This window comes from Hemibagrus wyckioides, linkage group LG08 (genome assembly GCF_019097595.1).
Source record: "Hemibagrus wyckioides isolate EC202008001 linkage group LG08, SWU_Hwy_1.0, whole genome shotgun sequence".
Taxonomy (NCBI): Eukaryota; Metazoa; Chordata; class Actinopteri; order Siluriformes; family Bagridae; genus Hemibagrus; species Hemibagrus wyckioides.
In genome coordinates, this window is record NC_080717.1 from 13,566,806 (window position 1) to 13,631,938 (window position 65,133).

The window sequence follows — 65,133 nt, forward strand, 5'->3', positions numbered from 1 at the left end:
AGAGTAGACCAGGTGCATTTGTACCCAATATACATTTTGCACAGCTTTCATTTAGCTTTTCTGCAAATGATCATCCTAACACAGAACAGCAAAGAAATGGGTCCTTCTTTAGTGATCATCTATTAGCTAATTAGTTTAGTAATGTGCTATCTACCTTAGGTTAAGATCAAGGAAATGCACTATGGTATGTGCAGGGATGTGCCGAAAAGGAATGCAATTTGCATATTGCGATTGCAAAATCTGTAATCATGATCCAAAAGGTGCTTGCATTATGTACTAGAGAGCATTAGCAAGTAGTAATTGCTCAACACAAATCCATGGCAAACTGTCATGCTTTTTTGTGGAACCTATCTAGTAACTAGTACAGAAAATAAGGTTGCATATTGCATTTATGATCATAATATATCGTTATTATTATTCCACAAACAGTAAGTTAGCTGGTAGCCCTATTTTGGTCAGTACTGTTCTTTTTACCATGACCCAACACTATATACGTATATACTATATTTATACTGAATCAGAAACAAATATGGGACAAGCCATTCACACACACACACACGCACACACACTATACTATGTCGCATTACTAAGGCATTGTGGCCTTTCAAAAGTGTTTAAAAAGTGTTTAAAAAATTTAAATGGCTTCTGTGTTTCCATAAAATGTACCTGTTACAATAGGAGCCATTTTGTACAAAAGGAATTCAAACTAAAAGTCAAACTCCCACCCTGACAAATGGGGAACAACTGGAAACTCATAGCATTATCAAATGAGCAAAACAACAGATACGGAAAGAAAATGTCCACCATAGAAGACAACACTTAATATGCCAGGTGCTAGGTGGCAGAAGGTTCAAGGTACACATTCACAATTCAGCATTTTAAATTCATTTTAATAGATAATACTTATCTTTTGATTTACTAATGATTAAAAGCTTCTTGCATGCACAGTCTGTTTCAAATCACCTCACAGGATCTCAACAGGATTTAGATCTTGCCTTTGACTTGGCCATTCCAGAATTCTCCATTTTTTACTTTTCAGCCAGTCCTTGGTGGATTTACTGGTATGTTTTGGGTCATTGTCATATTGCAAGGTTCAGTTCCACTTTAGCTTATTTTTTTTGACAGATAGTCTTACATGTTCCTCAAGCACCTTCTAATACAGTGTAGCAAAGCACCCCCAAACCATAACACTTCCACCTCCATGTTTCATAGCTGGTATGAGGTTCATCTGCTGAAATGCTGTATTTGGTTTACACCAAACATGCCCTATTATGATATCCAAATAATTCACTTTTAGACTTATCTGTCCGAAGCACAATATTCCAGAAGTCTTGGCCTTTGTCACTTGAATTTGCTTGTGTTGTTTGGGAAACTTCAGTCTTGCCCTCATGTTTTTTAGACAGCAAAGGTTTCCTTCTTGCACACCTCCCATAATAATTAAAGTTGTGTAGTCTCTTTCTGATCATGCACTTTGGCATAATCTGTAGCAAACGCTTGCTGTAGGTCCCTTGATGATATTTTAGGGTTTTTGGAAACGTCTTTAAGCATCTTGCAGTCTTTTGCCCCTACTGTTACCACTACTGCCAGAATGGGTACCGCTACTGCCGCCACTACTATGAGCCACTGCTTGGGTACTGGTCATACCCATACTTTTACCAAGGAGGCAGGGTCATCTGTCAAATTGTTATGCCATGTAACTGTTGAATTGCATGGATGCTTGGCAGAGTGTGAGAGAGCTATGCTGCCAAGGGGACATAGAACACCATTTTGTGGTCTGTTCTGTCATATGATTTAATCTTAAATTCATGCATTTTTGGTATAAAAAATACTCAGTTTTAATCTTTTTATTGTTGTAATCTGTGCAATAGACAATATGTGTCTTTTCAGCCAGAGGAATTGAAAGCAAATGGCTCTTTATTGAGAAATCAATTGAGCATCAGTAGAGTGCTCTATAATTTTGGATTGTCTGCATGGTTCTACTACATCTGGTAACTAGCTGGTTGTTTCATGCTCAGATCAATAGTATATGAAAAGCATTACATAAACGTGTATAGACAATATTATTTTACATATAATTGCAGTACATAGAACTTCTTTAAACTAAATCCAAGCACAACTTGCACAGACTCATTTGCTTTATTGCTTTTTTTCATTTCCAGTACATAAACAACTCTTCCTATCATATTCCATTTCACAATTTTCAAACTAAGAAAATTCCAAGAGCAAATTGGTCCGATTTGAACTGTGCTATTGCATCTATTTTTACAGTTTGTGCTAGTAACACACATTCTCCTCCAAAGAAATTTAATTGAATTGAACATGGCACCTTTTGTCTGAATCCACATTTTTAAGTGATATTTTGTTTTAAATATTAGAATATTGGGCATTTTTGTTGCCCTTTTATGTTTGCCCTGTTAGATTGATTGTTTAAACAATTACATGCTCTGAATGACTACTTTGGTTTGAGCTGTGGGTTTGCCTGTGAAGGCTGCATTTGTTGTTAAAAAGGATAAACCAACATGAAGAGCAGAGTATTTATGGGAAAGGGTAATGTGAAACTGAGGAAAGAGGGAAACCATTACACAAGTATTGGTCATAGCCAATATAATGGTTTGGTGTGTCTTGAAAAACAAAGAAACCACTGGTTTAATCACAACCAGACATCAAACAGGTCAGCAATCAATGACATCATCAACAACCTCCACAAGACAGTGAAAGATTACAATCCACCATTCGAAGAAGACTTCATGATGTATCATAATATGCAAACCACTCATCATCAATAAAAATCAAAATTCCAGATTAGAATTCACAAAGAAATAAAGAGATGAGCCACAAATGGTCAGGAACCAAGATGTTTACCAAGGCCAGAGTGTGGAAAGAAAAAATGTGCTCATGATTCAAAACATACAAGTTCATCCCTCAAGCATGGTGAAGATAATGTTATGGTTTGGACTTGTGTGGCTGCTTCTGAAATAGTCTCATAAATCTTTATTGTATATGATGTATCATATATCATATATCATGTTTGTTAGTCAGGTTTCTGTTAGTGTTGTAATGTCTTCGTTATTAGGTTAGTTTCCCCATGTCTTGTGTTTATGTAAATAAGGGGTACTTACTTGAATCCTGCATATGGGTCTACTCCATTGCGTGTGGATGCACGCACCACCACGGAGGTCTGGGTTCGAGCCCCGCATGGGGTGGGGGCATCCAGACGTGGCAGAATGACTGACCAAGACAGGTACAAAATGATCCCTATTTATAACGGCACAACATTAGGACTAATGGGGAACAGGAATAGGAATAGCACAAAATACAAACAAAGCAGACTTCACAGAATCACCTGCCAGCACCCTCTCCAGGCCTGGCAGGGAACTGTCCAGCTGTTCCTGACTATATATATATATAGACTATATAAGACCAGCTGAACAGTTTTAAGTCATGCACCCAAGCAAGACAAACATTAAAAAAAATACACCAGCACGACAAAGGACTTCATCTGTGGAAAAAAGTGAAGGTTTTAGATTGGCCAAGTTAAACAACAGACTTTTTTACTCAGACTTATACCAATTGAGCATGTATTTCATCTCCTGAAGAGGAGGGTAAAGGAAGAAAGCCCCAAAATATACAACAACTGAAAGAATCTGTGGTACAAGCCTAGTAGCGACTCATGACTAGGATTGGCTGGAGACAGACACGCCGGAGAAGAGCGTAGTGAAAAAAGTGTGTTTTTATTTGTAAAGTTATTGAAGAGAGGTGAAAAGAAGGTGAAGGGTCTTATTTTCAGCGTAGTGCTTTGTGGCAATGAATTCCAGGCAGTGCTGAGAAGGACACAGGGAAGCTTTTGGGGTACAAGAGCCTTATATTGGATAATTACTGCAGTGATTAATATTTTTCTAACATTGCGTTATTTAACCCTAACTAATATAGTGAGTAGCTTCTCAATTCTTAAACAACCATATGAGAAGACATATCTTGTGGTCATGGAAAAGATGCTGTTTCAGAAGTGATGTACTATTGGCCTGCATCAAGCAAAACCTGGATGGATAGTGTTTTTTTCCAACCAAAAAAACCTTGAGTGATCTTGTTTAGAAATCATACAAAAACCACAGCAGAGCACCCATTTTTGTTTAATAGTAACAGTAAGAGCAGTTCTGCACACACATTGTGAAGAGAACACAGGGATTGGGAGTAAATGGCTGTGTAGCCTTAAGAAAGCCACTTATCAGTAAGTCTATTCAAAAGCAAAGGCTTCAGCTTGTTAGGGAGCATAAAGATTACGCTCTGAAGCAATGGAAAAAGGTCATGTGGTCTAATGAGTCCAAATTTAACCTGTTCCAGAGTGATGGGCACATTAGGGAAAGAAGAGAGGCAGATAAAGTGATGCACAGTCTTCCCTTGTGGAGACCGTAAAAGCCTGTGGGGACTGTTATGATCTGGGATTGCTTCAGTTGGTCAGGTCTAGGTTCAAACAACATTATGTGCCCAAAAAATGAAGTCAGCTAACTACCTGAACATACTGAATGATCAGGTTTTTCCATCAATGGATCTTGTTTTCCCTGATGGCACAGGCATATTCCAGGATGACAATGGCAGGATTCATCTCGCAGAAACTGTGTAAGAGTGGTTCAGGAAGAATGATGTGTGACATTGCAGAAGTGTATCAAAATGATGTAATGGTGAATATAATAAAAGCAAAAGGTGGTCCAATGAAATATTTGAGTAGAGTGTGTAACTTTTTTTGACTAGGCTGTGTACATATTATCTGGGATTTTATGATTCATAATCTGTGACTGCCACAAGACAACCTGAAGCATTCCCGAATTTCTGATATGGTCCATTAGTACTTTAGTTATCAGTGCACTGGTTCAGTTCTTTACCAGGGTTGTCATCTCATACAAGACCCTCACAGACCAAGGCACTCCTGAATGATAACTACACTGTAACTACACTGAAAGCTGGTTATCACCGTATTAAGGACTAGCCCATACCACCCACAGACTGATGGTTGAAAAATTCACTAAATCCCTCAAGAACATAGCAGAGGAATTTAGTGGTATACAAAGATAAGGATTGGGACAAATGACAACCATTTTTGCACTTCACATCCTGGGAAATCTGTCAGGCTTATACCAGGTTTGATTGATTAGGCAGGTGCAAACCAGCAGCAATTAATGGTCTCTTCAGTGTCTGCAGGTAGGTTCATTGTTTTATTCATTGTTTCTGTGGCCAGAATTCCAGAATTCCTCTGAAGTGTTTTGTCCTTTGAATAGTGCTCTCTATTTTTGCTTTTGAATCTTACATTTACCATAAATACATTTCCAGTTACAAAATAAACAGTCAGCATGAATAACAGATAGAATAACCCAGAATAAATTTGTTATATCCAGCCCCAGGGAATAGTCCAAGTGTGGACCCAGGGCAACCTGATAACTTGTATAAGACAATCGACAATCAGTGACAAGGTTCTCCATTTCATTATCTTCCCCCCTCCTGGATTGGTGAAGTTTGGCATTTGAGAAAGGAAGTCTGCTAGGATGTTGCTTTTTTCATCTCTGTTAAGGTTGTAGAGAGAACATTGTGGGGAGGCATGCATTTCTAGATTTCGCGACGCCGCTTCCGGTTCCTGGATACAACTTCCGGTTTCCGTCATTTTATGCTCGTCAGTCCTATATAAGCCAGCGAACAGCTCATGCTCCTTGCCAAATGGTCTTTTCAGTCAGCCTTGAGCTTCTGTGAAGTCATCCTGCCTTTTTCTTCGGTTTCTGTCTGCCTTGCTTGTCTCTGCCTTGCTTGTCTCTGCCTTGCTTCTGTTACTGACTCAGCCTGCTGTATGTTTAACCTATTCTCTGGATTGTGGATATTGAATTATATTCAGTTGCTGTCCCTGCCTGCCCCGTGTTTTCAGTGTTCTCAGGATTCAGGATTCAGATTATTGGACTGTATGCTGTTGCTGACTCTGCCTGCATTGTTTTCTACCTGTTCCCCATTTTGTATTATTGGACTTTATTTCTATTACTGATTCTGCCCAGCCTGCTTTATCCTGGTTTTCAGTTTTTCTATTGGTGTTGTCTGAGAACTCTGCCATTTTCAGTGCCTTTCTTAATAAAAGACTCTAGTTTTGAACTTTGACTGTGTTCTGCATTTGGGTCCTCACCTGCCTCCCCTGACACTTTTTGGAATTTGTCCAAACAAATCTGGATGAGGCATTTGTCATTAGCAGCATCAAATTCAATAATTCTGTTTAAAATGCATTGCTTCCTTGATGGAGTACTAATATTTAGGTCAGGTACTTGTCATTTTTACTTGAGTAAAAAAATTTAAATAGTGCTTCTAGTTTTCTTACTTGCACTTTACTTGAGTATTGTCCTGTTATTATAATTATGTATACTTCTATTGTTACTACTACGAGTGCATCGTAATAATAACTATAAGCTTGACAGTATTTACAGTACTATGCTCATGTAATTTTATTTATTTTATTTTATTTTTTTAGGCCAGTGTGAGACACGATGGTGTCCATGTATTGAAAATCCACGATACATGGACACCACCTCAAATGCTTTTTTTTTTATTGTTTAAGCTGTAAATTACCATCCCACACTCCTTAAACACACACACAAATCATTTGCAAGCATATAGCGAGATGAATTTTGGGTAAAATCAAAGAAATATCACATTCATAGTGAGTACTGTATGTACCTTGCCAAACGCCTTAAAACAGGGGTGTCCAATCTTATCCAGAAAGGGCTGGTGTGGGTGCAGGTTTTCTTTCCAACCAAGCAGAAGAACCTGATTCCAACTGGCTAATCAGTAGGTCTTGGCTTTCAGTAGACTCAGATGTGGCTTCTGCTCAGTTGGAATGAAAACCTGCACCCACACAGGCCCTTTGCAGATAAGATTGGACACCACTGCCTTAAAAGGTGCAAAGCGTTTGGGCGACATAATAGGGTCTGCAGAAAAAACGTAAAAATACAGCATACACAACAAAACAAACCACTTGGGACAGTGACATGCAAAAAACTGGGATGCTGGAGAATTCTGCTTCCCTTTTCCCAACTGCACGCATAGCCAGCAGCCAATCATAACCGCGATTAAATGAATGGGGCAATCCAGACTCGTTCCTCCAGCCGTGCTGTATTTTGATTTTCAGCATCCCGGCATGGTGCTTTCCTAAACAACGTTACGTTGTACAGTATTTGATATATTATTAACATTTTACTTGATTTTAATTAATGTTTATATTTTTAAAATAATTGTATTTTTATTAATAAAAAACCTTATTTCAATATAAAAACAATTCACTATATGGCTTGCAGATACCACGATATACCGGGAAAATCCGCAAAAAAATTTCATGTTCCAAATAAAAATCTGCGATATACTGGGGCCACGATATATGAACCACAATAAAGCGGGGGATTACTGTAATAGTAGTTGTGTGTTTATTTTAAAATGATTATTTCAGATACAGTTGGTTCTAATGATGTCATGTTAAAAATGGGATGACCTTTGATTTTTTGATATAGCTATGTATTTATAACACATTGTCCACAAAGTATGCTCTTATCCATATCATGATGTGTATCATGATGTTTATTTGTCATTTTTTCTGCAACAGGCCATCTGAATTCTAAAAAACTGTATTGGCACAGGAGATACTGCTCAGTCTTGCATCTCAAATTGACAGCAGCCAAAGATGCAGGTTCAACATCAGTTTTCAGATGACTTGGGAATCAATGAAGAGGCTGTGGACATTGGTGGCCCAATGAGGGAATTTTTATGATTGCTCATGGAGGCCTTGGTGCTGTCACCATTGTTTAAGGGGAAGGGACAGCTCTCAGTGTAATAATTTCTCAAGATTTCCTATTATCCCAGCCATAGTTTTGCATGTTTCATTTAATCTTCTGTTTTATTATCATGTCTTCTCATGTCTTTAAGAGAAGATTGGTATTTTATTGCTGGTTGGGCTATTGCTGTAAGCATAGTTCATGGCAGTCCTCCACCAGGATTCATTTCACCAACGTTGTACTCTTGTCTAATTGGTGGCAAGTCCTCAGTGAAACCTATCTTGGAAGACATTGCCAATGCTCTATGAGAAGGTTAAAAATGTAAGTATATCATAGTGTGCAAATCTTGACTGCATTTTAAATAGTTTTTAAGCCCCACTTTACACACTTTACAAAGGGAGCCATACTTTTTCAGGAAATTATATTGTTGTCTGGAGAGAACTGAAACTTTCACATTCCATATCACTGCAGATCAGTGGTCCTTTGTGAACCTAAGTAATATGGGGTGCCCCACATAAACAAGCAGAATACTGGAATACTCCAACTATTGTGACGACTCAGAAGTGAAGGAAGCACCAGTCAAAATTGCGTCTGCAGATTTTAAACTTCATTCCCGTTTGTCTATGTTTCAAAATTTTTTGCAAATGTATTTCTTTGATTTCAGGTGTCAGAATGTACATCTTTGGATGACCTGTTACATGCCAGAGAAACACTACCAAGACTACCTCGCAAATGCTGGGTGCCTCAGGTCATTGAAACGCATTGAAAACAGAGACCTGTTGGTTCAGGACATTCAATTCAATTTATTTGTATAGCGCCTTTTACAATGGACAAGGTCTCAAAGCAGCTTTACAAAAGAAAAGAAACAGAGAAAGGAGAGAAGAAACATAAAAATAAATTGTTAAATTAAATTATTAAACTATTTTATCCTTTTTTTATTATATCCCTAATGAGCAAGCCTTTGGCGATGGTGGCAAGGAAAAACTCCCTGAGATGATATGAGGTAGAAACCTGGAGAGGAACCAGGCTCAGAAGGGAACCCATCCTCATTTGGGTGACACTGGACAGTAAATAATGTAACTATAACTGATTAATGTCCTTTCTACAACAGCAATCAACAGCCCATGAGGAACTATTAGGCCACTGTAGTTTATGGGTTCATTATAGGCACTATTTTTTTTCTGTCACAAGCTGACAGATGTAATGGCAGATCTGTGACAGTGTGAAAATCCTTCTTATGGTTCAAGTTGTCCACCAAGTCTGTGGGGCATTTGAAAGGTTTGTGTGACACAGTTGTTTAGAAATCAAATTGGAGAAATTTTTGTCATTTGAATAAGTGATATCTTCTACTTTACTCACTTTTACACAAATTACAGTAACAAAAAACATTTCGACATGTGATTTCATTATTAAAATAAGTATTCCCTATTAAGCCTTACAAGAAAAGTAGGATTAAATCTGTCAATTCAATCAGAAACCCATTACTTCCTGTAAAGTAAGCTGTAATATAAATGATTTGTACACATTACAAGAACTATATTTGCACAATTCAGATATTAAACATATGCACAAAACAACAAATTTGTTCATATATATCCCATCAAGATTTAATTGTAATTTCAGATATTTTCAGCATTTTGGATATTTACATTTAATTCTTCATTGGTGATGACCTTTGCTACCCTAAAATGATTATAAGTCCAATCTGAAACATTTGTTTCTTCTTATGTCTCTAATTTTTTATAAATTTAAGGAGGGACTAAAGATTCTTGGTGTTCTAGATGCCATCCAAATGCATCCAGACAATTTTAGGGCTTTATTGTGCCATGATCCATCCCCACTCACTGCTGAAATGATGGATCACCTTTTCCACATATCATGTCTGAAATGGGAAGCAACAAAAGAAGAGCAGAGGAACTCATCATACCATTTTGGAGGCATTACCTGCAGGATGTTAAAGGTAAATGTTGCTGCTAGGCATGACAGTGTCTTTCATGTTTTTTGTCATTTCAAATGCACCCAGAGTTGCTAAATGAGAAAATATGTGGACTGCTTGTGTCACATTTGCATTACAGCTGTAATTGTTCATTTTCTGCTTTTCTAGTTCCTTTCCTTGCTTTTATTTTTCATTCTCTTCATACTTGATACCTTTTAGTTATTGATTGTGCTAAATTTTTATTGTTTTCTTGCTTGTTTGCTTGTTAGAGCAAGAGGGGTCATCAAAGCTAGGTAAAATCCTAGCCTTTGCAACAGGTGCAAATGTCATCCCTCTAGTTGGCTTCTTCCCTCAACCACCAGTTGGGTTCCTGCATGACCAATACTTGGGCCCTAAATGTTGTTTGCCTATGGCAAACACTTGCATCAACTGCTTCAAGTTGCCACTGCTTGACACACATGACGATTTCAGAGAAAGCATGGACTTTGCATTTGCAAGATACAGACAAGCACTGCAGGTTTTTCAGTGATAAATTTAGTTATTTCATATCCAATTCTTAAGATGTGTAATCATTTTTCTAATATAATTTTTTTATGATTAACTAACTAAAGCCAAATTTTGAGTAGTATTTATTGAGTAGTTGGGAGTATATTTTTGTTAGTGTTTTTAAGTTATAAACACAGTAGTGCAAATAAAATCATAATGTTAGTTAAATGTTTTAGTCTGTTACAAAATAACCCAAAGCACTTTTGTTCTTCACATGTCTTCTTAATTTGTTACTGTTCACTAAGAAAATTCACCAAGCCTAAAAATAATTGTATGCCATGGTTACCATCATCACTCAGTGGGTCTAATGTTTCTTGAATCCTATTCAAAACTGTTTGGGTGACAGTCATTTGCTGGAACAACAATGTTGTTTTCAGTCTCTAATTGTTGAGGTGTGTCTTCATTAAATCCCAATGTCTCATTTTCTGTACAAATATTGTCAGTTGCCACGTTACCAACTCCAGCACCATTAAGAACCCCTCTCTGACACAATTGGAGAGGGGTTTGTCCTCCCTGTGTAGATAATCTGTGGTTGTTCCACTGATTTCTGAACTCTGCTATCGCCCTTTGGACTTTTGGCAAGTAGATGTAGTGGAGACAAAAGAGATGGAGATCATTTGTGGAGTCCAAAATGCCTTCATTTTCCATGAAGGTAAACAGGTTACTGAAGTGGAACGATACAACTCTGTTCAGCTCTGCCCACAACCGCTCTATCCCCCACCCACTCACTCTCTCTCTCTCACCTATGTGGACACACACTCACACACACATAACTTATATTGTTCGATATTTATTGCACTACCTCAACCCCTGTGTTTTTCATCTGCTGCTATATTTATATTTATGTTTATTTCTATTTTGCACTACCTCAACTGCTGTACATACACAATACATGTCAAGCCCCAAAGTTCTTTATTACATTTCATTTACATTTCATTGCACGTTCTTTTTCTCTTTTTTTTGGTGCTAAGTGTCCTGTATTTTTGTGTTGTCTTTTTTTGTATTTATTATTTTTGCACTGTCTTGTCGTTGCTTTGTTTGCACCTAGCTGCACACTTTTCATGTTATGTGGCTTGGACGAACTTTCGGTCCTGTGTTGTTCTTGTTTGATCTTTATGTTGTATGTTTATGTAGCACCAGGTCCTGGAGAAACATTGTTTCATTTCACTATGTACTGCGTCAGCTATATGTGCTTGAAATAACAATAAACCATCTTGAATCTTGAATCCTCTGATTGTGGACAGTGCGTCCAATAATGACACTGCAACTGTTTAACCCCCTTCTTTCCAACATATACCAGGCAACCCCTGTGTTCTCCATGCCATGGTCACAGCATATTCTTAGGGGAAGGCCAAAGTTCTGCACACCAGTGCAAAACAATTCCAGTACACTTTAGGCCCTGTTGTTATTGAGGCACTGTAAATATATGATGGTATAAATAATTTTTTTATCTGTCTAAGATATTTGCTTCCAGTCCAAGAAAGTGAGAAATGGAATTCAGTTTTTACTAAAGATGTTAATGGAATTTGCAGTGGACAGTTAGGGTCTCCAGAGTATGAATGCTAATTATTTTATTGATTTTAGTGATGCTAATTATTTTAGTGGCCTGTATTTTATGCACCATCCTCAGCCTAAACTACATTTTTACCTCTGCTTTGGCTCTTTCATTATAAGTCTTGGGTTGATCTGTTCAGTGTCTGGTTCCATCCAGTCCAGTAATTTTGCTCTATGTGTATTCATGTAGTGTGACAACCTGGTGAATTTCAAAAAACTTGAACTTTACAAAATAAAATGAGGTCAAATTCTTAATATTAACATAAATCTTCTTCTTTCGGCTTTTTCCTTCAGGGGTCGCCACAGCGAATCATCTCTCTCCACCTATCCCTATCTTCTGCATCCTCAACACTTACACCCACTAGCTTCATATCCTCATTTATTACATCCATATACCTCCTCATTGGCCTTCCTCTTTGCCTCCTGCCTGGCAGCTCCATGTCCAACATTCTCCTACCAATATACTCCCTCTACCTTTTCTGAGCATGTCCAAACCATCTTAATCTGGCCTCTCTAAATTTGTCCCCCAAACGTCCAACATGAGCTGTCTCTCTGATGTACTCGTTCTTAATATTAACATAAATACTCTACTATTAACATAAGTATCAACTGTTGTTGACTGTTAATGGCTGCAAAAGTAAGAATATGTAAAGCCTTGGAGTACATTAACAGTTTCTGCATTCATATCTTGATAAAATAGTATGTTAAAAAAATACTCACCATAATTGATTGGGAGTTTGAACATTGTATATTCTTCATCAACTTGCACGGCGCCGACAGAAGGCCTGTCCAAGTGGGTCAAACTGTTGCAGGCAGTGTCTCACACGCCAGCATTGTATTCTGATGTGGCGTGATCTATCGCCTCCTAACACATACCTTTCACCTGCATTTGGGGTGGTTTAAAGGATTTCACTGACAATGTCTGTTAAATCCTCATCAGACATTCCTGCATAGGTCAGTGGTCCAATTTCAAGTTGCTGTCTGTGTCTGTACAGTGTTCTCCTGCTGATTCCAAAGCATACAGCTATTCTTTGCCAAGTCATTCCAAGGGACAAACAATGAGTAATTTGCTCATGTAGTATGTTGTACTGAGGGCGTCCAGGATGACCATTTCTGATTGTTGGGGATAGTCTTGAATTAAACATAGCCCTTTGTCTAACTCCCATTGAACTTGAATTTATAATGGGACAAAAACATGCATATAAGGCCTCCAATGCACCTAAAACGTCTTGGTAGTTACTCACTCCTAACTGCTGGGTAATTGAGAGAATAATCCGTCCAAAATCATGCTCTCATGTCCTATAGTATGAGATTCTCTTATAATATTCTCAATGCACTGTATTAGTGAAAAAAACATAAATGTCTTCCTCATTACCATTTATTTCCACAAACAAAAAACTGACCTTGAAAAAGAAGGTAAATAAGCAGGAAAATTATGGTTGCTGCTGTTCTAACAAAACTGTAGTTGTCTGTCTTTGAAAGTGCTGTTGCTTGAAATGCTCCTTGTAGCTCCAACTTACAACTTTCAAATCAGGATTTAAAATACACTATATTGCCAAAAGTATTTGCTGACCTTCCTTGTCTCGCATATGAACTTAAGTGACATCCCATTACTAATCCATAGGGTTCAATATGAAGTCGGTCCACCCTTTGCAGCTATAACAGCTTCAACTCTTCTGGGAAGGCTGTCCACAAGGTTTAGGAGTGTGTTTATGGGAATTTTTGACCATTCTTCCAGAAGCGCATTTGTGAGGTCACACACTGATGTTGGACGAGAAGGCCTGGCTCTCAGTCTCCGCTCTAATTCATCCCAAAGGTCTTCTATCGGGTTGAGGTCAGGACTCTGTGCAGGCCAGTCAAGTTCCTCCACACCAGACTCTGTCATCCATGTCTTTATGGACCTTGCTTTGTGCACTGGTGCACAGTCATGTTGGAAGAGGAAGGGGCCAGCTCCAAACTGTTCCCACAAAGTTGGGAGCATGGAATTGTCCAAAATGTCTTGGTATGCTGAAGCATTCAGAGTTCCTTTCACTGGAACTAAGGGGCCAAGCCCAGCTCCTGAAAAACAACCCCACACCATAATCCCCCCTCCACCAAACTTTACACTTGGCACAATGCAGTCAGACAAGTACCGTTCTCCTGGCAACCGCCAAACCCAGACTCGTCCATCAGATTGCCAGATGGAGAAGCGCGATTCGTCACTCCAGAGAACGCGTCTCCACTGCTCTAGAGTCCAGTGGCGGCGTGCTTTACACCACTGCATCCGACGCTTTGCATTGCACTTGGTGATGTATGGCTTGGATGCAGCTGCTCGGCCATGGAAACCCATTCCATGAAGCTCTCTGCGCACTGTTCTTGAGCTAATCTGAAGGCCACATGAAGTTTGGAGGTCTGTAGCGATTGACTCTGCAGAAAGTTGGCGACCTCTTCGCACTATGCGCTTCAGCATCCGCTGACCCCGCTCCGTCAGTTTACGTGGCCTACCACTTCGTGGCTGAGTTGCTGTCGTTCCCAAACACTTCCACGTTCTTATAATACAGCTGACAGTTGACTGTGGAATATTTAGGAGCGAGGAAATTTCACGACTGGATATGTTGCACAGGTGGCATCCTATCACAGTTCCACGCTGGAATTCACTGAGCTCCTGAGAGCGACCCATTCTTTCACAAATGTTTGTAAAAACAGTCTGCATGCCTAGGTGCTTGATTTTATACACCTGTGGCCATGGAAGTGATTGGAACACCTGATTCTGATTATTTGGATGGGTGAGCGAATACTTTTGGCAATATAGTGTATCTTCCTGTTTGATCAAACTAAATTCCTTTCTAATTATATTCTCTCTCACTTGCACTGTCATTCTTTTTCCACACACAATAGCACACTCTCACACCACACAAAAAGTTTCTCGTGCAAATATCATTCTTTCTGTTTCTTTGTGTGTGTGTGTGTGTGTGTAGTTCTATCTGTGCAAGGGTATGATAGTGTGTGTGTGAGGGTATAGCTGTATGTGTGCAAGTGTATGATAGTGTGTGTGTGAGTATAGTTGTATGTGTACAAGGATATGATTGTGTGTGTGTGAGTAGTTGTATGTGTGCAAGGGTATGATAGTGTGTGAGTATAGTTGTATGTGTGCAAGGGTATGATAGTGTGTGTGTGTGTGTGTGTGTGTGAGTAGATGTATGTGTGCAAGTTTATGATAGTGTGTGTGTGAGAGTATAGTTGAATGTGTGCAAGGGTATGATAGTGTGTGTGTGTGTGTTAGAAGGTATATGTTATGTCCTAAATGGCCTCTCATAGAAGAATGCACACCATATGTAGCAGCAATGCCTTTCAATGGCAATTTCAATTGCAATATTGAAAATATCAGGCAAAAAAGATTCAGGCAATACATTTAGAAACTGACAATATAATCGCTAACCCTGTAGATAACAGTATGACTACATCAGATCAGTGTATACAATGTTTTATTCCCCTTCAATAGACAGATCTAATTTAACTAATTTCCTCTTCAAAATCATCAACTTGCATACTAGATCCCTTAGCTACATGTTTATTCAAATAGATAATATCAAAAACATTCAACCCCCTTTTAAAAATAATCAATTCTTCACTTAGACTATTCCCTAATTAAAAAAAACTGATCTTGACCCCTGTCAGCTGTCAATATCAATCCTCTCCTTTATCTTCAAGATCCTATAAAAGGTTGTAGCACAGCACTTATGTTCATACATACATAGGAATCACATTCATTAAATGTAGCACTTTGGCCACATTACAGCTGGTTAAAGTGGTAATTGGACTACTGTTGACCTAATTGGCCTCTCAGTTCTACTCAATAATCCAAAAATGATGATGGAGTTAAGGGGACCTTTCCACATATACCAAGATAACGCTTGGTGTTCCACAAGGTTCTGTATTTAGACCCACTTCTTTTTTCATTTCATCATGTGAAGCAGTAAAATACTTTGGTGTGATTGACTGCAACTCATGTAAACTGTATTACTAGATTAGCCTTCTTTAATCTCAGAAATATCTATAGGATTAGAACAATGTCACTTCTGATGCAGAAAAACTAGTTCATGTAGTAATGCCTTACTGTCTGGATGTGGGTGCATAATCAAGCTCCTGTTAGTCCAGAATACAGCAGCTACAGTCATAGCCAGAACCAAAACACATCACCCTTAACTTATCCACACTATACTGGCTCCCAGTCAGACTTTGCTGCAGACTTTACCTCCCCATAGAGCCCTCATTTTTGTCAACTTCTGGCTCTCCCTTTTATTTATGCTGTCATATATAGCTTCCAGCTAGATACAGTACATTGTCCTTAACCATTATGTGAAGATGGATTTTGGCTGCAATTGCCTCAGTTTTGCACTTAAGTCTCTGTCATTGAACATTTGATAACTTCAAGACTTCATAAAAACTAATATAAATTCAGAAATTACACTGGTCACATTCCTAAGTAGCCCCAAAGCTCCTGGTTACACAACAGTACTTGACTATAGAGTGTACAGTTATAGAAAGAAGATTATTTTATCATCTTGTGCCACTCAGATGAGGATGGGTTCAATTTTGAATCTGGTTCCTCTCAAGGACTCTTACTAATATTATCTCAGGTAGTGTTCTTGCCACAGTTGCATCTGGCTTGCTCATTAGGGTTAAATATTACATTTTGTCTTTAAAATTGTATTTGAATTGAATTTATTTATTCTTGTTTTCCCATTGTTAAAAGCTCTACAAATAAAACTGTATAATTCTTTTTTGTTTTAAAATGCTGATCTTGTTTGTGCTCTTAATATAGTGTTTTTGCTATATTTAGAACATTATTGCCTGTTGCCACTGAGGTAATATCTCATGCAGAATTAAACCTAAGTTCAGGTTATCGATGCATGAATAGATCATCGGCTGTGGAAGTATTACGTTTGCAAAATTTCCCAAACTGAGCTTATCGGATAGTTGTCCTTAGGTATACTGTCTTCAGTCAATAGCTTGAAATGACTTTGAAACATCTGTTTATTTATTAATTTAATTTAATTCAATTCAGTTATGAGTATAGCACCTTTAACAATGGACATTGTCTCAAAGCAGCTTTATAGAACATAAGAAATACAGTACAAAAGCTCAAGCTCATAAATATTAGGCAAAAAGTTCAAGATTAATATTACACTTATGTTTAAAATTATTTGTATTAATCCCTAATCCCTAATGAGCAAGCCTAGGGCAACTGTGGCAAGGAAAAACTCCCTTAGATAGTAGGAGGAAGAAACCTTGAGAGGAACCAGACTCAAAAGGGAACCCATCCTCATTTGGGTGACAGAGTGTGTGAATTACCATAAACACCAGAGAGTGTGAATCATATACAGTCAGTTGAGTTGTGTAACCAGAAGCTCCTGAGTTCATTATAGCTTCATCAACTCCTTCATGCCGAAGCCTTTAGATACTCAATGAAGGAGATACAGAATGTTATTTTGTGTATTGATTAGGACACTGTTGTCCTGAAAGTCCACATGGGGTTGGCATTTTGAATTTCCGAAATCTTCATAAAGCAGAGTCCAACTGGAGCTGGTGCATCTCGGGATGCCTCAGGATTCTTGGAGGGTTGGGCTCTTCTCACTGAACGTCTGAAATCTTCATGAAATGGAACACAACTGGAGTTGGCACAGTCTTTAGATGTCTCAGAATGGGTAGAAAAAGAGAAGCAAGTGGAGAGGAATTAGTGTAGCTGCTGTTAATAATATTAGCAAGCACTGAATGATATGTGCATTTGATCAGATGTACTTGAGCACAAGATTATGGGATATATTATATGTATGCCCGGCTAAAGAGATATGTCTTTAATCTACATTTAAACTGGGAGAGTGTGTCTGAGCCCCGAACACTGTCAGGAAGGCTATTCCAAAGTTTAGGAGCTAAATACGTTTAGTAGACTTTGATGCTGAACTGGAACTACCAGAAGTCTAGTGATATTAAAGAAGACTTTTTGTGATCTCAAAGAGCATGAAGAATTGTAGAACGTTAGAAGACTGGTTAGATAAGTGGGAATTAAACCATTTAGAGCCTTGTAGGTAAGTAGCAATAGTTTGTAATTGATTCCAAACTTAACAGGTTGCCAGTGCAGGGATGATAAAATTGGGGTTATGTGATCATATTTTCTTGACCTGGCAAGGACTCTGGTGGCTGCATTCTGGACTAACCGTAGCTTGTTTATTGAAGATGCAGGACAACCACCTAGTATTACAATAATTCAGTCTGGAGGTCATGAATGCATGACTAGATTTTCTGCATCAGATATAGATACGATGTTTCTTAGCTTGCCAATATTTCTAAGGTAGAAGAAGGCTGCTTTTGTAATATTAGACATGTTAAGGCTTGGTCACACTACAAGACTTTAACCGTCGGCAGATCACTTTGCTGTTCAGACTACATGACTTCACTGTATGTCTTTTTGTCCTTGTGGTGTTCACACTACGCGACGTTTCGTAAATGATCCACAAGAGGGGGTCGCACACCACACGATCTGACAACAACTCTTGTCACTCAATGCCGTCCCCAAACCACATTTTGTCACGAAAACACACGCGACAGGTGGATCCTGAAATGACGCGAGACTTTTGGTAGAAGTTTGTTTAAAAATATGTAAAATATCCTACAATCAACTATTTATAAAAAAAATAAGCAATAGAACTGAAAGAAAATGTGTAAACTCTAAGAAAATCAACAGTGGCCAGAGCAAGAGATAGCAGGGATTCTTTTTTGTTTTTCTGAGAGTGCAATATTAAGAACAAGCACTTAAAATGAGTCAAACCTGGATCCTGTTCTCTGAGTAACAAAAATCGCTATAGATAGTTGTAACACCACCTCCACAACCAATCTGATGGGGCTCATGCTATAAATATATCCTGATGGGTTAGACCAGGGGTAGGCAAGTTCGGTCCTAGAGAGCCGCAGTCCTGCAGAGTTCAGCTCCAACCCTAATCAAACACACCTGAACAAGCTAAACAAGGTCTTCAGGACTGCGAAGAATTTTTTCAGGGCTGGAGCTGAAATCTGCAGGACTACGGCTCTCTAGGACCGAACTTGCCTACCCCTGGGTTAGACTCATTCAGACCAATGTAGTCATTTGGTTTAGGCCAGGTTTCTGTAAGGCAGAGGGCATCAAGGCTATTATCCGAGATCATTTCATTTACAATAAGTGCTTTGGGTGCATGGGATCTAATGTTCAGAAGTCTAAACTGTTTTTGTTTGCTTATTTAATATTCTGATTTAATTCAAGAACTTTTAGTGAATTTATTCTACAATCTCACTATTCGAGGAACAGCTTGATGAGCTAAGTGTGCACTTGTATCAATCTGATGAGTTGAACAGTAACTATTGTAATTGTGATTTGAGTTATGACTTATCTGTCAGATGGTGCGTAGCATCCTGGAGATGTTGTGGAGAGGAGTTCTGCTCCAACTCTGACTGTAACCATTTATTTAATGTGAATAGTCTACTCTATTCCTCGTTGGTACATAGGAAGCAGTCCTTATATGATATTCCTGGTCATGGTCGATGTGCTGTGTACCGTCTCAACCAGCATCTTGAAATCCCTCTTCAGGATCTCCGTCTGCCTCAGCCTGATGGTGTTCATGTTAAGGATCGTGGGTTCCTGCACAGCGACATCGAGAACGTGAGCACCGGGAAAACAGCGAGTGCACACTTTACCTTTAGCTGTGGTTGTATGGATGTATTTGTTTTGGTATTCTGTATATAGGTTTTTTTAATAAGTTTTTGTCTATAGCTACTTTATATATAGTCATGTAAAAAAGATTTGGACACCCCATTGAATATTCAGTTCTTTATTAAGAAATGTCAACATGTCAATTTCTGATCTTATTTTAATTTGTACCTGTAGATGAAAGTGATGTAATTGCATGTAAAAGGCAAAACATCACTTTATTTTCACTTATTAAACAAAAGAAATTAACAAAAATAAGTATTTCACCTGAGGAAAAAGTTAGGACACCCTATGCCCTAATAGCTAGTGTTTCCCCCATTGGCTGAAATAACCTCAATGAGACATTTCTTTTAGCCATCTACCAGTTTCTGACATCGACTGGAAGAAAGTTTCCCCCACTCCTCAATGCAGAATTCTTTTAGCTGTGTGATGTTTGTGGGGTTTATTGCATGCACAGTCCATTTCAAATCACCCCACAGTATCTCAATAGTATTTAATTCTGGGCTTTGACTTAGCCATTCCAGAATTCTACATTTTTTACTTTTCAGCCAGTCTTTGGTGGATTTACTGTTATGTTTTGGGTCATTGTCATGTTGCAAGGTTCCACTTTAGCTTACATTTTTTGACAGATGGTCTTACATGTTCCTCAAGCACCTTCTGATACAATGTAGAATTCATAATGGATTTTATGATGGTGAGCTGCAGGTCCTGCTGCAGCAAAGCATCCCCAAACCATAACACTTCCACCTCCATGTTTCATAGTTGGTATGAGGGTAATTTGCTAAAATGCTGTATTTGGTTTACGCCAAACATGCTGTTATGATGTCCAAATAATTCAATTTTAGACTCATTTGTCCAAAGCACATTATTCCAGAAGTGTTGACCTTTGTCTCTGTGTTCTTTGGGAAACGTATTGCCCTGGTTTTTTACACACCAAAGGTTTCCTTCTTGCACACCTCCCATAATAATAAAAGTTGTGTAGTCTCTTTCTGATTGTAGATTCATGCACTTTGTCATAAACTGTAGCAAAAGCTTGCTGTAGGTCCTGTGATGATATTTTTAGGATTTTTGGAGACGTCTTTAAGCATCTTGTGGTCTGCTCTTTAGGTGAATTTGATTGGATGGCCTGACCTAGCCATGTTGTCAGTTGTTTTAAATGGTGTCCACATGCAAATAATTTTCTGGACAATGGAATGGCTGATTACAAACTCTTTTGAGATCTTTTTATATCCCTTAACAGACTCATAAGCCTCTCTTTGGATCTCACCATGGTGATACCTCTCACTTCAACAATTAAGAGCAAACCAAGCTAAATGTCTGAGGTTTAAATAAGGCAAGCCTCCTTCAAAATGCTCTGTAACAATGTTCTAATGATTTGCTCCTGATGTGATACACCTGTAGGTAATTTTATCCATTTTAAGTACAAATAAATGTGGGGGTGTCAACAGACTACTTAGAGCTTTTAAAACAAGTAAAATAATTTTCAAATCTATTTTTGGAGAAACTGGTACTTTTAATCTGCAAAACATGTTCAAACACCTATGTAGAAGTATGTAAGACACAGCTGAAGAGAGCTTTATTTCCTAATTATATTTCCTGTATTGTATAGGTGGTATACAGTATACAGAATGAACATCAGTGGTCTTAAAATGCTGACAGCTAACCAGTTTTCTTTAAAGAGTGATAAATAGAGGAAGCTCTCTGTTGATTAAATATTTCTGAAAGACATGACCAGTTTTCAAGATGACGAATCAGGATCTTGTAACCCAATGTGTTTAATGCTGCACTGAGATCAAGCAAAACCAGAATCAATATTTTATGTGCCTCCTGATTAAGCCTGAGGCCATTCACAACACGGAACAATGCTGTCTGTGTACTATAGTTTGATTACTATGAAAACCTGACTGGAATTTTTCAAGTAGGTTGCTCAGCAGCAGGTTTTCATTTCATTGTTTAATTAAACTTTCAACTAACCAATATTGTGCAAAAGGTTAGATTTGAGATTGGTCTAAAATGAATGACTAATGTCAAATCCATGCAACTCTTTTTCAATAGAGGCTTGATAATAAGGCAGTCTTGAAAGTTCTCAAGTTGACAGAGAAGAGCCCACAAAATGTCAGAACAGAGGCAAGCTCAAGTCCAGTTTTTATCTACAGTATTGTTAAGTGCTCTATGGTTAATGAGGGGGAAAGATGTCATAGTTGCTGGGGTGGCTGCTCAGTTTACTTTCTGAGCTATGCTGTATGTTAACATTTTGAAAATGAGTTGCAAATTTGGGTGGAGTGAGGACTACTTAAACCTTCTCAGTGAGATTAGTGATAAGTCACCCCAATTATCGATTATTGAACCACATGAAAAATTAGCTGTACGACAAAGCCTCAGACTGTGTATGACAGTAAACCATTTAGAATTTTTCCTTGGCGCTTGAAATCTACAATAGCCAGCCCGTTTAAACAACCACAAGGTTGCAAGGTTGAGATGGCTAAATCTCCTGTATTAGCACCTCAAAACTTGTTATTAATTTGCCTATAGTTTAAGGAGCTGTCTGTTCTTTAGAGCAGTTTATATGTGTCGTTACCCACGTATGCAGTGCACGGTCCGTACAAACGCTACATTAAAGCCCGCAAAATACTAAGTTGCTGTGCTTCGGATGCACTTAAAATGTGGCACTACTGCCACCATCTGGCACAATGTGCAAACAACCATGGCAATTGTTACAGGCCTTTATGCGTATATAGATGTCCCGGTAGCATAAGAAATTTTGTGAGTTTAGCTCTTTGGTATCTTTAGGCTAGTGCTGAGTCTGCTGCAGTCTACAAACAGACACAAACGCACACACACGCACAAATTCGAGAAATCTCTCTCTTCCAGCAGATGTCAAGGCTTTGGACATCTGGATTTATTTCTCTGACAAGATACAAATGTAACATGATGTATACTTAAATACTTAAAGTTGTAACTTAAGTTTTAACTGTTCCTAAAGTACCACCTTTTTCAGTCAAAAAAGAAAAAAATTGTATTCTCTGACCTCTGCTTTTCCTTGGCAGTCAAGCATTATTATTACAGTATTTCCTGATACTGCTGATCTATTATGGATTAATAAAATAAAATTTGTAACTTTATTATTAACAGTGTCAGTGGTAAATTCAAACTTTGTAGCTATAAAATGTAAGCAACGGCCATCCATGCCTCTAGGGTTCTTGTGTATGTCTGCAAATTTATTTGTTCTGCTAGTGGAATTGAGAGTTATATTTGCTTTGCTCTGCAGAAGTTACTTGTGGGCAGGGAACAACATGGTCCAGCTGCCAGATGGCTCAATTATCACACACACCTGGAATATGACTAAGATTAACACCGTGATGTTTCTTTCACAAACCGTGCTAACTTCAGAGCTGCAATTATAAAAATAGGAAACAGTATGATGAAGATTTTAGATATGTGAGCACAGTAGTTTAATATAGCTTAATAGTTTAATTTAAGAACACATGTTCTTAAATCAAATACATTGATGTCCTTTTTCTGGTTCCGTTTGTCAGCTCATTAGCAGTTGCACATTTGGTTTTCAGTCACCTACAGAGACTGCTTACACTACTGAACAATCATCAAAGCATGCATGAAATCTAATAAACATATACAAACATTTCTATCTGTTACTTTCCTTTTGATCAGTAATGTTAACAGATGCAGTCTTATCTTAAGCCACCAGTACACTTTTTATTTTCCTATTTGGACAGATGAGATGATTTGGAGCACATATGACTGGAAAATGAACAATTTCCAACAAACCCAACTCTCAGCAAGATGTTTGCTAAACATAGGTCTGAGTAGGTCTGAACTTACACGTAAGGACACACACACAGTGGAAGAACCTTTTTCTAGTGCATGCAACAATGACCATATTCTCCCTGCAGGGTTTGTAATCATTTAATCGATGTAGCTCAAGTGAACAGAAGTTTAAAAGGTTTTTGCTGAAGCAAAAAAATAATAATAAATAAATAAATAAATTTATAGTATCTCCTTTTTATTGTTTAAAAAATTACAGTGAACATATGGTAAACAGGCCAAAAATTAGATTAGCTGAGAAACAGGCAGGGATACATTTACTGCAGAGAGCTGGCATACGTTTACCCCAAAGCTGGCTCTTAGGCAGTTTTTCTACTTTGCACAGTGTACAAGGTAAGATAATTTCATCACATGAATGTCTTTGATTTTTCATCAGCATCACATAATTTGTAGTCCTGATTGTCAGAGCATTTCTAACTTATTGTAGACCACTTTTAGACCACTGTACTTCAAACCAATAAACCACTCACTGCTGACTGCAATTTCACTTACTAATTTAGCACAAATTGAGTCCAGGAATAATATAGCTACCGCATGTACACTATATGTTAGGGGAGAAATTTTATGATCTTTTTCAGACATTGAAAATTGCATTAGATGTGAGAAGACTACCTCATAACTAGTCACAGTACTAGGTCTACAACCCAATAAAAACTGGGGGAAAAATGCATTGAAAATAAATATTATATATATATATATATATATATATATATATATATATATATATATATATATATATATATATATATATATATATATATAAATATATATATAAAAGAGAATGCCTGGGCCTATTTACACCTGACCATTTCATGCATTGTATGTCTGTGATTCTTTTCTGAGATTCTGATTCCATGCATGAGAGTTTGTAACCAGTAGCTGTAATGCACATGCAAATCAGCTCTTTACATTGACAAACTGTCACTTTCATGTGCATCACCTGTTCAGAGGAGTTTTGGTTGTATAATGTGGCTTGGAGAGATAGTCATACTGATTCCATGTATACCATTTATCTAAAATATCCAGGACCTCAAGAAATTATTTTAAATGTTTTAAATGCATCATAGGTGCATTAAATTATATATTTCTGATCCACCTGATATTGAAATGACAAGGTGTAAACAAGGCTATTTTATTTGCCTCACTGTAATGGAGTAAGAGTATGTCATCTTAAGAGAAACCAAATAAGTTCTGTAAAAATAAAAACATCACAGTAGATACCAAGGCAGAGATCAATCACATAAAGCTCTATATAAGTAAAGATGCAACCCTTAAATTGAAAATATATCAAATACACAAGGGATGCGAAGTATGCTTTGAACTGAAATATACAACTTGAAAAATTTATTTGTAGATAACTTATATATATATATATATATATATATATATATATATATATATATTATATATATATATATATATATATATATATATATATATATATATATATATATATATATATATATATATATTTGCATATTCCCAATATTTCATACAAATCTTAAAACAATTACACCGCTTATCCAGACAGAAATTCACAAAATAAATAAATGTGTGGCCATAAACAAAATCATTTTTATCGTATATGTTTATATACTGATGATTAGGCAATTTGTCATTTTACGGTCTCTGTATTCAGTTAATATATAAAGGCATATCTAATTTAAAATGAATGTCTTATAACAGAGAATGCCTATTTCCATAATAGCACAAGAAATCCTTAAATAATCTTTATAATATGATTTGAAAATAACCTGTTGGGTCAGCCATTTGGATTTTAGGCAAAGTCTGTTAGTCCACAACATTGTTCTGCATATTCTTGCAGATATAAAAGTTATTATATAATTCAAACCATTTGTGCCATTTTTCAGTCTGAATGCCAATAAACCACAGGCAAATACCCCTTCTAAATGAAAATATTCCTGAACTGATCTGTTGAGTTCTTTTTATTCCATAGCAGCTGTCTGTCAACACTTCAGTATGCTATTTGGCAATTTTTGAAGGAATATATTTAAAATAGCAGGTATGTCCAAGAAGACAAAATATGATAATAACTGGCAAAATAATTATTTTAAATGTCTGGTCTCTGATTACAGTTTGGTATATTGGATTGAAGCTGATGCTGCAGAGCCAGCCAGTATGGATTTACTTAACTTTTCCTTAATATTCAAATTTAGGCACAAAATGGTCCTCAGGCGACTTTAACTGAATTATTGAAGCATAAGTCTGTGGTCTCCTGATGTTGGCAAATGTTTAGGTCTCAGAGAGTTCTGTTTTCACCTGGATGAACTGAGAAGTTGGTATTTGCACAGGAACAGGTACTTGCGGGCATTCTAGCAACTCTTTGGCTCCAGCAATTTCACTCTTCACCTCCAGCTCTTCCACTGGGGTTAAACCCTCACTGGGGCTGCTTGCCAGCTCTGCCCCTGCATCCGAGTGTCCATTAGCAAGCTGGCACATACTCTGGCCAGCAACACCAACAATCACGGTCCTTTGGCCAAGCTCAGATGACCCTCTATCTGTTTCCTCCTTGCAGAATGGATTGCCATTGACCATTGACTGCAGGAACTGTGGCTCCAGGATTTCCTCCTTTACCTGCAGGTTCTGAAACTCTCCAGGTTTCAGCACAGTGGCAATGACAGTACCGGGCTGCTGCGCTACAATGGGATGCCCACTGGAATTGAGTGTAACCACACGGGTCAGGCCATTCAGAGAGTCGCTGTTGGCCAGGACAGAGGATAGAGGCACTGTTTGCAGTGTGACTGGTGCTCCTCCTTGCGATCCAGATGTAAGGACCATGGGGACAGTGGCAGGCATGTTAATGGCTCTATAAAGATAAAGACAGTTAAAGTCAGCAGTGTCATTAAGGACACAAAGATCATTATCTTAACATGCAGATATTTACAATATTGGGTATATATATTGAGGTTTGCTATTTAACCATTTCTATTTTCGGTTAAATTTCTCAGTAGCAATATTATGCCTTTTTATTCCAATAAAGAAATAAATAGAAACCCAGATACTTTGTGCATATCTGCTCTACTCACCTCAAAGGGTGTGCAGGAGCTGGAACAGCAGCTCCCTGGTTTGGCTGCAGCACATGAACAGTCTGGAGCAGCTGCTCACTTTGTTTACATTTGGCATTCTGGTACAACACGCTGGCACCTGGCTCCTTCTTCACTGCTTTGGTTTGTGTGTAGCCTGACCCTTTGCCTTGGGAACGCGATGCTCCACGGCTCATGACACGACTATGGCAATTGGAGCGCTGGCTGCTAAAACCATGGCTGGAGTCTCCACACTGACTATCATCTTCATCAATCACCACCAGATCAGTTGGCATCTCTTTAAACTGGTACACAAGCCTCTGACCTTCAACTTTGGCCAGAATGCCCCTCTGGTAGTAATATCTAAAAAGACAAAAACGGTAAAGGAAGAAAATAAGAGATAATGAGACACAGGGCATTTTTTCACATTTGCTTTTTATTAGGTTGCTCCAGCAGTTACCTGAGAGCCCTTCCCATGGTCTCATAGTTCATATCAGGCTTGTTCTTATGCTTTCCCCACAGCTTGGACACAGCCTTAGAGTCCACTAGCTTAAAGATACCCTTCTCTCTCTGCGTCCACTTGATGTATTTGGGACAGGTGTTTTTGTCTTGGAGCAAAGCCAGCAAAAATTCCCACAGGTAAATTGTGTTACCTATATCAAGAGAAAGAAGAAAAGACATATATATATTCATATGTATATACATATGAAAATATGACTGATACAAAAGATTTTTTTTCTTATTTAAGGATAGTGGTCATGTGAAGTCATTATCACATAGTGGTTTGACTCCTTTTTCAAACCTAATGATAACTGAAATCACCTAAACAACCCTGATCAAAAGTATACATATCCTTGAAAGCTTGGCCACATTATAAACACCAAGTTGGCACACAGGTGTTTACATGGCTATTAAGGGATGTTTCCACACCTGTGATTGTAATTGTAATGTGTCTGTGCATAAATAGTCAGTAAGTGGTGTTGCGAATTGAAGGGGAACAATAAGAAGGGGCACAATAAGAAGGAACACAAATGACCTGCATGATTGAGCCAATACTGCGTCCATGCCACAAAAAGGCCTGCTTCAGTACGCCAGACAGCACCTAGACAAGCCTCACAACTTCTGAAGCAGAGTCATTTGGAGTGATGAGACCAAAATTTAACTTGTAGTCACAACCATTAAAACTATGTTTGGAGAGGAGTCAACAAGGCTTACGGTGAAAAGTACACCATCCCCACTGTAAAGCATGGTGGTTGATCTATTATGATTTGGGGCTATGAGAGCTCCAGTTCATTGAACCACTTTGGGGAGATCTCAAATGTGCAAGAGAACCAAAAAATTTAATGGGCAGCTATACCACCGGAGAGAATTAAGGACCTCATGCACAGTTATTACAAAAGGCTGCATGCCATCATTGATGCTAAAGAGGGCAATACACGACATTAAAAACTAAAGGTATGCAAACTTTTGAAAAGGGATTATTTGCTCATTTTCTTTATTGTCATGTTTTGTTTGATGATTGTGCCATTCTGTTATGCCTTACATATGAACTTGAGTCCTATAAGAAATAGGTATCTTCTTACTCATGTTTTCTTGCAATCTTGCAAATTCTGCCAAGGTATGTGAACTTTTGAGCACAACTGTATGTATATATGTGGCAGTGGTGGGCCATGCATTTCATACCTAGGCCTTCACTGGTGTCCTTCCTGAATTAATCCACCTCTATACCATCATTATGACACCACCATTGGCATCGCTAGGCCATTTTCTACTCAGCCCTCCTAAAATTCTGCGATTCTCCATAAACTGTACACAAATTCGTGATCAGTCCCCTTTAAATTTCATATGAAAACGGCGGCACACTTCGGCTCTTCCCCGTCTTTCAGAGCGTTCTTCAATCTGCAGACCATTGCGGCGCAGAGCGAGGATCAGAGGACAAGTGTGTGTGTGTGTGTGTGTGTGTGTGATCAGGAAGACTCGTATTTGGCTTGTTCAGTACTCAAATGTTATACACATCTATGCAATACAGTAGAATGCTGCAATACATTTACCATCCTACCCTGTTAGTCAAACGTTTATTTTATTTTTTTTAATTTATTTTATTATTATACCATCATTGGGGGCTGAGCCCCCCTTAAATGAAAATTTTAAGAATCGCCCCTGGACACCACAGCAATAGTTACTAATCAACCGTTAAATAACAAAGTAAAAAAGAAATTAGGCTACAGTATATCACACCTCACAAGGAAAAGTCAATTTTATTACGGTTACTTTTCTCAAAAAAGACATTCTTGATGACGTATGCAGCAAACTGCAAACTCCGGAGGACGCAGCATCCAAAATGAGACGCAGCGAATATAGAAACAATGTACTGTATATGTGTCGTTCGCTGCCTCTGACTACTCCAATTATCCAATCAAAGGACGGGAAATTGCTGATGTAATCGTATGCCTGCTAGATGGCCCCAGTGATGCTAACTCGAAATCTGATTGGTTAAGGTAACAATTTCATTGCCACTTATTTTAAGCTTTGGGTGCCAGCACTATTGATTCTGAAGGCCTTAAGGCAGATTTCTTTCATTCTAGCAACACGTGGTGTCAGCCACTGGCTGAAATATGATTGGATTGGATTGGACTCATCATAACTACTGGAAGCAGCACAACCGAGAGAAAAGCTATGAAATGTAGAGAATAGACTATTGGGAATGATTTAATACACATTCATGGGAAAATATATTTAATATATTAAAATGCAAGTCAGTGATTCAGATCACTGCTGTTTAGGCCAGCAGGGAAGGCCTTGCTGGCCCTTACGGCCCACCTCTGATATGTGGTGTGTGTGTGTGCATTTGTCTTCTCTTTTGCAGTAGGGCTTACCTTTTCCTTCTTTACTCTTTTTTTTCAGAGGGAGAGCGGGATTGGTGATAGGGGAACAAGGGCGCACCATCCTAGGTTTGCGCACTGAAAAAGTTAAAACACTGATTAATCACTTTATTAATATATTATATTCATATTATATTAGTGGTAAGTAAGTATCTTTAGTAGTCTTCATTCATAATCTCATAATTCATAATTTATGGTAACATGATAACATATGATAAAATAATTAGGTTGTTTGTTTTATAAAAACTTTCATGAACCTGCCTGAAAGAACACTTCAGCAGTGATTTTCTACACCTGAAAAATGGAGCTAAATTTATCAACTATTAAACAAATGAAGCTGTTTATTTTGTCTTTTTTTTAATGTGTCACACTATTTTTGTGTACAACTGTGAAAATACAATTTATATGGCGTATTTTTGCTTCACACCTCCAGTGTCCTGGGTTCGAGTCTTGCTCCCACTCACTGTGTGTGTGGAGTTTGCATGTTCTCCCCAATGCTTGGTGGCTTTCCTCCCTCAGTCTAAAGACATGCTACTAGGCAGACTGGAGTCTCTAAATTGCCTGTAGAGTGTGTGTGTGTGCCCTGCACTCCATCCAGGGTGTATCCTGCCTTAATGCCCGATGATGCCTGAGCACAGGCTCCCCATGACCCGAGGATAGATCCGATAAGCAGTACAGATAATGGAATGAAAAAAAATTTCAACACCACCTACTGGAAACTGTGTGTTACTGTAGTACCTTTATTTTTCCTAGGTGGTTTGGATGCACTCTTCTGAGGGATCTCATCGATAGAAGAAGTTTCTTCATCCAGAGAGACGTCCATGCAGTCAGCAGAAAGTTGCTCCGGCCGCAAAGATATGTAGGACAGGTCTGGTTCCAGCAGAGCTCCATATGTGTGAACTACACATTACCAAATAAAATATAACAGACAAGCCAGTGTGTGAGCAAATAAGCTGACTTAATGTGCTGTGCTTTTTAAGAAACTGTAACAAATCTCATATATATATTAGGAGACATGCCTAAACAAACAGAAAACAAGTCATGTCGTACTCATGCGTTTCTCATCCAAGATGTTGTTCGGAGATTCCATATTCAGCAAAGCCTCAGCTGCCTCAATGGTCTCTACATTATCTTCACCTCCAGAGACTGAAGTCTCTATTGCAAAAGAAATAGGAGTTTACATTAGACAAATACAAGTATTTTTAATCAAATAATTTAAAATTTTACAAAAAAATTACACTGTTAACTATCCCTCAGCACTAACCAAGATGAAAAATAAATCCCAGCTGAAAGTATTTATGATGACTGTCATGTGACATGTCATGGTAAACTCACCAGACAGCCCTACATCTCCCACCATAATGTTCTCCTCCACTACATCCTGCATGGTGTCCACCATGATGCCATTGGTGACTTCATCAGTCTCTAGCCCTGAGTACACTTGCATGAGGTCAGCAGCAGGCACCTGTTCCACAATCACAGCTGGAAACACAGATGGGTCATCCAGCTGCCAAACACAACCCAGAGAAATGGCATCAGTATATACAATTATCTATGATTACAAATAAATATACTTGTTAAAATACATACATTTAAACACACACACCACATCATTCCATTACAATTTGGCCTTTGTCACCATTCTCACATCATTCAGATCTTTATGCTTGCCCTTTTTCCTTGCTTTGAACACATCTTCGAGAACTGACTGTTTATGTGCTGCCTAATACAGGATATATCATAGATAGATAGATAGATAGATAGATAGATAGATAGATAGATAGATAGATAGATAGATAGATAGATAGATAGATAGATAGATAGATAGATAGATAGATAATTACTGATATCTTCATAAAAGAAGAGTAAAACACATCTATACCTAACATGAAATATATACTTTTTTTTTTTTTTGATAAAAGCGTGTGTCTCTTTTATATGTGATATTCTGATTATCCATTTTTAAATTTGCATTATATCACCAGGAGATGGTAGCAGAGGGCAACAGACCTCTGATGCAGGCCTGTGCTGAATAGGCAAAACAAGCAAACAAATAAACAGCTTTAATATATATATATATATATATATATATATATATATATATATATATATATATATATATATATATATATATATATATATATATATATATATATATATGTATATTGAATATATAGTCTTGTATACAACTGCATTGGGAGTGGAGTGCACATGATCAGCTCTCTTTTTTCTCTAAAAAAGCTCTGTTCTCAACCAGCTTTATTTTCAAGACAGACACCTGTGGCCCATACCTTGGGCCCCACGTCTGCCTAAGCTGCATATCATGTTTGATCACATGGATCACAGTTGGAGTTTGTGGAAATGGAGCATGAGATTGGGATTCCCCTTTCTCTGACCCTCCCCTCTGACTCCAAAAGGCCACGTTTTGGGCTCAGAAGTTCACTCCACAAATTTTTTCGCTCCACAATTTCTTCCGACTGCATTGGGCTCTGTGGAGCTTGATGTTATCAACAAATTGCTGGTTGCAGCTGAGCAGTCTCCTCACTCAGGCCACGTTATCTCTTTGCTGCAATCTCTCTTTCTTCCTAGACCTCCACAGCGAGGTGTCAAGTTCTTGGAAGAACCCATATCCGGCTCACCGCCACTCCCCCACTGGGTCTAATTAGTCGACAATTGAGAAGCTGCACATGCACAGGTATGGAGTGCTGTCAAAGGTGGGAGAGACACTTGCAAGCTATGTCTCCCCTCATCTGCATCGTCATGGAGAAAACTCATTTTTGCCCACAAAAATATAGGAGGACCAGGCAGCACACTTGGGTGAAGGTGTGTTTAGGGAAGGACAATCTAAAGAATGTCATCTCCTGCCAAGACAAAGACCTGATGCCCGAGGGCTCAGGCATCTGAGAGTAGTCCAACTCAGGTCGGTTCCAAGCTCACTATTTCACCATGTCTCCAACTTTTGGGGGGCACCCTACCAACCCTGCTGCCTCAGGTGCTTTGGGGAGCAGGTAACAACACAGGTTGAAATTGCCAGTATGTAACATCTCTCAGATCACTTGGCAGCACAGCAATTTCTGCCAAATGTATCTCATGGGTTCTAGACACTGCAAAGAAGTGTTACAGAATCCAATTTGCATCCATTTGCCTTCTAGCCCCCTCATTTCATAGGTTTGTTGCTCACTGTGGTGCACAGCAAACACATCCTGAAGCAGGAAATTCTCCCTCTCTTGGACAAGCTTTTCCATGGTCATAGGGTTACCTGTCACAGGGCCTTGTACCATTAATTTGCAGAAGACACCAGTTCCAACCTTGGGTCCCACTCTTGGGGCATGTTGCTGTTGCGAATCTCTTCCGACAGGTACCTCTTTTATGGGCTGGAGTGTGGCTCTAGATGGCTCATACAACACTACAGTAGTTGTCACTGGAGCCTTTTCAGGTTGGCACAGCAGAAACTGAATTGCTCTCCCCGAGGGCAATTTACATTCCAGGGTATGCAAATCTGGGAGCTCTGTGAGACTTCTTGGATGGTGGTTCCACCCATAGGTGGTAGAGGCGCAGAGGTGCAGGTGAGCGGAAGTGGATTTGTTTGCTTTTAAAGAGTCAACCCACTGTCCACTTTAGTACGCCCTCCAGCTCATATGAGACTGGACTCCATGTTGCACATGTGGCTAAAGCATCATCTGTATCTTTTTTCCCAATAGCTCTGCTCCTGGGAGTCCTAGCCAGGGTATGCCAGGACCAAGTCCATGTATTACTAGTGGCTACACACTGGCCTACCCATATTGGAGTCTCGGCCCTAATGACTCTCCTCAATTGCACTCCTTGGGAGATTCCCGTCCAGATAGACCTCCTTTCTCAGACACAGGAGATCATAATTTACCCCTGCCAGAAATTTGGAACCTTTGTGTCTGGGCTTGAGGGGTACCAGCTCATAGAATCTGGTCTCTGAACCAAGGTTATGGAGACTATATTGAGCTTTTTTCTACCTCCACTAGAAAACTATATGCCCTGAAATGGAGGCTCTTCCTATCATGGTGTAGACAGCACTACTGCCTGGTCAGTACAGTTCCTCCAGGAGTTCCTCTCAACAGGGCTCTCTTAAGGTGGCAGCTATTGTGTCATCTGGCATGACTATTTTCCTCCACCTCATGAATCCCTGAAGCAAGAAAAGGTGTGCCTACTGTGCCCAATCTGGGGTCTTATATCCTATGTCCACCCCTCAACTTTTCTTCTGCTTTGATGGCCAAAAGAGGGATAATTTCATCACCAAGCAGCGCCTCACTCACTGTGTTAAAGATGCCATCACCTGTTCCTACGAGGTATATGGAATGGCTTCGCCCTGTGTATTAGGGCGATATTGATATTTGGTATTGGATATTGGTACCATTGATATTTGTATTCCCATAGCATGAAGCCATGACACTATGGCTAATATGTAACCCGGTTTCCTGAGAAGAGAACGAGATGCTGCATTATTTGCCACACATCAGGCATGCCTGATGTCTTTCTTCAGACAAAAATAATCTGGGGATGTGTGATGTACATTCCCATTTATCGTCTTGCTGACAAGTGCTGCTGTCACCTGACCCCTTTGAGCCAGTGAAACTGCCATGTGTTCACACAGGCTGTAGACACCAGTTCTGTGAGTTCTCAATTCACATGGCGTCCAGCATCTCATTTCCTTCTCAGGGAACTGGCTTACATACGTATTCAGAGATATTTTTTCCTCTTCTCTCTACTGCATTCAGGATTCTTCATATTAGGTATCACTGACATTTATACTGCAAAAACCAAGACAAATGTTCCTGATATTAGGTAAGATTTCCATCGCCAATGCATGTTCTTCTGACTAATATTTTGTGATCTTTACAAATTAGGTCTAGAAGAGAATGTGTCTCAACATCTCAACAGCTTCAAACATGGCGTCTTCCTCTTTTTCTGCTGCAATCAATTGAAATTCTAAAAGGGAAATAGCTGATATGGACATATTTACATATCTGAGTTCCCTGTTTTTGTTGTCAGAAAAAAACTGGTAACATAAACCACCTTTCCCTCTTGTAAATATTTGTCTGCTTCACCTGTCATCTCCAGCGACCATTAACCATCATGTCTGTGGGACTAGCTGATGCAACACAACTTTCCAATATTTTGATTCTAATACCAGGATAACCCTCATTGGGATGATGCCCAAGGCTTGACCAATTATTTCACATAGATTTATATTTAGCTTATTCAACAGAGAATGGACAATAGTCGCTTGAGTTGAGCTGAACTGACCATGTGTGTATTTTAAATGAGTACTGTAGACAGACTCACACTCAGCTGCACTCAGACATCCAGACATAATTTCACAGTCATCACATGATGTCTTGAAATACAGTGGTAATTATTGATTTTGCACAACATTAGTGCCTGGACAAGCATTTGTACCTCCTATATCATAAATATGAAAAAAAAAAATCAACATGCTAAGACATATTAGAATTTACATCATATTAAATTATATTATTTTAATAACATTAAAGTTTGAGAATTTACATCCCAACAATAGGACAAATACAATGACATTAAGTGTGTAATAGTGCAGTAATGCAGTAGAAACGCGCCCAGTGACTCCACTTCCAACAGGTCAGGCTGGTCAGGCCTGAAATCTGTATTTCACGTGACTGAATACAGTGAACAGAGAACTGTTGCACTTGAACCACATCTCTCTCTCTCACTCGCTCTCTCTCTCTTACACACACACACACACAAAATAAGGCACACATACAAATGCAAATGCAACGCAAACACAAATAGAATGTATTCAGAGCAGGTTCCAGATGTAGGCGAAACAAACGTATATACAAACACACACTCAATGTATAGCCATTTCATTTCAGAAAGGTTACAAGATATACTGGTTTAATTAAGACAAAATGTGTTTAGAAGCTAGTGGGAAAAGTGTGACATTTTTTGAGCACCATTTAATATATTATATCATATTATATATATATATGTATATATATATATATATATATATATATATATATATATATATATATATAGTAAAATATGTGATTGTGTGTGACACTGGGTACCTGGCTGATTTCATCCATTCCGTTGCTGGCAAACTCAAAGACAAGCTCGTTGGGCTGGACTGCAGTGGTCATGGTGCAGCGGTGGACAGTGGGAGGACTCAGGCTGACGGGCACTCTCCTGCCTCTCCAGAGACTCACCACATATGCACGCACACACACTGCTCTACACCACACCCTTCAACACAGGAAGAGCTTCAAGGTGGGCAGCTCACCAGGCAACACAGCTGAAGAAATTCTATCCACCTTTACAGAGGAAGGCCACAGTCTCTTTCTCTCTCGCAAAATTTTGTGGTTCAATCCAAGGCATCTACACCTTCAAAATAAAAAATGGTGAGAGAAGGAAAGAAGAAATCACATTATTACAAAATAACAACCATGTTATTAAAATGGACTATATCACTGTGTCATCTTCACAAGAAAAAGGCTTTGGCAGAAATGAGGTATGAGCAAGAGGAATTGCCAACTTCCAGCTTTCCGTCCATATTCTCTTTTTCATAAAAGATTTAGATGTTTCATTAATGCTAGACAGATCTTACATTGCATTGCTTTCCAGTAATGCATTTATCATGGTCCACCGTAAGAAAAAAAAGTCATGTTTATCCATTTCCTGATTATCAGGCAAAAACTGCGAGCGAACATGCAGTATAATAAAGAAACCTTTTACAGCTTCCTCACCTATCTTTATTTTCAAATAGTCAGTTAGTAATTTAGTTAGTAATTTAAGTTAGCTGGTGCCTGAGTGGTTTGAGTATTTCAGAAACTGCTGATCTCATAGAATTTTTACACAATTTGTATATTTTATACAACAAGGTCTCTAGGGTTTACACAGAACAATGAAAAAACAAACAGCATTCAGTGCATAGTTGATTTGAAATGTCAGAGGAGAATGGCCATTATGGCCAATTCAACAATTTTTTAATTTATTTTTTAGATATAAAATAACATTTATATTTTTTTAAGTCACTGTTGTCTCCTGTAAGAGAAACATGACCACAACTTAATGGACAAGCACACATCTGCTAGTTACATTTCACTTTAAGTGTATCCACATACAATTCAATCAGCAAGATAAACAATACTTCAGACTAAGATTTATGAATTCATCTACAGTAACCATTTTATCCTGGTATGGGCTGCAGTGCATCTGGAGCCTATCCGGGGAGCACTGTATGGGATGCCAGTCAACCACGCACACATGCTCACACACACTTTCACACCTAGGTGCATTCAGTTAACCTACCAGCATGCTTGCTTGGAGACTCTGGAGCTATAAGGTAGCAATGCTGTCAACTGCAATATCAATGCTAAAGAAGACAATGGCCTCACATTCATACAAAATGAAGGCACATACAGAATTTTCTCAGCTGCGATAAGTGTGATACAGAAGAAGATAAAGCCCTATACATTATAACAGAGTGAAATTCTTTCTTTTCACATTTCACATTTTGTTGTAGTCAGACAGCAGAGTCAGAAAAGATACAGCATGCCTTAAGTTAAGGATAAGGGCCTTGCACAAGAGCCCAAAAGTAAACCAGAGACTTAACCGCTGTGCCACCACTGCCCTTATAAAATTATGAGTATGAGCAAGCTCTGGCGATCAACCTTTCATCCACCCATTGAGACTGCCCTGAGTGTGAATATGCAGTCATCTATTCTTAAAGAGTTGGGTAGGCATGGTTGGGTAGGCTGCTCAATAAAATTCCAAAAAACACTAAAGCTTCTAAAGTATACTTAACACTCAAACCATTCTGATTTTCATTCCACCAAGGGTAAAGTTTCTAGGTATTATGGAGAGTGGTAGATGACCAGTGTGTCATAAATTATTAAACTAGTGAAAGTAGGAGGAGAAGTGAGGAGGCGAGTTTGCAGGAATGGTGGAGGACAAATGGGTTCTCTGTGGGTATGTAAATGAACCCAGGGTTTTCTGGGCCATTAGAGGGACAGTGGGAGAAGAGGGTGACCTGCCTCTGATAAGTTCACAAGAAAAATAAATGAATAAAGGTTCCTGAAGTTTGGTAAAATATTATGTCTTTTTCTGAGAGGCATTACAAAAACCTTATCCTTATTGCGTGATTTTTGGACATCACCTGCCCCAAAAAAAAGGATGAGATGAGGTATAATAAGACAGGGAAACACTAAACTATTAAGCCCCATCAGATTCACAAATATGTTTGCTTACAAATTTTCTAATGGCAGCTGTCTCTAAGTTCATGAGCCAAATGCTGCATTTACAGTAACTGCAAAAAAGAAACTGCACACACACACACAAACAGCATCAAACCCAACTGTGGCAGTAAAAGAAAACTTCTGCATTTCATCTGTGAATTTTTGGTTGTTCAGATGTTATTTAAAATAGAATTTATGTATATAGTGTTTTTACAGAACATTTAAAGAGATATTATTTATATTTTCTATTTATACAGACAATTTTGTGGAATTTTAATATTGCTGATAGGTTCAAAATTGGTTATCAGTTAATCTATGCTTGCATCAGTCCCTCTACAGCCTTGAAAAACATTTATACTCATGCAGTCTCCCCAGCTGAGGTCAGAAACTGGAACCAGTTTAGCCCTGCATCATTTAACGCAAACCACCTGCATCATTTAACACAGTTGCACTTCACACTTTCACTTCTCCTTTCTTTTTCTTCCAGTAATCAGAAGCGAAAAAACCAAGGATAGCAGTCATCAGCTACTATTACATTATTCAGAATCCAAATTTGACAACTGCATTAGAAAAGCTCACTCCGCACTCAGCAGTGTTCTGATGTGTATTTGAACCGCACTTGCACCATCTGAAGTTTACCTGTTGTCAAATGAGAGCATGATATCAGACTTATTTCACTTAGATAATTATTTCATTACTTAATAAAATATTTCATAGACAGAGAGCCTGGTAAGTTTCCGATTTTGTACAAAGCCATGAGGTCTTGTGTGGATCATTGTGTGTCTGCAATAGCAAAAATGATTATGTGGCACCATGAACAAATGTACAAGTAATACTACCTCTCGATATCTTAACAATGAATTGGCTGAGCAAAGGGAGCAAACGGTGAGTGCCCTTTGAACCCAGGACAGCAGCCTACAAATTGCTGCAGGGAGCTGCCTTGTTTCCATCCATGAGATACAATGCAGCACATCATTATGAGGGAGGGACAACATGCCTATTACTCAATACACAGAACTCCAGTAAGCAAACATTCTCCAGGGTGGGGCTCACATGAATAGACACAGAAATTACAGAATGTCAAAGTTACCTAAATAAGCAGAGACAATTCAGCATATTTATGTATTTAAAATCATAATTGTTTCATACATCTCTTGAATGACTCTTGAACCCTCAATTAAACAGTTAGTTTGTGCAAGTTTGTGTACAAATTTACTTCCCCCCCCAAAAAAACTTCATGACTTAACCCATTAATTTTCTCTACCAAGCTTGCTGTTGACTATAAAAGGAGCCAATTTAAAACAAATGACTAAATGACTAAACTATGAGTCACTCTGCCAGTTGAATTATTACTTTGAAAAAGAGCCCATTCATGCATCAAGATATAGAGGCAAGCATAATAAACTATATGGATGAGGCAGAAAGAAACATGATACAATATGTACAGCATCTCACAAAAGTGAGCCCCTCACATTTTTGTAAATATTTTATTATCTTTTCATGTGACAACACTGAAAAAATGACACTCTGCTACAAAGTAAAGTAGTGAGTGTACAGCCTGTATAACAGTGTAAATTTGCTGTCCCCTCAAAATAACTCTACACACAGCCATTAATGTCTAAACCGTTGGCAATAAAAGTGAGCACACCCCTTGTGTGCTTGTGTGTAATTGGGCCCAATTAGCCATTTACCCTCCCTGGTGTCATATGACTTGTTAGTGTTACAAGGTCTCAGGTGTGAATGGGGAGCAAGTGAGTTAAATTTGGTGTTATCGCTCTCGCACTTTCTCATACTGGTCACTGGAAGTTCAACATGGCACCACATGGCAAAGAACTCTCTGAGGATCTGAAAAAAAGAACTGTTGCTCTACATAAAGATGGCCTAGGCTATAAGAAGATTGCCAAAACCCTGAAACTGAGCTGCAGCACGGTGGGCAAGACCATACAGCGGTTTTACAGGACACGTTCCACTCAGAACAGGACTCGCCATGGTCGACCAAAGAAGTTGAGCACATGTGCTCAGCATCATATTCGGAGGTTGTCTTTGGGAAATAGACGTATGAGTGCTGCCAGCATTGCTGCAGAGATTGAAGGGGTGGGGGGTCAGCCTGTCAGTGCTCAATCCATACACCACACACTACATCAAATTGGTCTGCATGGCTGTTGTCCCTCTACTAAAGATGATGCACAAGAAAGCCTGCATACAGTTTGCTGAAGACAAGCAGACTAAGGACGTGAATTACTGGAACCATGTCCTGTGGTCCGATGAGACCAAGATAAACTTATTTGGTTCAGATGGTGTGAAGCGTGTGTGGCGGCAACCAGGTGAGGAGTACAAAGACAAGTGTGCCTTGCCTACAGTCAAGCATGGTGGTGGGAGTGTTGTGGTCTGGGCCTGCATGAGTGCTGCCGGCACTGGGGAGCTACAGTTCATTGAGGGAACCATGAATGCCAACATGTACTGTGACATACTGAAGCAGATCATGATCCCCTCCCTTCGGAGACTTGGCTGAAGGGCAGTAGTCCAACATGACAACGACCCAAAACACACCTCCAAGATGACCACTGCCTTGCTAAAGAAGCTGATGGGTAAATGTGATGGACTGGCCAATCATGTCTCCAGACTTAAACCCTACTGAGCATCTGTGGGGCATCCTCAAAAGGAAGGTGGGGGAGCACAAGGTCTCCAACATCCAGCAGCTCTGTAATGTCATCATGGAGGAGTGGAAGAGAACTCCAGTGGCAACCTGTGAAGCTCTGGTGAGCTCCATGCCCAAGAGGGTTAAGGCAGTGTTGGAACTTAGGGGTGTGCTCACTTTTGTTGCCAACATTAATGGCTGTGTGTTGAGTTATTTTGAGGGGACAGCAAATTTACACTGTTATACAGGCTGTACACTCACTACTTTACTTTGTAGCAGAGTGTCATTTCTTCAGTGTTGTCACATGAAAAGTTATAAAATATTTACAAAAATGTGAGGGGTGTACTCACTTTTGTGAGATACTGTACATTGGCCATCAGCTGAGCCTTAAGTTCAGGATTTGGGAAGGTTGCTATATATAGGGAATGACATCATGGCCACAGTGATGTCAGGTATTTTGAAGAAAAACAGGTCTTGTATAGTTCTTAGAATAGCATAGGAGTGGATGGGCACATTAAGAGACAAAGAAAGCAAAAGGTAATGATTAAAAGAGACAAGAGGTCTGCAGGAGACACAGAGGTCTTTCCAGCCTAGCAAGCATTCAAAAATGTCAATAATGCCACTGCAACTTCTAATCCTTTTTCACAAAGAATGTTTTCAAAGAGGAGATGTAATTGTAAATGAATGTAATGGAATGTAAATCCTCTCTCTTCACTTCAGTATCCAAATAGCATCATTCATATAAGCACATTTATACCACTTTCCCATCATCATATAAAACAGAGAGAATGAACAGAAGTCTTAAGTCAACAAAGCTTAAACGGTTAGATTCATTCCTCTGAATGAGGTACACTGGAATATAGAGAGAAGGCGCTCACAAGAGCTAGAGAGAGACAGCTACATAGGAAGTAAAGACATAGAGAGAAATTTGCTAGTAGAACAAGGTCAAGGCTTCTGTCAGATGAGCATAGTTGTTTTTGCCCAGTTCCTGTGAGGATGTGACTCAGGGATCTGTTACCAGTGTAAGCTAGTGCAACAACATGATAGTGAACATGGACCAAAGGGGAATCAAATGAATGTATATTTTTTTCTGACAGAAGAGGCACCTGCATAATCACTACTAATGATTTAATATGGTTCACGATTATTTGCTTGCTTTGATAAATGATAAAAAATACCACACAATAGGCAATTCCTAGAGAAAGTCAAAACAGCAAAGCCACATAACATGGGTCACGGATTCTCTTTGCAGCCTGTTTCTTCAGTAATACAATATCACACTGTAGAGACTGCATTCAAGGAATTTTTTTTTTTTTCATTTCAAGTTCTAGAATGTGACCAGTAAATTAATTTTAATTTCTCTCCAAGGTTCAGTGTCATGATGGGAACAGACATTTGTGCCTGCTCTGTGGCCAAATTTGATTTGTCATTGCGACTTTAAAACAAAAAAGCCCATGGTCAAAGGCAGGGGGAGAAATAATTATTGACATTTTAAGCTTTTTTCAAGTGCTAGTTTTTTTGTGATGTAGAATATTTGGATTTGGCATGAGAAGATTGAGAAATAATTATCTAGCATTTGTGTCTGAGACAAGGATAAATGGACTGTGGAGTGTGAGAAGACAGATAATTAATTGTCTGTCTGAGTATGAATACCATAACCCAAAATGGTTTGACCTTAGAACGGTAAACTTTTTGCACTATTGCTTAGTTCTGTGCAAACAATTCACTCTGTTTTTAACTCTTCACCCAGTAAGTTTGATATTTCACATTATACAGCAAAAGTATCATATCTCCTCCCTACATTGGATTCAGGATCTGTCAGTTTCTGGGTCATTTTAAAGTTGATTTTTTATCTAACTTCTCACTTCACTATTTTCTATTGTACTAGGATTTTGAAAAATAGCATTTTTTATCCGCTTATAAAAACATTGATTTAATACACATGAACTTTTCAGGTAAATCATATGACACAAAAATTACTCAATCAGTGTAAAGAATAGCATAACTATGAGGTACTTTAGGTAGAAATGTAAGAGAGCAAAAAAAAAAAAACAGTTAAAATAGATGTTGATAAATTTGAAAGGAAAGAGGACAGCCACAAACTGACCTGTGAATCTTGCAGTGACAGGAAATGCATCACCGAGCAATGGGTTTCTTGCTACTTCCTGACTGTTAGACCACAGACAGCAGAACACATCTCTTTCATCATGAGAATGGAAAGTTCTCCTACACTTCTCTTTCACTGCTGCCTTTCTGGAGACTTCAATCATATTTAATACTCAATGCTTCCATGTGTTTGGTGCTCATAGTTACTTTTACAACTACCCGCTCATAACATAATAACAACATGTGTGGTGATAAGCAACACATTTGCTTAAAGACGTAATCTGCACGAAAGAGAAAATCTATAAATCTTGGAGGCAGACTAGTTTGGTGATTTTGCTTGACCATGGAGATTTAGATTTTGAGCATTGGAGTGAACCACTAACTAACCTTCTTTATAGAAAATAGCATAGTTCAAAAAACATAGTTCTAAGAATTGTCTTCAAAAAGCTTCTCTTATAGATAAACAAAAGTTTTCAGGTCTGTAAGCTGACATCAACATCTACAAACTGACTAATAGCATAAATCTTTATTAAATATTGAAATAATATTTAAGAATTATGCTATGTGTTTATTGTGCAATTATTACAAATGTCAGCCACGTCTACTATTTTATAATGTAAAAGATAAATTCTAGTATTTTTGTACTATTAACATGGTCAATAATTAAGTAAATCAATGAAGAAAGGTTGGGAGGCTTTGAGCCTGAATACATCATGCATCTCACAGGCTGTGTACTGAGAAACAGATGAAAAGGAACAGAGCATGGTGCACCACTACTCACTTCCTCTCTCTCACATCTCACTGAGTGCTTAGATCTTTTGTTCCATAACATTCAGCTACTTCCTCTAAATGGTCCTCATGTACTTTTACAAAATATGAATTATTGAATGGATTTAATTTTTTCTTTAGTTTTGAAATATTAGTATATAAGATGATGTCTTACCGGCAGAGACTCAACCGTCAACTGTGAAACTAACTCGATATGTGAGGGCTGTGTTCTAAAGAAACAGGCTTAGCAACATTCACAGTGATCTATTTCTACTATGTGGCAACAGGCCACATGCCACAGATAGGAAGAACTACCCAAGTTGTGAAAACAAGACAGGAAACTGTTGCAGAAGGCTGTAAAGATGTGTTCTCCTATTTGAGTGTAACACAAAATATATTCGGGAAATGTGAGACTGCAAAAGATTATACTACGAGTATCACTACACAAACAGAAGAATTACTTGTAATAACTATGTACTGATACATAGCATATTTCAAATCTTAAAATGTAGGGTAAAATGCTTTTTTTCTTTGAACTTGGTTCTACTGAATTATAGCTTGTAAAAATCAGTATATTTTTTGTAAAATAAGGTAATGTTAATGTTCTCTTTATTTTCCTGATTAGCTTTAATTAGCCTTAGCTAATTAAATTAAACCTAAAAGAAAATTACAAGGCAATCTCAGAAATAACTGACCTATCTCTAAAATTTCTATTTCTAAAAATATGATTTCAGTGAAGAAAAAACTATTCAGTGTATAACAGAACAAGAGGAACAAACTACTAGAGCTCTGTTCAGACTTCAGATAAAAGCTTGGCCAAAAGTAATGCAAATAATGACCATTTCAGCTACTTTAATTCATTGGTTTTATCTAATGAATTTTACACCAGGGTAAATTTTAATTTAATTTCTAGTCAATTACCCATGTTCACTAAACCACTCTGATGATATGTTTATCACATAAAAAGTACACAATTATTCATGGAAATACCTAGAATATACTTGCACATTGCAAAGCAATTTAAAAAACTCTTCGCAGGTTTTTTAGCCATGTTCTGTGTCTGCAGGCAGCAAATGTGCTATTGTAAAAGAGCGCCTCCTCCGCCATCTTGGCTCGCCCATGTGTTTACTGTCATACCAATACCAACATGTTACAGCATATGTCTACTGAAGGAGGGGAGAGAAGGCACTGTGAATATACCAACAAAACATGCTTGCCACACAACCACATATTCCAGCTACAACAAAAACAACAGTACACTATGACTGCAACATAAAACAGACAGCAATTAAAAAAGACAGCTGGTTTTCAGCAGCAAATGACCATGTATTCTACACATTTGATTCTTACATATAACAAAATGCACTGCTCTCAGTGCCTGGGGTTTAAATGAGGAAAAGTATATATAAAGTGTGTTGTCTATGGAATACTTAAAACTGTTTTAATGGAATCTATATATAAACTGAAGTTGCAGAGAAGCTGAAGCTGCCTGCTAAATGCAGAATACATTCCGAACAGGTCTGGACACAAGCTTATCAGCCCAACCAGCTGCACTGTCAAAGCAAAACTACTGATATCAATTCTCACATAATCTTTTAAAGTTGCATATTTCACAATCATTATTTAATATCATACCACATTCATTTAGCACTGTGACAATACAAATCTAATCCCAGGTTAATGCAAGGATGTTTTCATAACATGACCATTTAGTATTTACTTTACAGTTTCAATTTCATAAAGCAACATTATAGTGACAAATCTAACTTGTTCACTTATCTTTCCCCAAATGTATTTTATCAGCCATATATGGCTGCAAACTAACAGTTTTAGAATTGTTCTAATATTCTACTGAATAACATTCCAAAAAGATCATAAATTGAAAAATAAAAACCTAAAAAAAAGCAAGCGCCTAAAAAAAGCAACTTGTATTTAATTTATGAGGACTGCTGTAATAATATTACCTATTTTGGCTCTCACAATATGGGTAAACATTGTTTGACAATGTATGTGGCTAACCCTAATCAGGTCTCCTTAGCTTTTACAGGTACACACAACAGGATGTTTCCTCTAAAGATGTTCACTCATGTAGGCCATGCTGTTGCACCAGGATAATTCTTGTTTGGGTGGACTATACTGAACATTTGTGTCCCCAAGCTTTATATGTTTTCCTGCAGTTTTGCTGACCATCCTGATTTTGTTTCATGATTTCAAGTGACTGTAGATACTTAGCTATTATGGAATCTTGAGTGCTGCAAGGAAAAAGAATTTATGTGAGCCACAACACAGTGTAAATCTACTGATGCGGTAAATGTATTGACAGGGTACATCTATTGACACTAAGAAGCTTAATAGCAAAATAGTTGATGACTTGAATAATTTTAACATTTTCAAATTCATTTATTTATTTGTCTGTAAATATTTGTTGCAGTTTGTTGGCTGAACTGTGATTACTATGTTTTGCACTGGAGCTGAAGGTAATTTATCTAACATAAGTTTAAGGCATCCCTAAATCACACAGCTATCTGACAAAGGTTTTCATATGTGAAGGTAGAATCTTGAAGTTAGAATCACTCTTAGCAAATAATTTGGTATAATTTGGAATTAGCGATTAGATGTAATATATTGGGTGGCCAAAGTTGGTGTAATTGTGTGGTGAAAGCAATTAGGTTGATAATGCAGGTCTAATTTGAATTTGGATTCATATATGGACTTTTATTTTATTTTATAAAATGTTTTCAACAAATTCTTGCATCTCAATAAAGTAAACAGATACTGTAAACTGAATCACAGAATGAGGAGACAAGAGGCTCTTAAATTAAGGATATTCTGCAGAAGTTTTTATTGTAGAATGTGATACACTTTTGTAGAAAGTGCACAATATAAATGCCATAAAAATACATCTGCCCCAAAAAACAAATTCTATTCAATAATACAACAATAAAAAATAAATATTTTCAACAATAAATTAATATACTTAAGTCACTAGAAAGCAATGCTTCTGTGAGCAATGAGGTCTATGGTAAATTTTTATTTCTTGATTCATCCTGTCTTCATTCCTTTCCTTGTACATTTTGCTAACTGCTAGGGATTAGCTAGGAAGCAAAGAAGGGATGCAAGCAGGTGCAGTTCAAGAAATGAAAAATTTTCCTACTTCTACATTTGCCTTTTTGGTACAGAAAAAAACTAAACAAACTTAACACAACTGCTGGGTGGTCAGTTACATTTGGGTCCAGAAAAATATATGTATAAATTTAATGTCTGGATACCCCATTCCTGATTGTACTGCCTTATACTGCTTTAGTAAGTCTTTTATCCAATCCATCATTATATTATATATTCAAAAAAAGACCCAACCTTTTTCCATTTGCTTTCATCAAACCGGACACCCTTCTAAACAGAATATTCTTTAAATCGCTCTGGGGTTGACTGGACCAATATGACAGACATTCATTGCACTGACATCCCAACTGTAATGAAAAACTTGCTTTAAGTTCCTCAGAAATGTATCCATGGACTGCATAGTCAATGATTTCAGTTTTGTTCCAAAAAATCAGCACTAAAGTAAGAAATTACTTACTTTTTTATACTAAACTAAAATGATCATAGCAAATTAGAATATTCATATTTGTTTTACAAGACCTTTCTTGTTGTGTAAACAACCATAGTAATAAAGAATGGTCATAACACTACCCTGTAACTGTGCAGTCAACAAAACCAGTCATGATATAAACACAACTATTGGCATTGTAAACTATAATGCACATGACCACCTAGTACAGTGATTCTCAGTGAAGGTTGTGCTCAATTTGGTGACTAATTCTTATTGTTTTTACATAGTTTTTGATATGTGTAACCCTGTTATGGAATATATGTAAAACATACAACAACTGAATTTCTATTGTTACACTATGTAGCTACCACCATGAATCAAGGTACATACCATGAAAAATGAGCTCAAGAGAAATTAGATATAGGCATCACCTGTGATTTTATTAAAGAATGAGACAGATCAAAAGGTACACACTTGCAACTTGCAAACACTAAATCAGTAAACAACGACTCTCTGGTCAAGTTGTTTAAGCTAATAATACATCAAGCCGTGCTATTCTTAAAATAATTATATGATATGAAAATTTTAAAAAGGGTACTTTTTTGACAAATAATTTTCAATGGACATTCAGGGGAGGCCAAAATTGCTTATCTGAATTTTTTTTTTCTTTGGTGGTGGGGGTTTAGAGCAGGTCAATATCTGATAAGGGATAACTCAAAACAAAAATGTTCAATTCTACATTTTTAGATGTGGCATTATGATATAAAATCATCAGCTGATGTGATAAAGACCAGTCATAAAATCTCTCAGGAGAGACAGAGTATGTGAATGTAAAGCATTTTTTTTTGGCAAGATTAGTTTGCAAGGTTTGGACTACATTAATTCTAGTGTGTATATTTGGCTGAAGGTAATTGCTCTCTTTAGACAGTACCAGGAAATAATGGCCAGTCCTCAATTATTGAGACTAAACATCAATGAACTGTATGTTGTGTGTATTGTAGAAACAGATTCAGTTTTAGCTTCTCATGAATCTTTGAAAATTTGCCTCTATAGCTATGAAATGCAAACCCATTAGACGATATAAAATAAAACATGACAAAAAAGAAACTCTCTTCAGTGTGACTATGCATGATATTACTTGGTTTACTACAATGATTACCAACAATATTTTCTTAATTTATTGACTTGCAAAGTTGGTGACCCTTTTTAAGTGCTTTGGATGTACTAAAACTTGGTATGTACTCACAGTATTTGGTATGTAATGATACTAATTGCTCTTTGTCTAACTTTCAATCACAAAACATTGAAGTAAACTAACATCAGTTCACCCACTTGTATGAAGATGTGTTATTTTTGTTAGGGAGAAGTGAAGTGTTATTTTAAATATAGGATGTGCTAACAAATATATAGTGTGTTAGACCTTGAGAGTTTCATCATATGATAAAAGTCTGATTCAGCTTATCATCTTTAATATTACCAGATAAGATACAATATATGCTAATGATTAGTAATGGGTTTGACTATTGTTATGTTTCACAATGTGAAAATTAAGGGTTAGTCCTCGAATTTTACCTAGAAATGACAACCTGGTTGCACTATAAAACACATTTTAAATTCACAGAGGCACATTCACCTGTAGGTGAAGCACTCCATGGAAAGCTTTGAAGCCTCTGGATTAGAGCCAAGACTCCTGCTGTTACTGTCTAAAACTGTGAAACTCAATTAAATTGGTAGATATGGGAAATATTTTATTGCACACTATAAATGGAAGCATGCCATCTTTGAGCTGTAGAATCTGGTGCAGTAAATATTCCATTAATATGAACACTCCATTAACATTGTATGAAAAAGTTTGCTTAGTAACTTGTTTTTCTATGCCAATGTGTGTTTCATGCCAATACAGTGGTTTAACATCACCTATTTCCACATAAAAGAGAAAAGTGTTTCTGTTTTGTCGGTGAAGACAGTGTTTGACGTGAAAGTGTCTGCAATAACTACAGTTACTATTAAGTGAAATGATAAATGAAAAACTAGGCTGTGAGATATTTTCATGACATACCGCCTATACTATCTAAGCAGTAAGCAGTGTGGTTACATGGGAAGTGGTCTAACACGTCAGCTATCTTTTTGACACATGATGTGTCCCTCATATCTTATCAGTGAAAATGATGAGTAAATTTGCAATTAAAAACACTGCTACATTTTACAAGGTAGCAATGTTTTTCCCCTTCAGCAATGCATATTTAAAGTCACAAGCATCTTAAAACACTTTAACATGCCTTATCCTGAGTCCTGGAAAACATGCATGCTTTCCACATCAACCTATGCCCTTCTAATGGTGCCAAGCTTATCCCTGACCACACCTATTCCACCATCTCTATGTTGCATTTCCCTGAAGTGTTATCAAAAGCTTTGACCAGTTATTTAAACAATAAACTCCCTCTGGCCTGGCTGAGGCTGCTAGGGCTATGATCAGGATAATTTATTGGCCTGCAGGAGTGCTGTAAACTACCAGACCAAACTGTAAATTTCAAAATGTGGCTAAGAACAAGTTTTTACAAAAAAATTAACTGCAATAAGGCCCTTGGAAATACTATTTAACTTCTAACATTATATTTTTTTATCTTTTAATTTTTATACAAATATGTTATTACTGGTCACAGGACCAGGGAAATGGATACCTGCTGCTAATGCAAAGTGAATCATTCCACTATGATTGACATTTACCACAAGCTGTTGCAAAAAATGTCTAATAACATACTCTGTGACTGGACAGTGGGTACCTTCCTCTTGTATTCTGGGTACCTAACTGTAGAGGTATGCCAGTCTGAGCTTGTTGGAAGCATTTAGTTTTCACAGGTCAGACAGTTGCAACACTGAGAATGTGCAATGCTCAATGAAACTGAGGGGGAACATTATGGAAATATTATGCAAATCTTCTCCAGACACAAGCAGCATGCACACAAAAGGGAGTCTACAAAATGACATAGCCAGACTACTCTCACCTCAAGACAATAAAATATACATCACTCTATCAATTTATTACTGTAATTTACCGCTCCTTCAACTCTATTCCATATCATCCTTTTACATCATAATTAAAGACAATGTGTGTAAGATAATCTACATATTGGTCTGCATATGCACTACATTATCATTCATCTATTAAAACCCAACCATTCGACAATATAGTTGCATAGGAGGAGATGATTTTTTTTCATCTGCATAGCCCTTTAGTGTTTGTCATGCTAGGTCAGGTGGAGCAGTGTAAAACCCACCCTCTTGCTTATCAGGGCCTAATGATCCCTTTACAGGCTGGGACTTGTTGACTGTGCATTGTGTAAGGAACCAACCTGACACTGCTGCCCACTCCGCCTACCATGACAGAAACTCAGCCTCAAAAAGAAACACTAAACAAAGCAATTCTCAACTGTAGGGCTTGTGTTTTGCTGCTGCGTGATTCTAGGTACTGCAGCTAATTTACAACACAAATTACACAAGAAAAGGTGGGGGACATAGTTAGAGAGCTGAGGCCATGAGGACTTTCAAAATGATTGGAGTTAGTTTAATGAAAGACGAAGGTAAGCTGAATATACCACTGCTTGGTAAACCTTTACCCCAAGTGGACATGGTGTAGCCCTTGGTAGTGTAATCAAATATTTAATTTCATACATTTGTATATACCTAGAGGATGAACAAGTCCACAATACAATCTTAAAAAAAGGTTTGGTGCTTTGTCAACAATAAAGTAGAACTAGTAGCTCACAGAGTAGGAGTAGTATGTAAATATTCTAGGTAATGGCTTCTTTCATATGAAGGCAATGTGCATATACAGAATGGTATGTGAGAAGACAGTGAGTGGAGTGAACTGAACTGACTCCAACCATTCACAGAAGAGTAACAGGTTATGCAAGAGGAAGCAAAAGCAAATTCATCTATTTGTGGCAACAGGAGCCTATATAAAGTAATTAAAATATAGGTTCCACATCACATGGCTTTGTATCTTATTTAGAACCTCTTGGTTCTCAGCACAAGATTATTCACAATATTTAAGCCAGGCTCTGGTGAATAGATATTGCCCTGACAAGCTAAATCTGGAAATAATCAACTCTAACAACAGAGGGAATCACCATACCTGACCAATGGTCACATAAGGCAAATATGCTTTTCATTACATTAGACATTATAACATAAATAAGTGTGCACCTTAGCAGATTCTAGGCACCAAGATGAAGAAAAATTGTGTTCACACAACTAGTCATTCTAACTGTCACATGGGATTGGTCAACAGGCTTGCAGAACATGATTCTCTGCCTTGCTTAAGCAACCCATATAAGGCAATGGGGCTTTTTACATGTGACAAAAAGCAAACCTAAAAAATTTGTACCAAATGAATAGAATCCCCAATTCCATAAAGTAGATTACACATTTCTGTAAAAGGAAAAAGAATTTACTAACCTCAGTTACTCGTCTTTCAGTTGTTTTAATCCCATAAGCATTATAAACCAGTAATTTCCATAGTAATGTATGATACCGATCAGTAAAACTACATATTTACATTAAACAAAGTTAGATTTTCTTCACTAACCTCAGCGAAACAGTTTTTATTTGCCATGCTCCATGTTTGTGGTGGAGGATCTGTCAGATCTGAATTACAACAAAACTGAGAGAGAAAAAAAAACAGAACGTTGGTAGAAGAAAAAATACCCAAGGGTGGGGTGTGTCTAGAACAACCAGAATGGCATGTTGAAGGTACCGAACACTGAATGACCTTCTGCCTATCCCACTCACATAAACAAGAGTTAAAGTTAAAATGAAACTGGAAAATAGTGAGCAATTGCTCCTAAGTAATTCCTCTTTTTTTGTCTCTGTTTGGTGAAGCAACTGGCTCTGTGTCTCTAACTTTGTGTCAGTATGTAAGCAACCACTGAGACACTGATCTGTGAAGCAGAACAATTGCACCTAGCCAATCAGCAGATAGGGCGGGCCATAAAAGCAAATCCCTTCAGGTGAGGTGTGAGGGTGGTTTCGATTGGCTGGGAAACCCAGTGGGGGAGGGGAGACTTGGGCAAATATCTGACCCCAGCAGACAACAATCCTTGCACAATGTAACAAAACATAAGACTCACTTTTACAAGGTGGGAGTGTTTAATGAGTTTAGTGATAATTTCAGATTTCAGTAACCTATAGTAAAATGACTCCGTGGGCATCATATCCACTAAAACTCTTCGTCCGTTCTCCATTTACACTCATCCAGGATTGAAAATGGGACAGGTAGCACAAAGGTAAAAGCAGGGGTGTGGCTTCATAGAATATAGGAGAGGCCACAAGAGAGGCTTTCTGTCTGCCTTGAGAACCATATAAAGAATCCAGAGGTTAAAAATCTAGAGACAGAGTCACAAAAAAAACCCACTCCTGCTGCTGTTGTTTGTGTGTGTTTGTCAGATTTCTGTATATTTGTATAGTGTTCAGGAGTCTTTCTATTTACACCTGCATGTTAATTTCTTTGTGCATTTTCATACATTCACATTCATTTATATATCTAAGCATTTGCCTTTGTTTGGTTGCACATTTAAGCATGTGAGAGCATATATATGACTTATCTATGCAGATGACAAACAGAAATTTAGGGATCTGAGGTGGGGCTTCATGAGAACTGAGACACATCAAGACTGTGTGTGCGCGTGTGTAGTGGATTATAAATAGTCTAGACCCAAATAACAAAGGCCAACATGCACTCTGCAAACTTTCAATAGTAACCATGTTGAGTTGCAATTATGTTTCTTAAATACACATAAGATTTAAGTAAACGCCATCAAACATCTTAGGCAACCTACGGCTATGGCTGTAGTCTTCAAATGCCACAGACAAAGATGAGTCAATCAGATTAAGCACATTATGTATTGCAAAGAAAATGCCTGTTGCGGTCCAAAAGAGCTTTACAAGTGAAGGCCTGCCACAGTGGATAAGAAAGTATATTCCAATGACTTGGCAAGATTTGGAATAGGGAAGAAATTTTGTAAGCTTTGTTTTATTATTTTCTTCTCAGTTTAAGAAACCTATAAGAAATTAAGAAGTACAGTATCTGCATCAGTAAGATATCACACAGATATAATGCTGTAAACACACATGCACACACACAGTGGACACAAAATGTCTACACATCCCTTATAACCATGGGTTTTGTGATATTGATCCAAGATGTAAATCATATCAGATTCAGATTTCAAAACATTAGATTTACCAAGACCTTGAAGAAGAACAGGACATCCCTCCAAAACTGACACAGGGATAATACACAAAAAAACATCAGGAGGTTGTCAAGAAACCTATAGCAACAAGATTCAAGATTTCAAGATTCAAGATTCAAGAAGCTTTATTGTCATTTCAACCACATATAGCTGGCGCAGTACATAGTGAAATGAAACAACGTTTCTCCAGGACCTGGTGCTACATAAACATACAGCAACAAGTTCAACACAAAACAATAAACACCACCACAGAACTAGGACAGAAGTTTGTCTTAGCCACGTAAAGTGCACAGTGTGCAGCTAGGTGCAAACAGAGCATAGACAAGACAGTGCAAAAAGACAATAAATACAATAAAGACAACACAAAAGAACACAGGACACTTAGCGCTGAAAAGAAATAAAAGAACGTGTACTGGAATGTAAGTGAAATAAAATAGATAAAGTGAAATGATGTAAAAAATTAAAAAAAAGGATTGTGCAAAAATATTGTGCAAAAATACACAGCAGCGGTTGAGGTAGTGCAAATAGAATAAACATAAATATAACTATAGCAGCGGATGACAGGTAGAGGTAGTGCAGTAAGGAATGAACAGTATAAATTATGTGTGTGTGTATGCGTCCACACAGTCAAGAGAGAGTGTGTGTATCTGTGTGTGAGAGAGACAGAGTTAATATACAGTTCAGTCCTGAGTGAGAGTGTGTGTAAATGAAATGCAGGAATATCTGGCAGGTACTGGTCACACCCTGCATGTAACAAACAATTTCTCATATTCTTCACGTGTTACACAAGAGAAGACTGCATTTGTTAATAAAAGGAAAAACCAACATTATCAGAAAACTGTCTAAGGGAGAAAAGCAGTTTTGAAGCTGACAAAGAGTCTAAATCAATCAGAGTCTTTGCACAAGTATTGGGTATATCTAATACAATTTTGAATGTCTTGAAAAAACACTGTGAGAGCAGTGTCATTTTCCAAGTTGTTTAGTCCAAATGCCATGAAGGTGTGTACTTGGTCTGCAAGAGTGTTCAGGTAGGTGGTACATGTCTTGCAACAAGTAACATCCACATGAAAACCACTAGTTCACCATCTGTTCTTCCTTGGACCACTTTTGCTAGGTACTAACCACTGCATACTGGGAACTCTAGTAACACTTTTACATTTACATTAATGGAATTTGACAGATGTTCTTTTTCAGAGCGACGTACAAAAGTGCTTTGAAGTCTCTATCAATGAATACATTCATACTGTTTGGCTAGGTGGATACCATCAGTCTAAAACTGTGTTGGCAAGCAATATAGCACAGACAGATATGCATACCTAACTTTTACCCTGAGAGATGGAGGGACCAGTAGAGCAGTACTAGAAGATCTAAGGGAGTGTGGTGTAGTGTTGGGTTTTATAAAAGCTTTGAGGTAAGAGGGTGTTGATCCATTTTTGACTTTGTAAGCAAGCATCAGTGTTTTAAATCTGATGTGTGCAGCTTCCAGAAACCAGTGGAGGGAGTGCAATGTGGTGCTGAGGGAGGACTTTGTAAGGTTGAAAACAAGTTCAGCAGCTGCAGAGGACAAGTTCCACTCAGGTAGACTTGCCAACAGAGAAATTACAAGAAACTGAACAAGCACATTAGTGGCCTGTGTGGGTCAAAATGAACCAATTCCTGTACCTCAACCCTGTTTGTGCCACAAGACATGACAGGTTGCCTGTTTTGGGGTGCATCTTAGTCAGGGTCCTAATTCAGCAGTCAGGGCACTGATATATAAGCTATTTTAAGGGCTGTCTCAATCGCAAAATCCTTCCGCTAGAACTCCCCCTTCCCCTACAAATCTAAGTAGCTTGTTATCATTGTTGTAGCTCTTGAATGATTACCTACATTACAAATTATTAATTTTATTTGACATCCTAAATACACAACTATTAAGTGTTTAATGATTTTTAAAAAATCCACTAGCTAGAAAATTTGCTGGAAACTGTCATCAGTGCCCCACTGTCTAGTAAGACAGGGTCCTTACCAGTGTAACTCATGTACACAATATACAGATTCATGACCTAAATTCTAAATAATCCTCAAGAGTGAATGAAATATTAAATTATAGTTTTTTTTATCTCTGAAAAACAGGGTCAACTTAACTATGTCTATATGCTGTATATATAGAACAGGAGATGATTTAATAATTTACATACAAGCTGTCTATCTTCTCAAAGGCCCACTGGAAACTGCTTTAAGGTGCTGACTTACTGCCTCCATGGCCCACACTATGATAAATGTACTAGAGCTCTGCACAGGTAAACAAGGACACTCCCTAAGTCAGTGCTCTCGACATTTCAGTATAATTAAGGAGTAAGTTTATGTTAAGCCCGCACATATATATATATATATATATATATATATATATATATATATATATATATATATATACACAGCATATATCTATATATATCTATATATATATACATAGATAGATAGATAGATAGATAGATAGATAGATAGATAGATATATCTATATATCAGTGGTGTGTTGGGGAGCCATGTCATCTGCTGGTGTGGGTTTATGGAGATGCTGATTTCATTTTCCAGCAGGACTTGGCACCTTCCCACACTGCCAAAAGTACTAATACCTGGTTTAAGGACCAAGGTATCCATGTGCTTGATTGGCCAGCAAACTCACCCAACTAAACCTATAGAGAATTTATGGGGTATTGTGAAGAGGAAGATGCGAGACCCCAGACCCAACAATGCACAAGAGATGAAGGCCGCTATCAGAGCTACCTGGGCTTCCATAACACCTCAGCATTGCCACAGACTGATCGCCTCCATGTCATGCCGCATTGCAGCAGTAATTTAAGCAAAGGGAGCCCCAACCAGGTATTAAGTGCTGTACATGTTCATACTTTTCAGTAGTCCAACATTTCTGTTAAAAATCTTAAGTATTATTTTAGTTACTGAATTTTGGGTTTTCACTGGTCCTTCTTCCACTGCTCCATGGTCCAGTTCTGATGCTCACATACCTATTGTTGGCTTTTTCGGTGGTGCACAGAGGTCATCATAGGCACCCTGGCTGGTCTGCAGCTATGCAGCCCCATATGCAACAAACTGCAATGCACTGTGTTTTCTGACACGTCATCATGGGCACCCTGGCTGGTCTGCAGCTATGCAGCCCCATATGCAACAAACTGCATTGCACTGTGTTTTCTATAAGAACCAGCATTAACTTCTTCAGCAGTTTGAGCAACAATAGCTTGTCTGTGGGATCGGACCACATGGGCCAGCCTTCACTCCCCACGTGCATCAGTGTGCCTTGGCCATCCATGACCCTGTCGCTGATTTACCACTGTTCCTTCCTTGGACCACTTTTGATAGATACTGACCACTGCAGACCAGGAACACACCACAAGAGCTGCAGTTTTGGAGATGCTCTGATCTAGTCATCTAGCCATAACAATTTGGCCCTTGTCAAACTCACTCAAATCCTTACGCTTGCCCATTTTTCCTGCTTCAACACATCAACTTTATGGAAAAAATGTTCACTTGCTGCCAAATATATCCCAGCCACTAACATGTGCCATGATGAGGAGATAATCAACGTTATTCACTTCACATGTCAGTGGTCAAAATGTTATGCCTGATTGGAATATATACCCAGAATAAGAATGTATAACAATTATACTAAAAAATGTTTTTTTCCAGCATTATCGGGGAAAGCTGATAGGACTTGGATATTTGTATAACTTCTGTCTTCCCTGAATAGGAAAGGAAGCAAACGCCATTTACAAATTTGCCCATAATACTACCAGCTACAATGCTCCTAAACAAACACTTGCACCATGAGCACATCACATTACATATGACATTATTAAAGCACCCAAGTGGTTCATATCTCTCATAAGTCACAACAAAGCAAGTCAAGGCTGATCAGTAAAGCCTTGAAGTCATGAAGCTTTGTAATGCCTCTGATGAGACTCATGATGTCATTTTGCCAAAGGCCAATGTGTTCAAATCATCTCAGCACTAAATCACCTATTTAATGATAATTTTCTTTTGAGCTATGTTTTTGGAAATCCATTCTAGATCTTAAAAACTCTTTGCAGCATTAATGTGGCTGTGAGCTCTTCCTTTAATGAATCTGTCACTTGCCAGGATTGAGTATTTGGATATGATGCTAATTTTGTTTAGAAGCCACCACATCACCTATGATAAATTCTGTCACAAGAGCATGTGGCAATTTCCTTGAGTATGCTGTTTAGGTCTTTTCAACTCCATAATTACTGCCCCCTTTTAAAAACATGTGCTAAGAGTATTGTATAAAAAACACTTGATGAAAGTTGATGAAAATATTTTCATAGGCCAAAGTGAACAAAAAATACCCTTGGTATGCTCAAATATTTCAGTAATCTTATATATGAGAGCTGGCAGCAGAAATGGATGAAAAAATGCTTACTTTACTGTAAAACCTTCAATTTAGTCATATTCATGCAGTTAGTTTCTTCAGACTGGTGTTTTAACTATTTTGACTGTTTTTAATTCACACACAGTGATGTGAACACATTACTGTATAATGGATGTATTTATGGGCAACTACAATCATGAGGTTGGTGGCTCAGTGGTTTCTCGCCTACCAAGTGGAAGGTTCGATTCCCAGCCAGTGCCCACACCCCAGCCCCTGGATGCAGTGCCGGTCCCAAGCCCAGACAAAAAATGGGAGAGTTGCGTCAGGAAGGGCATCTGGTGTAAAACCTGTGCCAAATTGTTGTGCAGACCAGTTGGTCTGCTGTGGTGACCCCTCACACACGTAGGGAGCAGCTGAAAGATCAACAATCATGAGGTTGTGTGAAGCTTTATAATCACAGAAGAACATTATGTAGGTGAGGTAAAGCACAGCAAGTGAATACATTTAAAATCTATAGCATCTTTATTCTATAATTGATAGAATTGTCGATTTAAACACTAATTAAATTAGAGTGCATTCATAAAAAAGCTGGGTCAAACTGCTTAACATAGATGAGTGAAAACTAAAATCTAAAATTAACAGGAAGAATCTCAGTGCTTTCTTCTAAGACCTCTTCATCACAAATTAACTCATTGCTTGTGATATTCCTTTTTTATATGCCTTTTTGCTCATGTTAATGAAGGGTGACAAACTACAGGAATAACTAAATATCAATGTAGGAGCAAAAAGAACTGGAATCAACCCACAGAATCACATATACTTATGTGTTACCACATGTTCTCTCTTTGTATTTTTTTTTTCTTTAATACAAATGAAAAAAATCTTTCACACACTAGTATCATGTTCTATTTTAATTGACCAGGACCACAGTTCACTTCTATTTTGACAATTAAGCAAAAGAACATATTAAGAAAAATACTTTGTAGCTGAGCCACAGTGTCCCTCTTCAAGACAAGTAGTGTCATATGCTCTTTTAAATTTAATCATGTGACAAACCATGTGCTTCTATAAAAACAATGCCACCTTGTGGAATAAGGTGGTTCCACCTTGTGGAACTTAGTTTGGTCTACTTTGGTTAACTCAAATATTTTATTATTTGTTGGTTAAACATGTATATGTAAACAAAGAAGCAGGCAAAGATAAATAAAATAAACTAGGCACCCCCCACCCTGGAAAAAATACTCCTTACAGTACGTCTTAGCACATAACATATGGGGGTGGGGAGGTGTCATGGCATCTCTAGATATCTAAGCGATACTGGTCTGTGCATAGGATTCATATCATGTTGTCTGAGTTGGTCTGAGCCCATAGTGCCCTGCTGATGCAGTTTTCTACAAAGAAAAATGTCTCCAAATGAGCAGACAAATCAATAACCACCCCATTAAACCATGTCTTATGTGATTTCCGACCAGTAGGTCCAAGGCTCTGATGCTGAGAAGGAGTAAAATAGACTAGACTGCAATGAGTCAGGGCCTTCTACTCCTTTGATTCTCAGTTTGTACTCAGTTACAGATAAAATGATGGCCATAGTTACCAGACTAAGCACAAGGAAATTCCACTTTGCCTCTTCACAAATATGGCCCACATGCCTCCTGTTGTCATCCAGCAATGTAAAATTCTGTGTTGAATCTAATGCAGATACTTTATACAGAGAAGTTGCTTTGTTAAAGAAGGGACACCATCAGAACCATTCTGTACAAAAAGAAATCAAGAGGACTAATGCACTGAAGGCAAAAAAGCTTGCATTAGGTTAGAGAGCAACTATGCTATTGTCTGTATATTTAGAGCTTCCTACTGAGCCTAATTGATTTCAGAAGAGAGAAATTTCCAGCTTTCTGGTCACTGGGATGTGAGGACATTAAAAAAGGTGGGGGCATGAAAGCTGGATAATGTCTTTTCTGGACACACATTCTGGTCTGAGTCATACCACAAACTTCCAAAGTAAGACGACAAGAACCAGCGATTTTTCCACCTTCAAATAAAAAAAAACAGCAAAAAGAAAAATAAGAAGGAACAACTTGCGTGTTCTAGACTGAAAATCTAATCATTAACATAGATAAGGACCGTTAACACATGTAGGGATAACACAGCAACAGAGTATATGACCTTGAACTATATTAACATACATTAACTTAATTATACTGAACATATATAGGGTATGTGTGTAGTAGTAGTAGTAGCAGTAGTAGTACGACACTGTTTTGGCTGTCAAAAAATTATCCAGTGAAGAAGCTATGAAACCAACTGTATTTCAGATGATTTAGCTAACATTATCATAGTTGGGTTATGTTTGCAAGGGTCTGTGGTATTTATTTTACATTTAAAGTGTCCCTGTCTGCGAAAAGTTTGAGAAGTCCTGGCTCTGAGGACTGACACGGCGTCATCCAGCATACTGATGAGAAAATATTTTGCTTTATTTTAATATGGTCGTATGACTTAAATTCGAGGACCGTTTGAAACGAAACTATAAATCAGTTGCAATTTTGTTGCGATTTAGTAGCACAGTTGGTGGCTGTTGGGTATGTTTACGTTCCCTACGTTGTAACAACAGCTTTAACAAGAGTGCCTGCAGCAATTTAAATCATATTCTCTCTTTTAAATATACTTTGCGATGTTACGTTAAGTGGGAAAAACACTTACCCTTTGTTGTACGATCTTGTAAAGCTGACTGGTTTAAGCCTCCCATGCTAGTAATGATGGATCCAATATCCACTTTCATGAAGCCACTCCAAAGAATGCAGACATTCTGCTCTGTGTGTTGTAGGATACCCGTTGGTCGGTTCAGGACACTCTTACTTTCTGTTAGGCTATTGGTTCTAGTTGCCGTATGTCGTATTACGCAGTTCAGTTCTCTCTGATTCTGCACTCGTGCCTGCCGTAAGGTTTCTCTGCTTTACAGGGAGCGTCGGGGGAATTCCGAGCACTCACACTTTCTCTGAGAATCCATTGGCCAATATTCACTTAGCAAGAAACACTCGAGAGCCCGCGCTTATAATGGAAAAGCCGCATATTAAGCCCTTCTTTCACCTTACATGAAGTTGAGCAAAACGGAGACCGAATAAATTGCTAAAACATCTCAAACCACAGCCATAGTTGATAAATGTTACTTTTAATGTAGACTTCGACTATAGATTTTGACTGCAATTAATCCCTGCATCATGCCATTTGTGAGTACATAAAATGATTGTATGATATCAGCTAATTATTATTTTAATTAAAGTAAGATTTTCGTAGACGCCACATACTGATTGAGGAAGAGTGTACTAATTGTTTAATAAAGGGTACAATTGATCCTGGCGGTTAGGGCTAACTAATGGAGCGAAAATTTATCTTCCCATACCGGGAGTCGAACCCGGGCCGCCTGGGTGAAAACCAGGAATCCTAACCGCTAGACCATATGGGAAAACGAAAGCTAGAGCTTCTGTTCTTACCTACATGCCATAATTAATAATATTTGTAGTACAATAATATCGATGTCTAAACAGGGAAATCCGAAGAAAACACCCACATTTTGGAAATTCCTACTCGTTACATTTTACGGACGTCACATGAATGGGTCCGCACAGCATTAGGAATACTAGCCCTACGTTTCTTACGTTCCTCTATGCTGTATACACTAGTTTTTGTATACAAGTTTTGAATATATATACATATCTTATCTTCAATGTACAGCAAAAGCAAAATAATTGGGATTGTCTTTCCAATATTTTCAAAGGGGACTGAATAACAGCAGGTTTAATAGTATGACATACAGTACACTTAATATAGGAAACATGTATTTTCATTCAAAAATATCATATAAAGAGTGATTTTCTGAGTGGTGTTGTAAATACAGATGCATATTGAATTTGTGTCAGTTCAGTTCAGTCCTGGAGGTTGAGGAGTCTGGTTTGAGGAAAGTCATCCACAATGCTATGGGCTTCGTAGATGCAAAGTGTGGTGTAAATGTCTGTGATTTTTGTTGTTGTTTTTTGTTTGTTTGTTTCAAAATACACTTGGTAAAATATATTGATATGAGATACAGCTATGGAAAAAATTAAGAGACCACTCAATTTTTATCTTAAATCAGCATCTCTACATGTATGGCAGACATACCATTCAAGTGTCTGTTGAATTCCAACACAGGCACACTCATTCAGCTTAATGAAGTCAAGTCAAGTCAAGAAGCTTTTACTGTCATTTCAACCATATATAGCAGACACAGTACACAGCAAATGAAACAATGTTTCTCCGGGACCCTGATGCTACATAAAACAACATAGAGCTACTTAACAACACAGAGCTAAGGACTGAAAGTAAGTTGCCTTAGCCACATAGTGCAACGTGTGCAACCTATTGCAAACAGTGCGAGAGACAGTGCAACAGACAATACAAAACAAAACAGTACAGGACAGATACACAAAATAGCACAGACCAGTATACATTCTATATATTATGTTATAAAATGCAATGTGCAAAATAGGAGAACTGTAACCCTAGCTGTAGTTGGTGGCAGTTTGAAATGTGTGCAAAACAGCAACAGCAGCGCTTGAGTAAATGTGCAAAAACAGCATGTAAACAGTTATAAAATGGGTGGTGCATTAAACATGGATGAATATTGAATTGAACTGGAAGCACTGATTAGGTGATCACCTGAACCAAATCTTATTGAACGAGGGAAAGTATAAAAATGCTGTTGTCATCACTATCCTCTTCCAATAGGGCCAGTTGGATGGCAAAAAGTAGCTCAAAAATAATTGGAGTCAAACAATAACTATTGATCATGTCAAAAGAGATTTCCGACTCTGTTAAAACCATCTGGAATGTAATCAAAAGGAAGATGGATGGTTACAAGTCATCAAACAAAGCTCAGCTGCTCTAAATTTTGTACCAGGAGTGGCATAAAGTCACCTAACAGCAATGTGCAAGATTGGGGAGAGCATGCCAAGACGTATCGAAGCTGTGATTGAAAATCAGGGTTATTCCACCAAATGGTGTTTCAAACTGAAAACTGTCTGAAAACTCTTAACAACTTAACCAGTTGTTAATTTCTGCAAATAAATGTTCTAAATGACAATATGTTTATTTGGAATTTTGGAGAAATGTTGTTAGTAATGAAACAAAAATGTTCATTTTACCCACACATACCTATAAATAGTAAAACCAGAAAACTCATCATTTTGTAGTTGTCTCTTATTTTTTTCCAGAGCTGTATATAAACATTTTAAGAGACCAGGGAAATTGTCTTTATAATAGGTATTTAAAGAATTAAAATAAGAAACATTGTGTTCATAAAATAAGAAGATATGACTTAAAATGTCTTGTTTGAAATGTTTGCTTATATCAAAATATGTTGTTCACTTTAAAAAGTTAATTCATTTAAAGAATCCTCAGAATTGGTGCTTTTTTTCTAAGTAAGAAATGTTATGATATATTTTCTCAAAACAAGCAAAATAATATTTTACTATAGTCTAGTTAATATGGTATATCTTAAAATATTTATTGCAAAATAAATTTTTGGCTTGTCATTTTTTGCAGTGTTCACATTGGACGGAAGGAAACTATGGTCACAGTTTCAACAGGGGGTTCTATGAGCCAGTGGCAGGGAAAAGGAATGATTATGGACTATAAAACACCATTCTCTAGTATAGTGACTGTAAATGCTGCTCTGGAAAACAAGCTAAACACCTTTCACTGTTTTGCTTTGAGGCTGCAGCTAATAGCACTAATGCTTTTACAATGCAATAAGCAGCATGCATTCAGAGAGTGCCAGTGCGGGAAATGTGTTTGTCATCTTAAAGCACAACATGAGGAATTCTTATTATAAGAATTAATATAATATTTAGTTAATATAAGGATGGCAGGACCAGATGACATCTCAGGGCAGGTCCTTAGAGCCTGCACAGATCAGCTACAGTAGCACCAGTGTTCACAGAAATATTCAACGTCTCCCTGGAACAGTCAGTAATGTCCACATGCTTCAAACAGTCACTACTGTTCCTGTCCCAAAGAAACTTCAGTCGTTATGCTGTCATAGCTAATATGCTGTCATAGTCAAGTTCCTGCCTGCAGTTTGCACACAGTTTAAACAATGTCCATTGTTAAAAGAACTATACAAATAAAATTTAATTAAACTGAATCTCTAACAACAATTAGAAGGCCTACTTGGAGCACCTGTTATGATCCGTTCACATCATCACCGTGGTGAGTAAGTCCCATCAGCACCTTTAAACATTAGACATTTAAGATACTTTATACTGTCCTCTTAGGTGACCTTTTACACCTGCACTATTTTGAGCATCCTGAAAGGAAGCATCACCACCTGGTTTGGGAACAGCAACAAGCAGGGTAGACATGCTCTGCAGAGGGTGCTGCAATCAGCTGAAATACAAGAGGTGCTGGACAAAGTTGAAAGACTTCAGACATCAAGTTTTTCTTTCTGTTTCTTTTTATTTATTGTAGCTTTTAACTACACTACTCACAAAAAGTTAAGGATATTCAGCTTTCAGGTGAAATTTCAGGATGCACCTGAAATGCCTAAAAAAATTGACCTTCTCTACACTTTTGAATGCACATGTCCAACTGTTCAGTGTTTCAGTACTTTTTGCATAAAAATGCTGTTCTCTAACAAGGTGCTTAAAGGCAAAATTCACAACTGGTGTTTGATCCATGAATCGACCAATAAATTTTCTGGTTCAATTAGAATTGGTATTTAAATGGTCCTCTTCATCATGCTGTTCAAATTTTGACATCCTGAGACCAAGATGACACCTAACAATTGATCAACAGTACCTCGCCATTGCGAGGCTTCAAACAGGATGTTCTCAGAGGGAAGTGGCCACTGAGCTTAGAGTGTCACAGAGTGTCATCAGCAGGTTGCGACAGAGATACAGAGAGACTGGAAGAGTCACCAAAAGGCATAGAAGTGGACGTACTTTGGCCACATCCTACGTTGATGACCGCTTCATTGTGTACAGTGCCCTGTGGAACCGGATGATGAATGCCACTCAACTCCAGGCACATTTAAGGTAGGTGAGAGGCACCCAAGTGTCACGTCAGACCATTCGAAACCATTTACATCAGCGTGGTCTGCATGCTAGACGACCTGCAAGGGTACCTGACCATACCACCAGGCCAGGGAGCATTTACGCTGGACAAGGGACCAGTGGGCCTCAATGCTGTTCTCTGATGAAAGTTGATTCACACTGAGCAGAAATGATGGCCGCCAACGATGTTGGAGACGTCAAGGAGAGTGCTATGCATCAGCCACTGTTGTGGAGGTGTTACAGTCAGGTGTGTCTACTCAATACAGAACTGCCCTACATCTTGTGAATGGTACAGTGCCAATACTACCTGAATAACATCATTAATCCAGTCATTGTGCCCCTGCATGAACAACACAGGCCTAATTTCATCTTCATGGACGACAATGCTCCAGCTCATCGAGGTCGCATCATTAGGCAACAGCTGCTGCAGGCTGGGGTACCTCAAATGAAGTGGCCTGCACTTTCTCCAGACCTGAATGAAAACCTATGGGATCAGCTGAGTCGCCATGTAGAGGCTCATAACCCTGCACCCCAGAACCTCAATGACCTGAGGGCCACCCTTCAAGAAGAGTGGAATGCCATGCCTCAGCAGTCAAGCTGTGATTGATGGTCAAGGGCACATGACAAATTATTGAGACATTGACATTTTTTGTTGTGGTATACCCACCACTGTTGTTGGCTTTTGTTTCAATAAATTGTTTGAGATGAGGAAATCACCATTGCATGCTTCTACTTAAATGCCCTACTTTCAGGATATAATATCACTGTAGTGTGAACTTTTTACATT

At 38.1% G+C, this 65,133-nt stretch overlaps 1 protein-coding gene and 1 non-coding gene across 6 annotated transcripts; both read right to left on the bottom strand.

The window, feature by feature from the left end:
* Positions 1-24,847: 24,847 nt before the first annotated feature.
* On the bottom strand, positions 24,848-60,171 carry elf1 (E74-like ETS transcription factor 1). 5 transcript variants are annotated; one of them, XM_058397034.1, is made up of 9 exons: positions 59,962-60,171; positions 35,396-35,708; positions 30,651-30,822; positions 30,366-30,470; positions 30,054-30,215; positions 29,310-29,393; positions 26,894-27,086; positions 26,437-26,796; positions 24,848-26,216 (listed from the first exon to the last, which is right to left on the bottom strand). In XM_058397034.1, exons 2-9 carry the CDS (start codon positions 35,465-35,467, stop codon positions 25,643-25,645), a joined length of 1,722 nt encoding a protein of 573 aa, XP_058253017.1. In that variant the 5' UTR covers positions 35,468-35,708; positions 59,962-60,171; the 3' UTR covers positions 24,848-25,642. The 5 variants fall into 5 exon arrangements, with proteins under 5 accessions (XP_058253017.1, XP_058253016.1, XP_058253018.1 ...); XM_058397033.1 differs by lacking the exon at positions 59,962-60,171 and adding an exon at positions 51,215-51,553; XM_058397035.1 differs by lacking the exon at positions 59,962-60,171 and adding an exon at positions 51,085-51,223.
* A 481-nt stretch (positions 60,172-60,652) lies between these two features.
* trnae-uuc (transfer RNA glutamic acid (anticodon UUC)) lies at positions 60,653-60,724 on the bottom strand. Its single transcript has one exon. It is a non-coding gene; the product is annotated as a tRNA-Glu (tRNA).
* Positions 60,725-65,133: the final 4,409 nt, after the last annotated feature.

What these genes read in the sequence shown, in the direction of transcription:
- elf1 (XM_058397034.1), bottom strand. Translation starts at nt 35,467, where the DNA reads ATGACCACTGCAGTCCAGCCCAACGAGCTTGTCTTTGAGTTTGCCAGC. An exon ending in GAATGGATGAAATCAGCCAG is followed by an intron (nt 30,823 to 35,395) that starts GTACCCAGTGTC and finishes TGTGTTTGGCAG; the next exon opens with CTGGATGACCCATCTGTGTT. An exon ending in GGGAGATGTAGGGCTGTCTG is followed by an intron (nt 30,471 to 30,650) that starts GTGAGTTTACCA and finishes CTTTTGCAATAG; the next exon opens with AGACTTCAGTCTCTGGAGGT.